The sequence below is a fragment of the Capra hircus genome, chromosome 5, assembly GCF_001704415.2.
Source record: "Capra hircus breed San Clemente chromosome 5, ASM170441v1, whole genome shotgun sequence".
Lineage (NCBI taxonomy): Eukaryota > Metazoa > Chordata > Mammalia > Artiodactyla > Bovidae > Capra > Capra hircus.
This window is the reverse complement of record NC_030812.1, coordinates 73,933,525-73,996,654: the sequence shown is the minus strand read 5'-3', so window position 1 is coordinate 73,996,654 and position 63,130 is coordinate 73,933,525. Positions and strand designations below refer to the sequence as shown.

The 63,130-nt window shown below is 46.8% G+C and overlaps 1 protein-coding gene across 1 annotated transcript; it reads right to left on the bottom strand.

Annotated features, from left to right (window-relative positions):
* Positions 33,228–51,488, bottom strand: NCF4 (neutrophil cytosolic factor 4). Its single transcript, XM_005680667.3, has 10 exons — positions 51,274–51,488; positions 45,035–45,119; positions 44,486–44,639; positions 42,177–42,247; positions 39,093–39,220; positions 37,998–38,055; positions 37,217–37,315; positions 35,169–35,299; positions 34,843–34,908; positions 33,228–33,665 (listed from the first exon to the last, which is right to left on the bottom strand). The coding sequence occupies exons 1-10, from the start codon at positions 51,303–51,305 to the stop codon at positions 33,470–33,472; spliced, it is 1,020 nt and encodes a 339-aa protein (XP_005680724.1). The 5' UTR covers positions 51,306–51,488; the 3' UTR covers positions 33,228–33,469.

Genomic DNA, 63,130 nt, shown 5'->3' with positions numbered 1-63,130 from the left:
TGACATCATACAGGAGACAGGGATCAAGACCATCCCTGTGGAAAAGAAAAGCAAAAAGGCAAAATGGCTGTCTGGGGAGGCCTTACAAATGGCTGTGAAAAGAAGAGACATGAAAAGCAAAGGAGAAAAGGAAAGATATACCCATTTGAATGCAGAGTTCCAAAGAATAGCAAGGAGAGATAGAAAGCCTTTCTCAGTGATCAGTGCAAAGAAATAGAAGAAAACAATAGAAGAGGAAAGACTAGAGATTTCTTCAAGAAAATTAGAGATACCAAGGGAACATTTCATGCAAAGATGGGCTCAATAAAGGCAGAAATGGTCTGGACCTAACAGAAGCAGAAGATATTAAGAAGAGATGGCAAGAATACACAGAAGAACTATACAAAAAAGATCTTCATGACCCAGATAGTCACGATGGTGTGATCACCCACCTAGAGCCAGACACCCTGGAAAGCAAAGTCAAATGGGCCTTAGGAAGTATCACTACAAATAAAGCAAGTGGAGGTGCTGGAATTCCAGTTGAGCTATTTCAAATCCTAAAAGATGATGCTGTGAAAGTGCTGCACTCAATATGTCAGCAAATTTGGAAAACTCAGCAGTGGCCACAGGACTGGGAAAGGTCACTTTTCACTCCAATCCCAAAGAAAGGCAATGCCAAAGAGTGGTCAAACTACCGCACAATTGCACTTATCTCACACGCTAGTAAAGTAATGCTCAAGATTCTCCAAGCCAGGCTTCAGCAGTATGTGAACTATGAACTTCCAGATGTTCAAGCTGGTTTTAGAAAAGGCAGAGGAACCAGAGATCAAATTGCCAACATCTGCTGGATCATCAAAACAGCAAGAGAGTTCCAGAAAAACATCTCAGTACAGTTCAGTTCAGTTTAGTTCAGTCACTCAGTCGTGTCCGACTCTTTGCAATGCTATGGATCACAGCATGCCAGGCCTCCCTGTCCATCACCAACTCCCGGAGTTCACTCAGACTTGCATCCATCGAGTCAGTGATGCCATCCAGCCACCTCATCCTCTGTCGTCCCCTTCTCCTCCTGCCCCCAAAGTTATGACCAACCAAGATAGCATATTGAAAAGCAGAGACATTACTTTGCCAACAAAGGTCCATCTAGTCAAGGCTATGGTTTTTCCAGTGGTCATGTATGGATGTGAGAGTTGGACTGTGAAGAAAGCTGAGCGCCGAAGAATTGATGCTTTTGAACTGTGGTGTTGAAGAAGACTCTAGAGAGTCCCTTGGACTCAGCTTGGAGATCCCCTTGCAGATCTCCCTTGGACTTGCAAGGAGATCCAACCAGTCCATTCTAAAGGAGATCAGCCCTGGGATTTCTTTAGAGCGAATGATGCTGAAGCTGAAACTCCAGTACTCTGGCCAATCATGCAAAGAGTTGACTCATTGGAAAAGACTCATGTGAAGAAAAGTATCTACTTCTGCTTTATTGACTATGCCAAAGCCTTTGTGTGGATCACAACAAACTGTGGAAAATTCTTTGAGAGATGGGACTCCCAGACCACCTGACCTGCCTCCTGAGAAATCTGTATGCAGGTCAAGAAGCAACAGTTAGAACTGGACATGGAACAACAGATTGGTCCCAAATAGGAAAAGCAGTATGTCAAGGCTGTATATTGTCACCCTGCTTATTTAACTTATATGCAGAGTACATCATGAGAAATGCTGAGCTGGAGGAAGCACAAGCTGGAATCAAGATTGCTAGAAGAAATATCACTGAATTTTGATATGCAGATGACACCACTCTTATGGTAGAAAGCAAAGAAGAACTAAAGAGCCTCTTGATGAAAGTGAAAGAGGAGAGTGAAAAAGTTGGCTTGAAGCTCAACATTCAGAAAACGAAGATCATGGCATCTGGTCCCATCACTTCATGGCAAATAGATGGGGAAACAGTGGAAACAGTGGCTGACTTTATTTTTCTGGGCTCCAAAATCACTGCAGATGGTGATTGCAGCCATGAAATTAAAAGACACTTACTCCTTGGAAGGAAACTTATGACCAACCTAGATAGCATATTGAAAAGCAGAGACATTACTTTGCCAACAAAGGTCCTTCTAGTCAAGGCTATGGTTTTTTCCAGTAGTCACGTATGGATGTGAGAGTTGGGCTATAAAGAAGGCTGAGCGCCGAAGAATTGATGCTTTTGAACTGTGTTGTTGGAGAAGACTCTTGAGAGTCCATTGGACTGCAAGGAGATCCAACAAGTCCATCCTAAGAGAAAAGAGTCCTGGGTGTTCATTGGAAGGACTGATGCTGCAGCTGAAACTCCAATATTTTGGCCACATGATGTGAAGAGCTGACTCATTTGAAAAGACCCTGATGTTTGGAAAGATTGAAGGCAGGAGGAGAAGGGGACGACAGAAGATGAGATGGTTAGATGTCATTGCCGACTCAACGGACATGAGTTTCAGTAAACTCCGTGAGTTGGTGATGAATAGGGAGGCTGGAGTGCTGCATTTCATGGGGTTGCAAAGAGTCAGAGATGACTGAGCGACTAAACTGAACTGAACTGAATCACAGAGCACTGGATGATGTCAACACAGAACACTGCAGAGCTAGGAGGGGTGGCCCCAGGCATTTCTTTGCTTAGCTGAGTGGATGGATGGAGTGCAGGAGCAGGCCTCGGAGCAGGTGAGACCTCCAGAAAAGTGGCTATCACCACTCCTCTCCCTCCTCCCATTCCTCTCCCTGGACCATCTCAATGGCTTTGCCCTGGACTACTAGCTCCTCCAGGGCGAGAGAAGCTCCCCCCGCATATCTCCGCACTGGCGGGGCACCTGTGCCAAAAATAGGGAACTGCAAACGAGGCCAGATAACCATGCAGGAAACCATTTCTGTTTTTTGAGGGTGGGTCAAGGTGGTGGTAGAGATACCAGGAACCCAGCTGTGTGGTTTGGAGTCATGAGGAAGATAAGAGCCTGTCAGGGTTTCATCACTGCAGAGACAGATAAAACAACTGCGTTCATGTGATGAAGTCCAGGAAAATCCCTGCATGACAAACCAGGCTCCCTTCTCAAATGCTGGGGTGTTTCACAGGGTCTCTGGCCCAGTGGAGTTCGAAGCTAAGAGGCTCCGGGCGATCACTAGTGACAGACAACTGTTGCCCAAGGAGAGGGATGTCCCCACCCCTGATTACAGTGACAGTGAAAACTGGTTTGATCTGAAGCACTGCTATCAAGGGGGAGCTGAGGCCCATGCCCCAGGGCTGGGACCCAGGGTACCAGGTGCAAGATTAGGGAAGCCAGCTGGGATGGGGCAGAGGTTGGGGTGTAGACAGAATAGGCAGGCCTCCAACTTGAGCTTTAAAGATTTTTTAAAACTTTTCTTTAGAGCAATTTTAGGCTCACAGCAACCTTGAGAGGAAAGTATAGAGATTTCCCGTATATCTGTCTTACATCTGGTCAGCTTCCCCAATGAACCAGACCTACACATTAGTCACTAATGATAAACGCGCACTGACACATCAGTCCAGTTCAGTTCAGTCGCTCAGTCGTGTCCGACTCTTTGTGACCCCATGGACTGCAGCACTCCAGGCCTCCCTGTCCATCGCCAACTTCTGGAGTTTACTCAAACTCATGTCCATTGAGTTGGTGATGCCATCTAACTATTTCATCCTCTGTCATCACCTTCTCTTCCTGCCTCAATCTTTCCCAGCATCAGGGTCTTTTTAAATGAGTCAGTTCTTTGCATCAGGTGGCAAAAGTGTTGGAGTTTCAGGTTCAGCATCAGTACTTCCAATGAATATTCAGAACTAATTTCCTTTAGAATGGACTCATTGGATCTCTTTGCTGTCCAAGGGACTCTTAAGAGTCTCCCCCAACACCACAGTTCAAAAGCATCAATTCTGTGCTCAGCTTCCCTTATAGTCCAACTGTCACATCCATACACGACTTTGGAAAAAAACACAGCTTTGACTAGACAGACCTTCGTCAGCAGAGTAATGTCTTTGCTTTTTAATATGCAGCCTAGGTTGGTCATAACTATTCTTCCAAGGAGAAAGCACCTTTTAATTTCATGGCTGCAGTCACCATCTGCAGTGGAGCCCAAGAAAATGAAGTTTGTCACTGTATCCACTGTTTTCCCATTTATTTGCCATGAAGTGATGGGAACAGATGCCATTTTCTTAGTTTTCTGAATGTTGAGTTCTAAGCCAATTTTTTCACTCTTCTCTCTCACTTTCATCAAGAGGCTCATTAGTTCTTCCTCACTTTCTTCCATAAAGGTGGTATCATCTGCATATCTGAGGTTATTGATATTTCTCCCAGCAATCTTGATTCCCGCTTGTGTTTCATCCAGTCCAGCATTTCTCATGAAGTACTCTGCATATAAGTTAAATAAGCAGGGTGACAATATACAGCCTTGATGTACTCCTTTCCCAATTTGGAACCAGTGTGTTTCTCCATGTCCAGTTCTAACTGTTGCTTCTTGACCTGCATACAGATTTCTCAGGAGGCAGGTCAGGTGGTATAGGAGTCCCATCTCTCGAAGAATTTTCCGCAGTTTGTTGTGATCCACACAGTCAAAGGCTTTGGCATAGTCAATAAGGCAGAATTAGATATTTTTCTGGAACTCTCTTGCTTTTTCAATGATCCAGTGGATGTTGGCAACTTAATCTATGGTTTCTCTGCTTTTTCTAAATCCAGCTTGAACATCTGGGAGCTCATGGTTCATGTACTGTTGAAGCCTTGCTTGGAGAATTTTGAGCATTAATTTGCTGGTGTGTGAGATGAGTGCAATTGTACGGTAGTTTGAGCATTTTTTGGCATTGCCTTTCTTTGGGATTGGAATGAAAATTGATCTTTTCCAGTCCTGTGGCCACTTCTGAGTTTTCCAAATTTGCTGGCATATTGAGTGCAGCACTTTCACAGCACCATCTTTCAGGATTTGAAATAGTTCAACTAGAATTCCATCACCTCCACTAGCTTTGTTCTTAGTGATGCTTTCTAAGGCCCACTTGACTTCACATTCCAGGATGTCTGGCTCCAGGTGAGTGACCACACCATCGTGATTATCTTGGTTGTGAAGATCTTTTTTGTATAGTTCTTCTGTGTATTCTTGCCACCTCTTCTTAATATCTTCTGCTTCTGTTAGGTCCATACCATTTCTGTCCTTTATCTAGCCCATCTTTGAATGAAATATTCCCTTGGTATCTCTAATTTTCTTGAAGAGAATCTTTCCCATTTTGTTGTTTTCCTCTCTTTCTTTGAACTGATCACTGAGGAAGGCTTTTTTAAAAAAATCTCTTCTTACTATTCTTTGGAACTTTGCATTCAGATGCTTGTATCTTTCCTTTTCTCCTTTGCTTTTTGTTTCTCTTCTTTTCACAGCCATTTGTAAGTCCTCCTCAGACAGCCATTTTGCTTTTTTGCATTTCTTTTCCATGGGGATGGTCTTGATCCCTGTCTTCCGTACAATGTCACGAACTTCCATCCATAGTTTATCAGGTACTCTATCAGATCTAGTCCCTTAAATCTATTTCTCACTTCCACTGTACAAACATAAGGGATTTGATTTAGGTCATACCTAAATGGTCTAGTGGTTTTCCCCACTTTCGTCAATTTAAGTCTGAGTTTGGCAATAAGGAGTTCATGATCTGAGTGACAGTCAGCTCCTGGTCTTGTTTTTGCTGACTGTATAGATCTTCTCCATCTTTGGCTGTGAAGAATATAGTCAATCTGATTTTGGTGTTGACCATCTGGTGATGTCAATGTGTAGAGTCTTCTCTTGTGTTGTTGGAAGAGGGTGTTTGCTATGACCAGTGCGTTCTCTTGGCAAAACTCTATTAGCTTTTGCCCTGCTTCATTTTGTACTCTAAGGCCAAATTTGCCCGTTACTCCAGGTATTTCTTTACTTCCTACTTCTGCATTCCAGTCCCCTATAAAGAAAAGAACGTCTTTTTGGGTGTTAGTTCTAAAAGGTCTTGCAGGTCTTCATAGAACTGTTCAACTTCAGCTTCTTCAGCGTTACTGGTTGGGGCATAGACTTGGATTACTGTGATATTGAATGGTTTGCCTTGGAAACAAACAGAGATCATTCTGTCGTTTTTGACATTGCATCCAAGTACTGCATTTGGACTCTTTTGTTGAACATGATGTCTACTCCATTTCCTCTAAGGGATTCCTGCCCACAGTAGTAGATATAATGGTCATCTGAGTTAAATTCACCCATTTTATTCTATCTTAATTCGCTGATTTCTAGAATGTTGACGTTCACTCTTGCCATCTCTTGTTTGACCACTTCCAGTTTGCCTTGATTCATGGACCTGACATTCCAGATTCCTATGCAATATTGCTCTTTATAGCATTCGACCTTGCTTCTATCACCAGTCACATCCACAGCTGAGTTTTGTTTTTGCTTGGCTCCATCCCTTCATTCTTTCTGGAGTTATTTCTCCACTGATCTCCTGTAGCATTTGGGCACCTACCGACCTGGGGAGTTCCTCTTTCAGTATCCTATCATTTTGCCTTTTCATACTGTTCATGGGGTTCTCAAGGCAAGAATACTGAAGTGGTTTGCCATTCCCTTCTCCAGTAGACCACATTCTGTCAGACCTCTCCACCATGACCCAACCGTCTTGGGTGGCCCCACTCGGCATGACTCAGAGTCCTGCTCAGTAAATCTTTAATCCAGTTTTCTGTTGAATGGCGGGACTGTGTTCCCTCCCTGTTATTTGACCTGAGGCCAAACTACGGTTGAGGTAATTTAAGATAATGGTGACGTTCTTCAAAAGGTCTCATGCACATACTGCTAAACTCAGTGCCCCCAACCCTGCAGCCAGCCACCGCCAACCCATGCCTCTGCCAGAGACTCCTAGACATTCATGGGCAAATCTGGGTCAGTCTCTTGTGGGGTCACTACTCCCTTCTCCTATGTCCTGGTGTGCACAAGCTTCTGTTTGTGCCCTCCAAGAGTCTGTTTCGCCAGTCCCGTGTAAGTTCTGGTGGCTCAATGGTGGGGTTAATGGCAACCTCCTCCAAGAGGGCTTTTGCCATACCCAGGTCTGCTGCACCCAAAGCCCCTGTCATTGCAGCAGTCCACTGCTGACCTGTATGTCCTCTGGAGACACTCAAACACAGTTCTGCCTCCATCTCTGTGGGGTCTCTTGGTCCTGGCACACACAAGGTTTGAGCCCTCTGAGCTTCTCTTGCAGATATGGGGTTTGATTCTAAACATGGTTTCGACCCTTCTACCATTTTGCTGGGGCTTCTTCTTTGCCCTTGGACATGGGGTATCTCCTCATGTCACTCCAGCACGTGCAGCCACAGCTCCAGCACTGGAAAAAAGACTTAGAGGTTCAGTTCAGTTCAGTTAAGTTGCTCAGTCGTGTCCGACTCTTTGTGACCCCATGAATTGCAGCATGCCAGGCCTCCCTGTCCATCACCAACTCCCAAAGTTCACTCAAACTCATGTCCATCCAGTCAGTGATGCCATCCAGCCATCTCATCCTCTGTCATACCCTTCTCCTCCTGTCCCCAATCCCTCCCAGCATCAGAGTCTTTTCCAGTGAGTCAACACTTTGTATGAGATGGCCAAAGTACTAGAGTTTCAGCTTCAGCATCAGTCCTTCCAATGAACACCCAGGACTGATCTCCTTCAGAATGGACTTGTTGGATCTCCTTGCAGTCCAAGGGACTCTCAAGAGTCTTCTCCAACACCACAGTTCAAAAGCAACAATTCTATGGCACTCAGCTTTCTTCACAGTCCAACTCTCACATCCATACATGACTACAGGAAAAACCGTAGGCTTGACTAGATAGACCTTTGTCAGCAAAGTAATGTCTCTGCTTTTGAATATGCTATCCAGGTTGGTCATAACTTTCCTTCCAAGGAGTAAGCGTCTTTTAATTTCATGGCTGAAATCACCATCTGCAGTGATTTTGGAGCCCCCCCAAAATAAAGTCTGACACTGTTTCCACTGTTTTCCCATCTATTTCCCATGAAGTGATGGGACCAGATGCCATGATCTTACTTTTCTGAATGCTGAGATTTAAGCCAACTTTTTCACTCTCCTCTTTCACTTTCATCAAGAGGCTTTTTAGCTCCTCTTCACTTTCTGCCATAAGGGTGGTATCATCTGCATATCTGAGGTTATTGATATTTCTCCTGGCAATCTTGATTCCAGCTTGTGCTTCTTCCACTGTCTCCTAAAGTCCATAGTTTAAATTAGGGTTCACACTTGGTGTTGTACATTCTGGGTTTGGACAAATGTCTAATGATATGTATCCATCATTATAGTATCACAGCAACTGCAAAAATCCTCTGTGCCCCACTTATTCATTTCTCTCCTAACATTTGGCCACCACTGAACTTTTTACTGTCTCCATGGTTTTTCCTTTTCCAGAATGTCATATGGTTGGAATCACACAGTATGTAGCCATTTCAGATGGGCTTCTTTCATTAGTAATATGCAATTAAGGTTCTTCTCTGTCTTTTCACGTCTTGATAACTAATCTTTTTTATTTTTTTCGTAGTGAGTGATACTCCACTGTCTGAATGTATCCCAGCTTATTTATCCATTCACTTGCTGAAGAGTGGGCTTCCTTGGTGGCTCAGCTGGTAAAGAATCTGCCTGAAATGCAGGAGACCTGGGTTCGATCCCTGGGTTGGGAAGATTCCCTGGAGATGGGGAAGACAATCCACTCCAATATTCTGGCCTGGAGAATTCCATGGACTGTATAGTCCATGGGGTCACAAAGAGTTGGACACAACTGAGTGACTTTCACTTTCATATTCATTTTCCTGAAGAGCATCTTGATCACTTCCAAGTTTGGGCAACTGTAAATGAAGCTGCTATAAACATCTACATGCAGGTTTTTGTGTGAACGTAAGTTTTCACCTCCTTTGGAAGAAACCACCAAACTGTCTTCTTAAGTGGCTGTACCGTTTTGCAGTCCCATCAGCAGTGAATAAGCTTTCCTACTGTTCCACACTTCATCAGCACTTGGTGTCGTCAATGTTCTGGATTTTGGCCATTGTAATAGATGTGTAATGATGTTTTGGCCATTCTGATAGGTGTGTAAAATTGTTGTTTGAATTTGCATTTCCCTGATGACATATCTTCTTTGGTGAGGCATCTATTAAAGTCTTTGATTTATTTTTTAATCAGGTTGTTCATTTCCTTATTGTTGGGTTTGAAGAGTTTCTTTGAGTATTTTGTACAATAATCTTTTATCAAATGCATCTTTTGCAAATATTTTTTCCCACTCTGTGGCTTGTCCCTTCATTCCATTAACATTGTCTTTCACAGAGCAGATATTTTTTAATTTTAATGGAGTCCAACCTATCAGTTTTTTCTTTCATGGATTGTACCTTTGGTGGCATGCACTTAAAAAGCCATCACCACACCTAAGTCATCTAGACTTTCTCCTGTGTTACCTTCCAGGTATTTGATAGTTTTGCATTTTATACCAAGATCTACAGAATGATCCACTTTGAGTCAGTTTTTGTGAAGGATATAAAGTCTTTATCTAGATTCAATTTGTGCAGCACCATTTGTGAAAAAACTATCTTTGCTCCATTGTATTGCATTTGCTCCTTTGTCAAAGATCAATTGACTATATCTCTGTGGGTCTATTAAGCTCTGTATTCTAGTCCATTGATCTGTTTGTCTGTTCTTTCACCAATACTGTACTGTCTTGATTATTGTAGGTTTTACATTGAGTCAAAATTAGGTGGTGTTGGTCCTCCAACTTGTTTTTCTTCAATATTGTGTTGACTATTCTAGGTCTTTTGCTTCTCCATATTAACTTCAGAATCATTTTGGTGATATCCACAAAATAACTTACTGGGATTTTGATTGGGATGGGATTGACTCTGTAGATCAATTTGGGAAGAGCTGACATCTTTACAAGATTGAGTATGTCTGCCCATGAATATGGAATATCTCTCCATATATTTAGTTTGTTTTTTTTCTTTTTGTTCATCAGAGTTTTTCCCATGTAGATCTTGTACATATTTTGTTAGCTTTATACCTAAGTATTTCATTTGGGGGTGTTAACATAAATGATATTTCATTTTAATTTCAAATTCCACTTAGTAATTGCTAGTACACAGGAAAGTGATTTACTTTTGAATATTAATCTTATATCTTACAAATGCTGTAATTGCTTATTATTTTCAGAACAATATTTTGGGCCAGTTCCTTTGATTTTCTACACAGATCATCATGTCAGCTACTAACAAAGACTGTTTTATTTCTTTCTTCCCAATCTGTGCACCTTTTATTTCCCCTTTTTCTTTTTTTTTTTTTTTTTGTCTTATTGCATAAGCTAGACCTTTCAGTATAATGTTGGAAAGGAGTACTGGGAGGGGATATCCTTATTTTGTTCCTGATCTTAGGGGGAAAGTTTCAAGTTTCTCACCATCACTATGAAGTTAGTGGTAGGTCTTTTGGTAGATATTCTTTATGAATTTAAGGATCATCTTGAGTTTTAGAATAGAGAGTGTGTCATGAAGAGAAATGTAGGGATTCAGTTGTTAGGCATAAGTACCTCTGGCTCTCAGAAACAAGGCTGGACCCGGAGGCAAGAACAGAGTCTTAAGGAGGTCTGGGAAACATCTACAATTCTGTTTATTCTTCCTGTTGCAGATCAGGATGGATCTGAGCCTCCAGCTGGGAAATGAGGAGACAGTGGCTAGCCATGAGGAAACGAGGACCTAGGAACATCACTGAGAATGCTCTCCTGTGAGACTGAAGACTGTGCTCCAGGTAAGAATTCAGAGACCCCTGGAAGGCATGTTGGGGAGAGGCCTGGATAAACAGATCCTGTGATTGTGACTCTGATCAGAGGAATTTGAAGGCAGATGTCTAATGGAGTAGTCAGGAGAAGGGCTGACTGGAGTGCTGGGCTCAGAAAGAGCAGCCTAGTCTGGGATCCTGCACAGTCTTTGGGAACCAGAATCACTAGCTCTGGCTGGGGAGGCTGACAGAAGGATGGGAGGGAACCTAAGCCCCTCCTGGCCCCCTTTCCCATCCAAAGGATCACCACCTCACCTCACCATTGGCAGGGACCTGCCCAAGACTTAGGGAGTGCTCAGCCTCTGTTCCTAAGTTTAGATGCATTTCTCAGGGGTACTGCATAAGATCCTGCTTCTCTCTAAACTGTGGTTTTGGTGCTATCTCTAGACTGAGCTCTCTGTTACATAATTTGATTCTTTTGAATCGATAATTTCTTGAGTACAACAGAGGAAGTGTTAAGCATGTGTCTTAGGGTGATTAGCATGGGAGCAGGGAAACTGACTGGACAGATAGTGTTTCTCACATGAGATGGTCAGGCAATGAGGCCAGGTAGGGGTTGGAATTTGGTGGGAAGGCAGATGAGGAGAGCAAAGTAGATTCAGATGCATGGGGTCATCAGCCCTGGCTAGGGTCCAAGGCCATCAGGGCCTCACCCATCTGAGTGCTGCCCCAGGACCTGAGCCCCAGCACTGCTCTCTCCTCCCAGCCTGGTTGATGGGGTGGCTTTTCATGCAGCTAGTTCTCCTGTGTGCTTCAGAAATTCTCTGTTTCACTCTCTCTCTTCAAGGGACCACTCCCTCTGTAGGCTCAATACCCACTAAGGCAAGAGGCCTCAGAAGTGCCATAGGGCATTCCACATTCGTGGGACTTTGTTTCCCTGATGATTACAAGATAAAACTTGACAGAGGTAATAAATCTGGTTAATTATGGGAAGTCACAGAGGTTCTCCCCTTCACGAATCACTGCAGCCATCAAATCAGAAGACGATTGCTTCTTGGCAGGAAAGCTATGACAAACCTAGGCAGTGTATTGAAAATCAGAGACATCACTCTGCCAACAAAGGTCTGTATAGTCACAGTCAAGGTCTTCCTAGTGGTCACATATTGTTGTAAGAGCTGGACCATAAAGAAGGCAGAATGCCAAAGAATTGATGCCTTTGAACTGTGGTGCTGGAAAAGACTCCTGAGAGTCCCTCGGACAGCAAGGAGATCAAACCAGTCAATATAAAGGAGATCAACCCTGAATATTCATTGGAAGGACTGATACTGAAGCTGATTATGGGCAACAGACACAAACAGTCAACTCATTGGAAAAGTCCCCTATGCTGGGAAAGATTGAGGACAGAAGGAGAAGAGGATGTCAGAGGATGAGATGGCTGGATGGCATCACCAATGCAATGGACATGAACTTGGGCAAACTCTAGGAGATAGTGAGGGACAGGGAGGCCTGGTATGCAGCAGCCCATGGGCTCACAAAGAGTCAGATATGACTGAGCAACTGAACAACAACAAAGGTTCTGGAACTTCCATGGACCTTCCTCTGTACAGAATGGGTCAATGGTGCTCAGTGATGTTATCTTGGCTTCAGTGACCTTGGGGAAGATCACCTGTCTTTTTTTTTCTAGAAGGAGGAACCGCACTCATCCTCAATGATGCCTGAGGGAGAGGAAGCATTCATTCATGCCTTGGCCCTGAATTATCAAGAATGGAAGATGGGTCAGCTGTCCAGTGGCCCCAGGCCAGCTGGAACTGGTTATCTTCTTCCCCAAAGGGCCATCAGGCCAAGCCCAGCACATTGACTTCTTCCTTATTCACCCCAGCCACTACCAGAATTCCAGATGCCCAGGGCTTCCCCCATGACCTAGAACTTCATTCCTGAATTCTCTGTATGCTTCCTAATTGGACCCTTGTCTGGTCCTTCAGCCTTTCCAAACCCTTTCCTGCACTCTTGGGAACTCCTGGTCTAACAACAGGTCATGTTTCCTATTCTGACTCTTCCCATCATTCCTATTAAGGGTTGAATTGCATCTCCCCTCAACACAGTTCATGGACTTCTCAGATGGCTCAGTGGTAAAGAATCTGCCTGCCAATGCAAGAGACACAGGGAACTTGAGTTTGATCCCTGGGTCCTAAAGATCCCCTGGAGGAGGAAATGACAACCCACTCCAGTATTCTTGCCTGGAAAATCCCAAGGAGAGAGAAGACTGATGGGCTGCAGTTCATAGGATTGCAAAAAGTCAGACACAACTGAACGACTAAGCACACACCTACCTGCCCTCAGTATGAAAAGGTAAAAAGATAGGACACTGAAAGATGAACTCACCAGATCAGTTAGGTACCCAATATGCTACTGGAGATCAGTGGAGAACTAACTCCAGAAAGAATGAAGAGACTGAGCCAAAGCAAAAAGAACACCCAGTTGTGGATGTGACTGGTGATGGAAGTAAAGTCCAATCCTATAAAGAGCAATACTGCATAGGAACCTGGAATGTTAGGTCCATGAATCAAGGTAAATTGGAAGTGGTCAAATAGAAGATGGCAAGAGTGAACGTTAACATTCTAGGGATCAGCGAACTAAAATGGACTGGAATGGGTGGATTTAATTCAGATGACCATTGTATCTACTACTGTGGGCAAAAATCCCTTAGAAGAAATGGAGTAGCCATCATAGTCAACAAGAGTCTGAAATGCAGTACTTAGATGCAATGTCCAAAACGACGGAATGATCTCTGTTCGTTTCCAAGGCAAACCATTCAATATCACAGTAATCCAAGACTATGCCCCGACCAGTAATGCTAAAGAAGCTGAAGTTGAACGGTTCTATGCACACCTACAAATTCTTCAAGAACAAACACCCAAAAAAGATGTCCTTTTCATTGTAAGGGACCAGAATGCAGAACTAGGAAGTCAAGATATACTTGGAGTAACAGGCAAATTTGGCCTTGGAATATGGAAAGAAGCAGGGCAAAGGCTAATAGAGTTTTGCCAAGAGAACACACCAGCCATAGCAAACACCCTCTTCCAACAACACAAGAGAAGACTCTACACATCAACATCACCAGATGGTCAACACTGAAATTATATTGATTATATTCTTTGCAGCCAAAGATGGAAAAGCTCTATACAGTCAGCAAAAACAAGACCGGGAGCTGACTGTGGCTTAGATCATGAACTCCTTATTGCCAAACTCAGACTTAAATTGAAGAAAGTAGGGAAAACCACTAGACCATTCAGGTATGACCTAAATCAAATGCCTTATGATTATACAGTGGAAGTGAGAAATATATTCAAGGGATTAGATCTGATAGACAGAGTGCCTGAAGAACTGTGGACAGAGGTTCGTGACACTGTACAGGAGACAAGGATCAAGATCATCCCCAAGAAAACGAAATGCAAAAGGCAAAATGGTTGTCTGAGGGGGCCTTACAAACAGCTTGGCTCAGAGGTTAAAGCGTCTGCCCGCAATGCGGGAGACCCCAGTTCGATCCCTGGGTCGGGAAGATCCCCTGGAGGAGGAAATGGCAACCCACTCCAGTATTCTTGCCTGGAGAATCCCATGGAGGAAGGAGCCTGGTAGGCTACAGTCCATGGGGTCGCAAAGAGTCGGACACGACTGAGCTACTTAACTTTCACTTACAAACAGCTATGAAAAGAAGAGAAGTGAAAGGCAAAGGAGAAAAGGAAAGATATAAGCATCTGAATGCAGAGTTCCAAAGAATAGTAAGGAGAGATAAGAAGCCTTTCTCAGTGATCAATGCAAAGAAATAAAGGAAAACAATAGAAGAGGAAAGACTAGAGATCTCTTCAAGAAAATTAGCAATACCAAGGGAAATTTTCATGCAAAGACGGGAACAATAAAGGACAGAGATGGTATGGACCTAACAGAAGCAGAAGATATTAAGAAGAGGTGGCAAGAATACACAGAAGAACTGTACAAAAAAGATCTTCCTGACCCAGATAATCACAATGGTGTGATCACTCAACTGGAGCCAGACATCCTGGAATGCGAAGTCAAGCGGGCCTTAGGAAGCATCACTACGAATAAAGCAAGTGGAGGTGATGGAATTCCAGTTGAGCTATTTCAAATCCTGAAAGATGATGCTGTAAAAGTGCTGCATTCAATATGCCAACAAATTTAGAAAACTCAGCAGTGGCCACAGGACTGGAAAAGGTCAGTTTTCATTCCAATCCCAAAGAAAATCGATGCCAAAGAATGCTCAAACTACTGCACAATTGCACTCATTTCACACCCCAGCAAAGTAATGCTCAAAATTCTCCAGGCAAGGCTTCAACAGCACATGAACCATGAACTTCCAGATGTTCAAGCTGGATTTAGAAAAGGCAGAGGAACCAGAGATCAAGTTGCCAATATCCACTGGATCATTTGAAAAGCAAGAGAGTTCTAGAAAAGCATTTAAGTCTGCTTAATTGACTCCACCAAAGCCTTTGACTGTGTGGATCACAACAAACTGCGGAAAATTCTTCGAGAGATGGGACTCCCAGACCACCTGACCTGCCTCCTGAGAAATCTGTATGCAGGTCAAGAAGCAACAGTCAGAACTGGATATGCAACACACTCGTCCCAAATAGGAAAAGGAGTACGTCAAGGCTGTATATTGTCACCCAGCTTATTTAACTTATATGCAGAGTACTTCATGAGAAATGCTGGACCGGTTGAAACACAAGCTGGAATCAAGATTGCCAGGAGAAATACCAATAACCTCAGATATGCAGATAACACCACCCTTATGGCAGAAAGCAAAGAACTAAAGAGCCTCTTGATACAAGTGAAAGAGGAGGGTGAAAAAGTTGGCTTAAAGTTCAACATTCAGAAAACGAAGATCATGGCATCTGTTCCCATCACTTCATGGCAAATAGATGGGGAAACAGTGGATACAGTGACAGACTTTATTTTCTGGGGCTCCAAATCACCACAGATGGTGACTACACCCATGAAATTAAAAGACACTTGCTCCTTGGAAGAAAAGTTATGACCAACCTAGACAGCATATTTAAAAGCAAAGACATTGCTTTTCCAACAAAGGTCTGTCTAGTCAAAGGTCTGTCTATGGTTTTTCCAGTAGTCCTGTGTGGATATGAGAGCTGAACTATAAAGAAAGCTGAGCACCAAAGAATTTGATACTTTTGAACTGTCGGGCTGGAGAAGACTTGAGAGTCCCTTGAACAGCAGAGATCCAAGCAGTCCATTCTAAAGGAAATCAGTCCTGAATATTCATTGGAACAACTGATGCTGAAGCTGAAACTCCAATACTTTGGCAACCTGATGCAAAGAACTGATTCATTTGAAAAGATCCTGATGCTGGGAAAGATTGAAAGCAGGAAGAGAAGGGGACGACAGAGGATGAGATGGTTGGATGGCATCACCAACTCAATGGACATGAGTTTGAGTAAACTCCAGGAGTTGGTGATGGACAGGGAGGCCTGGTGTGCTGCAGTCCATGGGGTCGCAAAGACCATGCTCCAGTCCATGGTCGGACACGACTGAGCGACTGAACTGAACTGACCTACCCTCAATCCATATGCTGGAGTTCTAACCCCCACGACCTCAGAATGTGTCCTTATTTGAAGACAGAGGCTTTTTAGAGGTAATCAATTTAAAATGAGGTCACTATGGGTCAAATGAGGTCAAAATCAACCCCTCATGCAATATAACTGGTATCCTTATAAAAAGAGGAAGTTTGGAAGCAGGCACATCCTTATAAAAAGAGGAAATTTGGAGGCAGGCACATCCTTATGAAAAGAGGAAACCTGGAGATAAACATACATACAGAGAGAACACTCTGTGAGTATAAACACCATCTACAAGCCAAGGAGAGAGGCCAGGAACCGCCCCTTCCTTCTTGGCCCTTGAAGGAAACAGCCCTGCCAACAGCTTGGCTTTAGCCTTTGGCCTCCAGAGGTAAGGCAGATTTTTGTTGGTTGAGCTACGCAGTCTATGCTACGGTGTTAAGGTAGTCCCAGAAAACTGTGATTCCCGTCTAGCTCTGACTCAAACTTGCCCTCCCTGGAGGACACCTGCTTCCTCTGCAGCTCTCTCTGGCAGAGGATTGTTTTCTCCCAATCCATCCCCTACTCATCTGAAGTTCACAGCATCAGACTCTACCTGGCTCCCTTCCATGTTCCTGGCATCTGCCAACATTCCAATTGACCCCTGTCAATCACTGATGGCTCGAGGACCTGGCTTGCTGTCTTCTTCCCTTCACGTCATTTCCAAGATTGATCCATCCAGCACCTCGGCCCCTTGACCACTCATCAGATGAGTGGCAGGGCTGGGGTTCAGTCTTTGTTTCCTTCTACAATCCCACAGCCGACAGGTGAAGCATCTGGATTCTGGAGTTAATCTACCTGGGGTTGATTTCTGTCACTGCCACCTAGAACTGAGTCCTCAGGCACATCTAACCTCTCTGTGTATCAATGTCTTTGCTTATAAAGTGAGAATAAGACTAGCATCTACTTTATGAAGTTGTTTTGAGGACTAAATGAGAAAAGACAAATAAGAAACTATATGCTACATAATAAACTCATAATAAATGCTAATATTGGGACTTCACTGGTAGTCTAGTGGTTAAGACTCTACGCTTCCAATGTTGGGGCCACGGGTTCAATCCCTGGTCAGGGAACTAAGATCCTTGTACCATGGGATCTTAGTGGTATCACATGCTGTATCATGCAGACCCCTAAAATTGCTGGTATTAGTATTCAGTTCAGTTCAGTTCAGTCGCTCAGTCGTGTCCAACTCTTTGCGACCCCATGAATTGAAGCACGCCAGGCCTCCCTGTCCATCACCATCTCCTGGAGTTCACTCAGACTCACGTCCATCGAGTCCGTGATGCCATCCAGCTATCTCATCCTGGGTCATCCCCTTCTCCTCCTGCCCCCAATCTCTCCCAGCATCAGAGTCTTTTCCAATGAGTCAACTCTTCGCATGAGGTGTTCAAAGTACTGGAGCTTCAGCTTTAGCATCATTCCTTCCAAAGAAATCCCAGGGTTGATCTCCTTCAGAATGGACTGGTTGGATCTCCTTGCAGTCCGAGGGACTCTCAAGAGTCTTCTCCAACACCACAGTTCAAACGCATCAATTCTTCGGCACTCAGCCTTCTTCATAGTCCAACTCTCACATCCACACATGACCACAGGAAAAACCATAGCCTTGACTAGACGGACCTTAGTGGGCAAAGTAATGTCTCTGCTTTTGAATATGCTATCTAGGTTGGTCATAGCTTTTCTTCCAAGGAGTAAGCATCTTTTAATTTCATGGCTTCAGTCACCATCTGCAGTGATTTTGGAGCCCAAAAAAATAAAGTCTGACACTTTCTACAGTTTCCCCATCTATTTCCCATGAAGTGATGGGACCAGATGCCATGATCTTCGTTTTCTGAATGTTGAGCTTTAAGCCAACATTTTCACTCTCCTCTTTCACTTTCATCAAGAGGCTTTTTAGCTCCTCTTCACTTTCTGCCATAAGGGTGGTGTCATCTGCATATCTGAGGTTATTGATATTTCTCCCGGCAATCTTGATTCTAGCTTGTGTATTAGTATTAGTATTAATATATCCTGGAAATAAAAGCAGTCTAGCAGGCAGAACTTTGTAACCCAAGAGGATGATAGCAGAATGAGAGGAACAAGCCAAGAAATTTTTACCTAATTATATATTATATTCTTTATATACTGGTTACTTTATATATTGATGGTAGAAACAGGTATGTAATATAGACTTTCTAAGACTCAGACAGTGACAATGCAATAAACAGAATTAACTCAGTGTATAAGTCAAGGTCCAATCCATAGACAGAGATTATGTGATTTGACTTTGCTATATATATAGCAGAAATTAACACAATGTTGTAAATCAACTCTATTTCAATAAAAGAAAATTTTTAAATTATATGATTTATTTAACCAGAGAGAATTTGACATAATAATTATTTAATATGAAGTTGGTAACTGAAAGTTTAAAAAGAGAGATAGAGAATTTAAGATGTCATGGAGGTAGAAACTGTAGGATGTAGTTACCAGCCTGAAGTCTGGGAGAACAAAGGGGAGAGTCTGGCATTATAAAAACTTAGAAATTGGGAGAAGGGACCCCATTAAGGCTAAGTTCAGACCTCTGAAGAGACAACTTTGTTCAGCACGTGCTGGTGGGGGGCAGAATTGCCTAATGAAACTGGTACTGCGAGGGCTGGGAAAAATGGCAAATAGATAGGAAAGAATTGCCACTGGCGGGGTGAGGCGGAGTTCCCAAAGTGAGGCTCATTAGAATGGCGAGGAGGCAGGAAGGAGCAAGTCCTTTCTGCCTCCTCCAGCCTCACAGCATCTCTCTTGCATCCCCACCAACAGACACTAAGAGGGAACCAACTGAAAGAGCAGAAATGTGGTTGGGAAGTCTCAGGACTCATGTGGCAACAGAGCAGAGAACAGAAGGAGCTAAGAGACAATAGCTTAATAATCAGTACAGGTGGGTTATAGATATGGGAGAAAAATAAGGAAATGGGGTGGGGTGGGGTGGGAAGGGGCTGGGTTATCCAATACAAAGATAAACTTCATAATTAATGCCAATACATGTGTACTTATAATGGCAATTTTTGTCCTATATATTTATTATGCATTTGAAGGAGATACAATTTAGAAAAATCTTCCATAACCACCCCCCCACACACCCAGAAAAATACCCTGCTGGATTCCTATGACTAAGCTGATCACGGAATCCCTTGTTTTGCTTTATTTATTTTTTAAATATTTATTTTGTACTGGAGTAGGCTTCCCAGGTGGCTCAGCGGTTAAAAAAAAAATCCACCTGCCAGTGCAGGAGACATGGGTTCGATCCCTGGGTCGGAAAAATCCCCTGGCAAAGGAAATGGCAGCCCACTCCAGTGTTCTTGCCTGGAGAATCCCATGGACAGAGAAGCCTGGTGGGCTACAGTCCACTGGGTTGCAAAAGAGGTCTACAATACTGAGTGACTAAACAGCAACAACAGAGTTCATTAACAGTATTGTGTTAGTTTCAAGTGTACAGCAAAGTGATTCAGTTATACATATACGTGTATTTATTCTTTTTCAAATTCTTTTCCCATTTAGGTTATTACAGATTGCTGAGCAGAGTTCCCTGTACAATACAGTAGGTCTTTGTTAGTTATCTATGCCTTTGTTTCTTTTCTGAGAGCCACTGAGTGACATTCTTCCAGAATTTAAAAAGCAGATCACACCTCCCAGAGCTAAAATGTAATTGCACAGGACAAAGATGTGGTAAGTGACCTTCTAAGACATCAAGAAAGTGACAGGCTGAGGGCAAAATTTTTCTAAACATGCCAGACACAGAGCTGATCTCTATAGGAAGAGCAGTATTACAAATACTTAAAAACATGAACATACCAAGTAACAATTCATAAAGGAAGAAATGTAAATGCCCCATAAATGTGAAAAAAAGTTTAACCAAGAAAATGCAATGTCATACTATTTTCTCAGTAAGAATAATAGACTGAAAAAAAAAATACTAATATTCAGTGTTGCCAAAAGTTAGTAAAAGAAGAGGAACTCAAATTCTTGCACACTATTGGTGAGAGTATTGCAAACTTTCAGTGGGGCTACTTGTTAATAAGTATCAATAGCTTTAAGTAAAACTATGCATATCCTTTCACCCAGATATTTCACATCTGGGAATTTATTTGAAAGAGATACTTAAACAGAAGTACATGGGTTTGTACCAGAAGTTTTTTTTGTTTTTATTTTTGCCCATGGCATGTGGCATATGAGATCTTAGTTCCCCAATCAGAGATCAAACTTGAGCCCTCTGCATGAAAAGCATGGCGTTTTAACCACCAAATCACCAGAGAAATCCCAGGAAGTTCTTTGAAGTGCTTTTTATAGCAAAAAAGAGAAACCACCTAAACATTAAATGAGAATGTCAGTTAAATAAGTTATGAAACATACACAACCATAAAAAGATGTTCTCAATGTATTGTTAAGTAAAAATGCTGGTTGAAAAATTATATTTGATCTATTTTTTGCCCCAAATTATAAATTATGCAACTATAAAGGGAAATTTAAATATAAAAATATAAAAGGAAAAGACTGAAAAAGCCTATGCTAAAAAATGTCAAAAGTTCTTTCTCTGGCTAGGTGATTTTTGGTTACTTCTTTGCTTAGTTGTAGTTTCTAATTTTTCAACATGTATTGTTTATGAACAGGGCAAGAAAAGAGAAGCAAAAACTCACTAGTCACTGAAACTGCTAGTATACTTAAAGACAGCTATATCATCAGGAAGGACATGAGGAGCCCTTGGAAGGGCAGATGGACAAGGGTGATGGTTGGTGTGGATTGGAAGCCGGTAGCCTCATCTGCCTAACCAAGGAGATTCTGACACTAGAGCAGAAGTAAAAATAAAATCTCAAACTTGTTCCAAATACGGCAAACATCTATAATTCAAGAACAGAGGAATTAGAGCGAACCTCTGTCTAAACACATCTTGATGTCAAGAAACCCAGGAATGGTGCAGTCCCTTGAGTTCCACAGGAGAAAATATGTCATCTCAAAAATTAAGAAAAAATGTTGGAAGGAACTGAAGCATTCAAATAATTGGATTTCAAAAATAAAGGCAAATACTTCTTATCTCATGGTAAGATAAGAAGTATTGAAAAGGCTGAGACAGAACTGCCTAGGTTCAAATCCTACTGTCAGCAGGACTTCAAACAAGTTACTCAGTCTCTCCATACCTCTGTTTCCTTACTTCCAAACTGGGGATGCTATGAAGGTTCAGTGGGATGATCCATGGAATGGGCTTACAGCTTGCCCCGGCAAAGTATGTATTCAGTATATGCTTCTGCTTCATTATCCTGTATGTTTTTGTTTTAACTTATTTTTTGCTTCTCTTTTTTCCCCTTCCTTTCTATAGGTCACATTCTAGAATTTTCCCTAATTAATTTTAATTTGCCTATGCTGTTTTGAATGTATATCTTAGAACATCATTTTTAAAATTGAGTATAGTTGATTTACAAGGTTGTGTTAGTTTCTGGTGTACAGCAAAATGATTCAGTTGTATATATAAATGTGTGTATACACACATGGTCTTCTCAAGTGGTGCAGTGGTAAAGAATCCTCCTGCCAATGCAGGAGTTGCAAGAAACACGAGTTCGATCCCTGGGTCAAGAAGATCCCCTGGAGTAGGATATGGCAACCCACTCCAGTATTCTTGCCTAGGAAATCCCATGGATAGAGGAGCCTAGTGGGCTACGTTCGTGGGGTCACAAAGTGATGGACACAACTGAGAAAGCATGCATATACTTACACATTTTTTAATATTCTGTTCCTTTATGGTTTTTTGTTTAGATTTTATTTCATAATCATAAACTTAACTTTGCCATCCAGCTACACTTGGAGGGAGATTAGGAAAATGTGGAACCCAAAGAACTGCAGTGAGAGCACAAAGATTAGAGGGTATTTTGAGCAGATGGGGGTGTAGGGGTGGTCTCCTGAGCTACAAAAGAACGGACTGGTGGTTAAGGTAAAACACAAATCAAAGGCTTCCCCCGTGGCTCAGTGGTAAAGAATCTGCCCGCCAATGCAAGAGACACAGGTCTGATCCCTGGTCCGGGAAGATCCCACATGCCATGGAGCCCAGGGGCCCAGGGGCTGCAAATATTGACTCTGTGCTCTAGAGCCTGGGAACCGCAACTACTGAGCCCGCATGCCACAGCTACTGAAGCCCACTCACCTAGAGCCTGTGTTCCACAACAAGAAAAGCTGCCACGGTGAGAAGCTGGCACACTACCACTAGAGAAAAGCCCTCGCGGCAATAAAGACCCAGCACAGCTAAAAATAAATAAACAAACAAACAAAAATCAAATTTATTAAATCTGTCCACAGTCAGCTATGGTGGCCTTCTTGCTGGTCTTTCCATTCCTGCACCCAGAGCATGTCATGGCTTCCACAATACTCTTGCCCTCTCTCACCTTGCCAAAGATCACATGCTTGCTTTGCAACAGTCTTGGCACTGCAGATAAAAAACTGAGAACCATTTCTGTTGGGACCAGCATTTGCCACAGACAAGATGTCAGGACTCATATGCTTCAGGATGAAATTCTCATCATCAGACTTCGCACCATACATGGACTTGCCACCAGCGCCTTTAGGACATGTGAAGCCACTACGCTGGCACACAAATCCCGGAATCATTCTCCCAGTGCTCAGAGGACATAAGTTTTCTGCCGTTTTGGAACTTTGTCTGCAAACAGCTCCAATGTGTTAACAGTTTTACTAGATGAGCTGTCGCCTCTCGGTTTCCAGGTCCCTTCCCTCAAAGGAAATGCGGCCGAAGAGCTCACCGTCAACGGCGCTGTGGAAGAATAAAGCGGCTGGCCGTGACTGCGGAAGAATACAGCGGCTGGCCGTGACTGCGGAAGAATACAGCGGCTGGCTGTGGCTGCGGAAGAATACAATGTGCTTGGCCGTGGCCTCTGCGGAAGAATACAGTGCGGCTGGCCGTGGCCTCTGCGGAAGAATACACTGCGGCTGGCCGTGGCCGACAGCACGAGAGGCTCCAGGGCAGCAGCCTCTGCCAAGCTCTCCATTGTGGTTTATTACAGCGCATTGAGTATAGTTCCCTGGCCATATACAGTAGGCCTTTATTGTTTATCTATTTTATGTACAGGAGTGTGAAGAGGAACTAAAGAGCTTGTTGACGAACGTGAAAGCCTCTTGATAAGAGTGAAAAAGTTGGCTTAAAACTCAACATTCACAACTAAGATCATGGCATCTGGTCCCATCACTTCATGGGAAATAGATGGGGAAACAATGGAAACAGTTACAGACTTTATTTTGGAGGGCTCAACCCACTCCAGTATTTTTGCCTGGAAAACCCCATGGACGAAGGCGCCTGGTAGTCTACTGTCCATGGGGTCGCAAAGAGTCGGACACAACTGAGCAACTTCACTTTCCAAAATCACTGCAGATAGTGACTTCAGCCATGAAATGAAAAGATGCTTGCTTCTTGGAAGAAAAGCTATGACAAATCTAAACAGAGTATTAAAAAGCAGAAACGTTACTTTGCTGACAAAGGTCTGTCTAGTCAAAGCTGTGGTTTTTCCAGTAGTCATGGATGGATGTGAGAGTTGGACTATAAAAAAGGCTGAGCACCGAAGAATTGATGCCTTCGAATTGTGTTGGAGAAGATTCTTGAGAGTCCCTTGGACTGCAAGGAGATCAAACCAGTCAAGCCTACAGGATATCAATCCTAAATATTCATTAGTAGGACTGATACTGAAGCTGAAGCTCTAATACTTTGGCCACCTGATGCAAAGAGCCGACTCATTAGAAAAGACCCTGATGCTGGGAACTATGGAGGGCAAGAGGAGAAGGGGACAACAGAGGATGAGATGGTTGGAGAGCATCACCAACTCAATGAATATGAGTTTGAGCAAACTCTGAGAGATAGTGAAGGACAAGGAAGCTTGGTGTGCTGCAGTCCATGCAGTCAGAGTCGGACACAACTTAGCAACTGAACAACAACAACGAAAGTATATATCTGGGGCTTCCCAGGTAGCAATAATGGTAAAGGACCTGCCTGCCAATACAGGTCTGAGCCACTTATTGGGTGCCAATAGCCTCGACAAGATATTCAGAGGAAAGTGGGGGCTGGGGCGGGGGCAGGCAGGCATCTGGTCCAGCCACCCCTTGGCAGAAGGCTGGCAACCATGGCTCCTGCCAGGTGCCCTCCACTTTCCCTGGGACCAGGGCTTCCCTAGTGGCTCAGGTGGTAAAGAAACTGCCATCAATGCAAGAGACATGTGTTTGCTCACTGGGGAGTGAAGATCCCCTTGGAAAAGAGAATGGTAACCCACTCCAGTATTCTTGCCTGGAGAATTCCATGGACAGAGAAGCCTAGTGGGCTACAGTCCATAAAGTCACAAAGAGTCAGACAAGATTGAGTGAGTAACATTTTCGCTTTCTTTCCCTGGGACAAGGGAACAGATAGCACCACTGTTGGGCTGTCACCAGGAGTCTTTCGACTTCAGGTGGCAGAAACACTTTGTCCTTTTTGTACAACTTTGATCTCATCTATTCCACATTAGTTTGTTTTTTGGGAGGTCTCTGCCCTTCTCACTCTCCCAAACACGCACCCTGATCTTCAGAGATTCTGTGACTCAGACATTGGGGGTTCTAGGATTCCAACTGCTCAGGTTTCTGAGGTTATAAGACTTTAACATCCACAAGAACTGTTTCTCAAAGGTCCCAGTTTCTGAGCAGGAAGGACGCAAGCCCCGGTCCAAAATCATCAAACATCCCAATGGGTCCAAATGCTGTTTATATCAAAAGGGTGAAAAAAATCAAACCAGCCTTATAGGAAATCTCCTGATGAATTCTCGACAAGCATGAGAAGAAAAGGACATGGCTTATAAAAGTCCACTTAACAATAATAACCACGTCACCAGCACAGTCCCTCGACGGTTTTGTATTTACAGTACCAGATGGGGGTGTGGGGGGTGTGGGTAGGGTAGGAAAGTATGACCAAAGTGTTTACAATTCCCTCCAGACTCCAGCCAGTCTGCACTGCGCCCCAGTTCCCTGTGGGACCAGGGGCCCCAGCTCAAATGCTCAGAGTTTCTGTTAAAGCTTAGACTTCTTTCCAGGTGGTCTTCTCTTTGTTAAGTCAGTGTTTTGGAGGTGAGTGTTATATGCCAAGGAATGTACAAGTTAGACATCCTTATTTTTACAAACTCAGTGACAAAGGAAGGCGCTACTATCACGAGCCCATTTTACACATGCGGAAACTTAATCTCTAACCCAAGTTGCCCAACTGAGAAGTGATGAAGACAGGACCCATATTTTCAGCCATGGAGCCAGATGCCTAGCCTGTTTTCATGCTATTCACAGCCTCCCTCCAGCTGGCAATTGTTTTTCCCTTTCCTCCCCATGCCTTCCCAAAGTTGGCCCCACACTTCCTTCCTTTTGTCCATCCCTCAGTGCCCCTAAAAATAAATCTCCAAACCAAGGCTATTGTGAGGGTTTACTGCACCAGCTTCTGGAGAAATGGACCAGGAGCCAGAATTTCAAAGGAGGAAAGTCCCAAAGTTTACAGCCTGGGAAGATGGCTCGAAGTCTCTCACCACAGCAGTGTTTACTTGGATCCCTGCCCTGGCCTCTCTTCTCCAAAGCCAGGCTCGTCAATCCACAACCTCATCTGGCCCTATCTTTCAGGAAAACCCCTCTTCTGTCACATCCATCAGCCAGAAGAGTCAAGGAAACATATCAGGTCACGTTCACGGATCTCAGCCTTGAGCACTGCAAAGAATAGAAGTCACTCCCTCCCAGAAAAGCGGCATCCTCCGTTTATCAGAGAGATGGGAAATGTCAGCTCTCAATCCCGCCATGCCCCTTCTGGAGCCAGGAGAGAAAGACTTGATCAGTGTCACTTCATGTCCACGCATGTCCAAAGTGACCCAAGGGAAGGAGCCAATGCTCTCATAACATCATAGAGAGAATAATTAGTTCACACAAAATGAACCTGAAGTTGTGAAAACCACAGAGCATGAACCTCCCATGGAAACTAACTCTTAAACTGTTTATAAATTGAAGCTGATTTAAAATGTCATGTGAGTTTCAGATGTACAGCAAAGTGATTCTGTCATATAGGTAGGGTGGGGGAAAATGTTACTAGATCTTAAAGTAATCATCTGTCAAAGGTTCAAGGACTAGGAGGGAATATTTTCAAATGACAGGAATGAAGACATGTAGAGTGTGAGGTTATAGGTGATTTTCAGTATCACTGTCTTGTTTTTCTGCGTTTTCTAAGAGGAATATATTGTTGTTGTTGTTTAGTCACTAAGTCATGTCTGACTCTTTTGTGACCCCAGGGACCATAGCCAACCAGGATCCTCTGTCAATGGGATTTCCCAGGTAAGAATACTGGAGTGGGTTGCCATTTGCTTCACTAGGGGATCTTCCTGACCCAGGGATCGAACTTGTGTCTCCTGCATTGGCAGATGGATTCTTTACTACTGAGATACCAGGAAAGTCCAAAGGGACTAAATATCATCTCTATAATCAGGAAAAATTACAGTGAACTTTAGTAAAAGCATCATAATGTTTTAAACAGTTAGGCCAGCTTCTTGACTTAGAAGAACTCATATTCACATGGAAGAATATGACACCTGGTATTGTATAGATCTTAAACTTTTGAAGAACTTCAAAATGTGTAACGATGTCTAATTTGGGGAACTGGTGAGAAATGCTTTTGAGTGAGGTATCTACTGAGGCTGTGCTTTCTACGCTGTGCTGTGCTGTGCTTAGTCACTCCGTCGTGTCTGACTCTCTGTGGCCCCATGGACTGTAGCCCACCAGGCTCCTCTGTCCATGGGATTCTCCAGGCAAGAATACTGGAGTGGGTTGCCATTTCCTTCTCCAAGGGATCTTCCCAACCAATGGATAAAACCTAGATCTCCCACATTGCAGGAGGATTGTTTATCATCTGAGCCACCAGGAAAGTCCATATATATATTCTTTTCCAGTTTCTTTTCCCTTATTACAAAATATTGAGTATTGTTCCCCATGCTGTACAGTAGGTCCTTGCTGGTTATCTATTTTATATATATTAGTGTGTATACATTAATCCCAACCTCCTAATTCATCCCTCCGCATCCTAACTTCTTAATCTCTAGGACACCTTTAATGTCTTAGTGATACTTAGAAAAGAATATGTGTAACATGTGTGAGGCCTGGCGTGCTTTGATTCATGGGGTCACAAAGATTCGGACACGACTGAGCGACTGAACTGTATGTAAGCTACAAAGTATAACAAGCAGTTGTGAAACCACCACTCAGACCTGAGTCCGGCAACACATTACCCATAATTTTTACCCAACTGTCTTTCTCCCCTATGTATTTCCTCCTTTCCTCCTGGAAGCAACTCCTATCCAAATTTTTGTGTTCGCTATTTTTTTCTTCACAGTTTTTGAGCTTCATAAAAATAGAAGCCTATCTTCTGAGACTTAATTTTTTTCCATCAGTTATGTTTCTAAAACTTTCATGTTGCCATGTGTGTTTCACCATTGTGATCAAATCAATGAATGAATCTACAATTCTCTGGACAAGAGCTCAGCTGGATAACCTTGTTGGGGGTTATTAGAAAGAGAGCTACTGTATCCCGGTCCCGTGCAAGAGTTCACTATTGCATCATAAGCTACGTGAACATTCAACTGTACAAAATAATGGAAAATGGTTTTCCAAAGAGGGTGAATTAATTTACATCCCTCTTATTATTACTGGGCATCTTTTCATTATTCATTGGCCATTTTATTTGCTCCTCCTTGGTGAAAAGCATATTCATGTTTGTTGTTCATTTTAAATAGAATTGCTTGTATTTTTCTTTTCTATATGTGAGAATTCTTTATATATTCTAGACTAATCTTTTGCCAGTTATATATCTTGCAAATATATCTTTTAGCTTTTGGCTTATTTGTTCTCTTACATCTTTTGGTAAACAGAACTTTGTATTTTTAACATAGTCAAATGTATTGGTATTTATTTTTGTTTTGTTTAAGAATTTCTTCCCCACTCCAAGATTAGATAGGGAATATTAGGTGTATCTTCTCTAAGTATTGTTTTCCCTTCCTACAACCTAATACATCTAAAACTGCCTTTGGGAATTGTTCGACAGAGATTCAGTCTCATTCGTTTTGAGTTCCATATGATTGAACAGTTTGCCCAGGTACCATTCTTTGATTTTCTTCCTCCTTTCCCATGTGAAAGTGAAAGTCCCTCAGTCGTGTCTGACTCTTTGCGACCCCATGGACTACATAGTCCATGAAATTCTCTAGGCCAGAATACTGGAGTGGGTAGCCTTTCCCTTCTACAGGGGATCTTCCCAACCCAGGGATCAAAGCCAGGTCTCCTGCATTGCAGGCAGATTCTTTACCAGCTGAGCTACAAGAGAAGCCCAAGAATACTGGCGTGGGTAGCCTATCCCTTCTCCAGGGGATCTTCCCAACCCAGGAATTAAACCGGGGTCTCCTGCATTGCAGGTGGATTCTTTACCAACTGAGCTATCAGTTCAGTTCATTTCAGTTCAGTCGCTCAGTCGTGTCCGACTCTTTGCAACCCCATGAATTGCAGCACACCAGGCCTCCCTGTCCATCACCATCTCCTGGAGTTCACTCAGACTCACGTCCATCGAGTCCGTGATGCCATCCAGCTATCTCATCCTGGGTCGTCCCCTTCTCCTCCTGCCCCCAATCCCTCCCAGCATCAGAGTCTTTTCCAATGAGTCAACTCTTTGCATGAGGTGTTCAAAGTACTGGAGCTTCAGCTTTAGCATCATTCCTTCCAAAGAAATCCCAGGGTTGATCTCCTTCAGAATGGACTGGTTGGATCTCCTTGCAGTCCAAGGGACCCTCAAGAGTCTTCTCCAACACCACAGTTCAAACGCATCAATTCTTTGGCGTTCAGCCTTCTTCACAGTCCAACTCTCACATCCATACATGACCACAGGAAAAACCATAGCTTTGACTAGATGGACCTTAGTCGGCAAAGTAATGTCTCTGCTTTTGAATATGCTATCTAGGTTGGTCATAAATTTTCTTCCAAGGAGTAAGCGTCTTTTAATTTCATGGATGCAATCACCATCTGCAGTGATTTTGGAGCCCCCAAAAATAAAGTCTGACACTCTCTCTACTGTTTCCCCATCTATTTCCCATGAAGTGATGGGACCAGATGCCATGATCTTCGTTTTCTGAATGTTGAGCTTTAAGCCCACTTTTTCACTCTCCTCTTTCACTTTCATCAAGAGGCTTTTTAGCTCCTCTTCACTTTCTGCCAGAAGGGTGGTGTCACCTGCATATCTGGGAAGACCAAATCTGCAAAACTTTGCTGCTGTTTAGTCGCTAAGCCATGCCCAACTCTTTGCAACCCCATGGTCTGTAGCCCTCCAGGCTCCTCTGTCCATGGGATTTCCCAGGCAAGAATACTGGAGTGGGTACCATTTCCTCTCCAGGGGATCTTCCTGACCCAGGGATTGAACCTGCATCTCCTGCATTGGCAGGCAGATTCTTTACCACTGAGCCACCTGGGAAGCCCACAGATCTGCAAAGTTACTTCCATCATATATCAAATACATTTATGACTGATGTTCCTGAGCTCTCTGTTCTGCTCCATTGCCAGACTGTCAATTCCTGTTCAAATACCACACCATTTTCTTTTCCGTTGCTTTAAAATAAGTCTTGCTATCTGGAGGGCATGCCTCATCACTATTCTCTTCAGGAGTACTGACTATTCCAAGTCCTTTACTCTTCTCATATCAATTCTAGAATAGGTTTGTGAAACTCTAAACAACAAAAATATTATTGGAGTGTGTTTTCTAATTGCATTAAACCCATGGATCCCTGTGGATCAGGGGGAAGAGCTGACAACGACATGGACAGAGTCTGCATCAGCATTTGTCAATGCTGATTTATCAGCATCATCTTAAACGTTGGAAGTTCTATAAATGACTTTCTTAAGACTGAACTCTTTCAAGAGTGTCAGAGTCTTAGGCTTTGTGATTGCAGCAAGCACAGTCAGGAAAAAAATGTGTTTACCCTTGCTCGAAAATTCTTTGTTCATGGACTGTAATGTATAAATCCCACTAGGGAGAAATTAAAACTGAAACACTGTTTTTCATTAGAAGTTCAGGAAGCGGGTGTGCATAACAGTTTTCCAGGAAGGATGATAACATCTCACCAGTCTGGTTTGTTGTTCTTTTTTTCTCGTCCAGAATGCCTGCACTGAGTATGTACCACGGGCGCAAAGTGGTTGCTAATCAGTCAGATGATATTTCTCTGGTTACTCATGCTGTCTGGTTTGCACAATAGTGGACAGCACTTCTTATCTAAACTAAAAAGAGTTTGGCTGCTGCTTCACAATCGCTTTCTAAATGTCTCTTGCAAAATGTCTCTTTTGGCTCATGCTAACTTGGATTTACGCAGTGGAGAAAATTCTAGGAAATACAGTTGCAGTTTAGCTAAGTCAATACAAATCCAAAAATTATGTTGACTTTTTATCATTTGCTCTTGCATCCCAGACTATCCCTCAAGGGCCATTTTCCTTATTCTTGAAGCATGTATTTTAAAGATACTTTTAGTTCAGGTATCTTTTTCCTTCATTGAAGTATAGTTGATTTACAATGTTGGGCTAATTTCTGATATACGGCATAGTTCAGGTATCTTGATGACAGATTTTCCATATTTATCCATTTCATTTCACATTCATTGCCTCCCTGGTGACTCAGACAGTAAAAAACCTGCCTGCCATGCAGGAGACCTGGGTTCGATTCCTAGGTCAGAAAGATCCCCTGGAGGAGGGAATGGCAATCCACTCTAGTATTCTTGCCTGGAGAATTCCATGGACAGAGGAGCTTGGCAGGCTATAGTCCATGGGATCACAAAGAGTCAGACACGACTGAGCAACTAACACACACACTTTCATTATTTTTATTTATTTTTGGCTGCAGTGGGTCTTTGTTTCAGCACGTGAGCACTTCATTGCTGTGTGGACTTTTGTCTAGTTGTGGCGAATGGTGGCTTCTCTGGTTGTGAAGCACAGTCTCCAGAGTGCCTGGACTTCAGTAGTTGTGGCTCACAGGCTTAGTTACGCCTGTTGCATGTAGGATCTTAGTTCCCAGACCAGGATTGAACCTATGTCTCCTGCATTGCCAGCTGATTCTTAACCACTGGACCACCAGGGAAGTCCTCTCACCTTCATTCCTGAAAGATGATTTTACTGACCATAAAGTTCTAGATGGAAAGTTATGTTCTCTAAAAATCTGAAGGTACAATTATAATGGTTTTGTCTTCCATTGGTGCAATTGAAAAGTCTGCTTCTCATTCTAATTGTTATTTGGTAGTGATCTCCACTTTCTCTGACTGCTTTTAACATATTCTCTTGGGCTTCCATGTTCTGTAGTTTTGATCTATTGTAGCCAGTTATGACCATTTTTTATTCATCCTGCCTATCCATACATGTTTCTTATATCCATAGATTTACGTTTTTCATCAGTATTGAAATACTATATCTGCCATCTATTTAAACATAACCTCTTTGCCATTTTCTTTATTTTCTCATACTGAGATCCTGATTTTTTTTAATCTCATTCTATTGTTTACATCTCTTAATTCCATCTTTATACTCTCCAACTACTTGTCTCTCTGTTATATTCTGCGTAATTTCTGGTTTTATCTTTCAATTCACTAATTTTCTCATCACCTGTGTGTAATGTTTTGATGCTGTTTAACGCATTCACTGTCTTTTCTGCCTCAACAGATGTACACACACATACACCCATACATACACCATTTTTCTTTTGCAAATCTGCCTGGTCATTCACTTTAGGTTGTTCATTTTTATGATTTCATCCTTTATTTCTTTGAACACTTTAGCCATGGAGTTCAATAATCTGCAGACCCTGGGAGTCTAAAGCTATCATTTATTCTCACTGCCTATTGTCACTCACAGAGATTCAGTGATCTTTGACTAGGAGATTTTATTGCATTTTAATTCAAGTGGCTCCAGTCAGCCTAACTGGGAACACATCACTCCAGAGGGGACTTTTTTCTGCTTAGAGGCAGGGATACCACTCTCTCGGAATCACCTCATCCTTTACCCCTAGGCCTTGATCTAGCACAAGAGCCCCTGGTCCATGCTCTTTATGCCATGGCCTCCCTGGGCCTCAGCATTCTAACAGTAGCACTGCTTCTGCATTCCAGAACAACCTCCCAGAGTCTCTGGGTTCTGACCCCAGGTCTTATCATGGGATTTTTTTTTTTTTCAGCAGGGGTGGGTAGTGGTATGGGAGGATCATTGGAGAACCCACTGCTTCTTCTTAGGCTCATGATTCTTCAAAGAGCGTGTGCTATCTAGGGTCTCATTGTGCTGCAGCAGTAGGGCCTCTAAACTTTCAATGGTTGGTTTTTAGTACTTTTTAATCAGTTAAATGTTTGTTTCACTGAGAAGAGGCATCTGCCAAGCCCCTCCTGCAGTCTTACTGAAGGTGATACCTACTGACATTTTGTCTGCTTAGGAGAGAAAAGGCTTCAGCTCACAGAGGGAGATCCTGCCATTCTGCTTCTTCTTCCTCCCCAGGGGGGCCAGAGTCCACCCTCCCTTCACCCCTTACTTACAATGAAGACCACCAACACCACAACTCAGGTCTCTGCCCTTCTGCAGAGTAGCAGGAATAAGAGGGCAGAGGAAGCCCCTGACCTTGGTCACACAGAGGGCTTGGTGTTGGCCTGACCCTGAGGGTACCCAGGGAAAGATGACTTCCATGAGGCAAGTGGTTACTCCTAGGAAAGGGTTTAAAAGGGAGTGACCAGAAGGGACAGGAGTGTCACTGGGTTTCACCACACAAGGGGACAAGGTGAGGAAACAGGTGGCTGAATTAGAGGCTCAAAGCCAGGGCCCACTTCTGTATATAAATGATCCCTCAGTGATACTCATGAATGGGTTTTTACTTCCTCTCCTCTTTCTTCCAAAGACATTCTCTTCCTCAGCCTGCTCCTTTGAGATGAAATGGTTTATTTAATTCAGAGACCAAATGTACAAGCCAAGGTCAGCAGGTCTGTCCAACTCAGAACCAGGAAGTCTGTCCCACACGCCCAGTCTTTCTTGGTCCTAATCCCCTCAGAGAGATCTTTGCCAGGAGTCCCCTCACTGCCCCAGGGACACCACTGGCTCAGGGGACCGTATTGTAGACCTTGTAGTTGTCCTCCTGGGTGACATGCAGCTTCCAGGGGAAGAGACGCCTCTGGGAGGGGAGACCTCGGGCCCGCTTCACCATGAGCCTCACATCCTCATCCGACAGCAGCCGAACCAGGTCCCCCTCAGCATCCTGGTAGTTGAGGGCGATGTCCTCTCTCTGGAACTCCCTCCTGGATGGGAGAGATCAGGGTTCGGGAAAGGTCCAGTAGCCTTTAGGCCTAGGTGTGGGAGCAGGGAGAGGGGATGAAGGGAGATTTAGGGCCGGGATCTAAGAATTGGAAGAGGTCAGAGACGGACACTGGTTCTATCATCCGAGTGGTCCAATCTCCCATTGTACAGATGGGGAAACTGAGACCTCCAGGGGAAACTGGGACTTTCACAATAAATTCATGGAATAGCTTGAAATGTCTCATAGTGCGCTGAAGACTTAAGAACTGTCATAGGGAAGAGAAGTGGGTTTTATTGAGCACAGAGTAGAGGAGGATAAAGGTCCTGAGACAGCCCTGTGTGTGGCCACAAAGAACTCATGAAGGACTGGAAGTGTCTGATCTGGGTACAGGCAGACGGGTGAACAGCCATTCAGACTTTCCACTGGTAAATCTGACAAAATGAGTCAGGAGCTCTATCTGACTTGCAAACACCTTGATCCCCAAACCTCACTTCTAGAAAGTCATCCTAAGGAAATAATCAGGCAAGACATCAAATAGACGAATCACAGCACTATTCACAGTAGTATAGTGAAAAAGTGGAAGATAACTTAAATGCCAACAAAAGGGGATAGCTGCTTTAGTTATGGTGCAGCCACAGAACAATGCTCTGAAGCCAACTAAATAATAAAATTATGGAGAGTGGGGTGCAGGTGGGGTGTGAGCTGAAGAAATATGAATGCACATCAGATAATGAGAGGAGTAAAAATGAGGTGATTTCACTTCTTTATACTTTTCCATGACTTCTGACATTCTTTTTAAAAAGTAATGAATAGATATTACTTTTACAGTCAGGAATATGACAATGCTATTTCCATTCTGTAATGCAACTGTTCATAACTGGGTCTTGGGAGGTGGTGGTTCCCTGATGGAGGAGGGTTCAAGTCCAAGGTTTTGACTTGGAAAAACTTCAGCAAATCCAGGCCCACAAACCGCAAGCCCCTTTACCTCTCTGCAGCACCCCTCCCCCCTCATCTCTAATGTGGTGAGCTGATACCCAGCCTGCAGGGCTGGGCTGTGGATAAAACAAAAAGGTGAAATAGACACAAAACGCCCAGTCCTTGAATGTGCCGTGTTCCTCCCTCTGTTCTCTGCTGCAGGGTGTCTGATGCCCCTCAAAACTCCCACCCTAGCCCCTCACCTCATGAGCTCCAGCAAGTCCTTGAAGAGAGGGGTGCTGCTGAGGTCCTCCTCCACTGCAATGTCCCTAAGGAGAGAGTGGGCAGGAGTAAGGAGGCAGCCGGCCAGGAGGGGGACAAGGGAACGAGGCTGGCCAGGTCACACTGGAAGTCTTGTGACGGGGTATGACTTATCTGGAGGATGGTGGGAGCCACTGCGGGTTTTCAGGTGTGTGTGTTTGGTCGGGGAACATGTGATCTGGTTTGGGTCTTGGAGCCCAGGGGTGGGATGGGGTTGGGGAGGGCCGGGGAAGCTGGACAGATCCCTCCCTCCCAGCGGGCCACCAACTTGATGGTGCTGATGGTGTCCTCGTAGTAGTAGCAGCGTAGCCAGTTGGTGGGGTCTTCCTCCTCTGGGAAGTCCTTGAGGATCTTCACAAAGGACACTGGGAAGATGCCTGTGGTTCCCCGGACAGTGCCCTGAGGGAAGAAAGAAGACACTGCCCTGTGGGTGCTGGGAGAGGCAGCAGGGCCATGCCTCGGGGTCCTGCCCGTTTATAATGATGGGGAAAGGCAGACAAGGTCTGGGTCCCCTTATGCAGAAGAAAGAGAAAAAGTGGGCAAGGTCACCAAGCTGTTCACCCCAAGAAATACGTTTTTGAACAAGTCAAGACCTGAATTTATCTGGAAACCTGCTTTCATCTCATTCATTTATTCCCTCACTCAGTCATTCATTTGGCTATTTCTTGAGTGCCAACTAAGGGGTAGGCTCTGGGTACTCAGAAGGGATGGAAATCCCTGCCCTCCCCCCTGGAGCTTCCACTGTGCTCCAGACAAGGCACAGGTAAACAGGTGAAATTTACGAGCAGTCGTATGGTGGTAGGTGTCCAGGAGGAAAACGGGATAGGGGAGGGAGAGGGGTGAGAGTCGGGGCCCGTTCATTCATCCATCCATCCATGGACACCACCTGCTCTAGACCAAACAACCAGAATTCTCCCTCCAGCCAGGCCTCTCTGCTAAATCCAGCCAAGACCTAGCCATCGCTGTGCTTTGTCCCCTGTTCTCTTAATCTTCATAACCCTATGGAAGACATACTGTTCCAGCCTCTTTTACAGACATATAAACTGAGGCTGAGGTAGTACCCTTGCTCTTCCCCTAACCCTCCTATCCATCTGAAGCCAGAAGTCAGTTAGCATACTGACCCACAGAACCTTCAGAAAACAAGAAGTCAACAAACATTTCCTGTTTCTGGAGAATGACCCAGCAATACCCTTCAGCTGTCAGAGCTCGTGAGTACCTGAGACAGAGCTGCGGGACTGGGGTAAAAAAATCAAACCAAGTTGTGAGATGAACAGTTGGCCCATACTCCTCTCCAGCCCCTGGGTGCCAGGGACCGTCCCCTTCCCTCAATGGTTCCCAGACCCCTGGCAGCTGGCCCTGCCTCGGGACCTGTTCCATAAGCTCCTTCACGCACCGCTTCAGGAGCCCTGAGAAAAGAGAGTCTTTCATAACAAGAGGACTTAATCCAAAAGGCTGCACGAGGCCAGGACTTCCCACTCGGTGATACCCGCTCCATCTTCAGTTGTGCTCTGAGCCTCTGTAAGGACCATGCTTGCTGCTGGCAGGGACAAAGCGTGGTCAAGATGCCACACACCCAGGCTCTATATAGGCCGAGCCCTGAACATCTGCGTCTCCTTCAACCCTTCCCAGAAACCTATGAAGAAACAGCCAGGGTTATCTCCATTTACGGGAGAGGAAATCACGCGGTTGAGTAAGTTTCCCAAAGTCACAAAGCTAGCTAAAAACAGCTAGGATGTGACGTCAGACGCTGGAGTTCAAGTGAGTCTCCCACCTCACTTTCACTCGCTCCCTGAGTGGTGAGTAACTTTACCCGATTACAAACAGCACGTCTCCACTGGGCGTGATTCTGCCTTCTGGGGCCAGAGGTCTGGGGACACACTTGACTGCTGCAGCTGGAGGGGTGCTACTGGCATCTAACAGATGGATGCCAAGGTCACCATTAAACACCCCACAGTGCACAGGGGTGCACCCCAACAGAGAACTGCCTGCTCCCACGTGTCAGAGTGAACAGGCTGAGAGACCCTGTTACAGAACAAGAAATGAAACTCAGAGGGTTAACTGACTTTCTAATGTGACCACTGATGGGGTCAGAGGCAAGTGTAGGTGCCAGAATCTTCTGCTTCAGTCACATACACAATATTTCCTCAGGCTTCCCCGATCTACACCTTTGGACAGCATTTTTTCCCTGGGGCCGTCTCAGATCCTTCCTCTTTCTCTGATCCCTCACAGAATCAAAACGACTTCACCTCCAACTTACCTGCAACCTCACTTCCTCCTCATCTTCAGTCTCACCTCCATGCTCACTTCCAGACTTACCTCCAGCCAATCTTTATTGATCCGACTGAGAAGGAAGATCACATCTCCAACTTTGAAATTCAGCTCATGTTTGCTGTTCCCAGTGAAATCAAACAGGGCCTGGGAGAAGAAAATGGTAAGGAAGGAGGGAGGAAACATTCACCAAGTTCCTACCACAGTGCTTTACATTCTTCAGTGTCGCATTTAACAGATGAGGAACCTGAGGCTCAGGGAGGATGAGTGACTTTCTGATGCTCCACTCTATTTGTTAGGGAGAAGCCAGGTTTAGAACCCAGGTCTCCCTGACTCCAGAGCAGGTGCTCTTTCCAAGCCTGGGGGCATGAGCAAGAGAGGGAAGGGTTCAAACTCCCCGGACTTGGTAACTTCCTCATCTCCCAGGCCTCACTGGGGACTCCTGTACACCCATAGTCCCCAGGGCATTGACCACATTGGTTTTGAAATGCCCATGTTTAAGAGTGTGTCCCTGGGGAGCAGTGAACTCCTCGAGGACAGGGCCTGGTCTAAGTCACCTCTGAAGCTTTGGTATCCAAGGCGGGGCTGAGCTTGCTGAATGAATGCTGGCTGGCTGGTACCCTCTGCCTCTGTGTGCTCATCACAGGCCCTCCGCTCTTCTGGCTGGGGGTTCTGAGGTGTCTGAGGCTGAGGCTGTGGGCCTTTCCCTCCCCTCCCCACCTGCCCTGTACCCAACCCCCATCCTAGGCACATAGTGGGCACCAGCAGGACAGGCTCAGGGGCTGGAGGTGGAGCCAGGCTGCTGCCCAGTGGTGAGGTGGGAGGGTACCTCTGCTCGTGGAGCTGCCATGCGGTCAATGCCAGCAGCTTGTGGGGACTCGCTTTTTCTGTGGAGAGAGAAGAGGGGCTTGTCATCCCTCCTGCTTCTGTGCCCAGAGAAGGGCCTCAGCAGAGGAGTTAAAGATGCAGCTACAATTGCTCCTCTGTGCCAGCACGCTACCCCCAGCTCTCATCGCCCTGGAGGAGGGACTGCACCCCGCTCTGTGGACCAGAAAGCAGAGGCTCAGATAAACATTTGCTTAGGGCCGTAGCTTGCCAACTCTTTCCCGTTACTCCCCACACTCAACCCCTAATCTTCCGGCTGAGGAAATTGGCTTCAGAAAGTGCTGAACTCCACTCCAGGACCCAGCGCTGCTGTGGGGCACAGCTGGAATGCAGGCCACACCTGCCTGGGTGCCTGTGGGAAATGGCCAGGCACGACTTGGAAAGGACACTCGGAGACACTGGCCGGAACAGAGGGAGGAGCTGGATGGGCAGGTGGGGCTCAGGAGCCTTGTCCTGGGATTCTTAGCAGCAGCAGCTCTATTTCATCAGCTTGAATTTTCAGTGATTTTTTCCCCCCCTGCTTAGAAGGGGGCAGAGGGAGCTGTGGGCCCTTTAAAATAAGGGAGTGAGCAGCAGCGTCCCCTGGTGGCCAGTGTGATACACCAGGAGCCACAGCCGGCCCCATGGAACTAAAACTAATCAGGGACAAGGAGTCCCAGGCGATGACGGGAAGAATGTTTGCAGACAGGATCATTCCTCCTCCCTTCCCCACTCTCCCCACCCCAAGCACCCAAAGCCCTCGGGCCATCGCCAGTGGTTACCACGGCAACAAGCTCTTCCCGTCACAGCCCCTGTCCTCTGGCCTGACGTGTCACACATCAAAACGCACCCGCTTTCTGTCCGTCCAGGCCTACGCTTGATTTTCCAAGCTTATCTAACAACCCAAACCACCCTGGAGGGCTCAGACAAGAGAACCAGTTTCTATGCCTTTCCTTCTTTCAGGGGATAAAGTGCCTTCGCGGCAGGGGCCTCCAGGACAGCCCACCCGGTCCGCAGCAGGTGGCCCAGGGCCGTTGGGAGCACGGGGCCCACCACTTACACTCTACGGGTGCGCGGGCGGAGCCGCCGGAGCGCCTGAGGCACCTGCTCGGCGTCGTAGGACGACTGGTAGAAGAAGATGCGAACGTCTTCGTCCATCAGCACCCAGATGGGCAGGCTGAGGAGGTGCTGCGTTTGCGGAGAAGGCAGGACAGGCCGGGGGTCAGCAGTCCTGGCATCCCAGCCCGGTAGCTCCATCCCTGCCCCGTAGCTCCATCCCCACTCCCCCCACACATACTATTCCCTGGCCATTAATGCATTCTCTGCGTGATAAAGAAACAAGATATATTTTGAAATTTCAACAGGGTGAATGAAACTTGTCACAAGATCTACCCCCAGGTTCAAGGTCAGGAGGGACCACCTAACTTGAGAAGAGCTCATTTGGAAAAGACCCACAGGCCTCCAGACACAACAGATGACATGATGCGGTGCTGACTGTTCAGGCGCTGCCCTGAGCGCCACACCGTGTGACCTCGCTCCCTCTCACAATAACCTGGGAGTGAGGGTCAGAGAGGTGAAGGGACCTGCCCAGGGTCGCACAGCCTAGTGAGTGACAGAGCTGGTCACCCAGAGCCATCTATCACCAAAGCTCATCCCCTAGGTCAGAATGAGACAATGGTGGGGGAAACCACAGATAAACCACATTAACAACACTTGGCGATATTGCCACCTAAATGATGCTTCCTGATACTGTATGTCGTATTATAGGATCAGAGTGGGAAAGTGCCCAGGTCAGTGGGCAGAGCTAGGAAGTGGTAGGGTTGAGACTGATTATCTGATGCTGATTGCAACACCCACGATGCAGTGACCCTCAAGCTGTGAAGATGCAGAGCACCCAGAACCTGGCAGGGTCATCTTTCCAAGCTGTCCACTGCGCAGGTCCCCAGGAGCACTGCAGTTGGCTTTGGGTGCTACAGCTCCAGAGGCACCCAGAGCCCCCCCCCCCCAGAAAACCCTCTGGGGATGGCAGGGTGGAGGGAGGCCGGGAACTCCATCCCAGAGGGACTGCAAACTCAGAGCCTAGAAAAGGCACAGTTGCTCTATGGGGAGGATGGGAGAAGGCAGCCCAGAGATGAGCGCAAGGGCACAGATAGAGCCAGGCTGTGCCTGGGACAGAATCTGCCACTCAAGGTCTCCTGAGGAGACCTTGGGCAAGGATGCCTCTGTGTGTTCATTAATACAATGGGGGTGATGGTACCTCCCTTGTAGGACTGTGGAAGGACTAAAAAAGTGAATTCGTGCAAAACACTTAGAACAGGCATCTAGCAAAGGCCCCATCCAAGCTGAATGTTATCATTGTTTCTATTACTTTTATTCCAACACAGTACAGTGGATAAGAGCAAAATCCTGGAGTCACAGAAATGTGTGTTCAAACCCCATCCTACTTACTAAATACTCTGTGACACCAAGGGAGTGACTCTACGTCTCTGTGCCTCCATTTCCCCACTTTAAAATAGGAATAAGAGTACTGAACTCACAGGTTATTGAGAGAATTAAATAAGCCATTTATCCAACAAATTCATGGATATATCAAGAGCCTCCTAGTTGTACTCCACCTGGTTCCAGGCAATTGTCATTATCACATGAACCCTATTCTTAATGAGGACAGAGGTGAGACCAGTGAGTAGAAGTCACAGGAAGCCAGGCTTTTCTAATAGCTGTCCAACAATGGATGAGCAGCCTGGGTCAGAGAGAGTGGTAATGAGCTCCCCCCTCCCCCATCTCTGAATGTTCCAAACCCAGGGTGGGGTTACCATAGCACTGACTGACCTTTTGGCTTCAAGGGACCCACTCAGACACAGACAGTTAGAGATGAGATTCTCCAGGCTGCTGGTTGCCAAGACCAGGTGAAGAGTGAAGAGCTCCAGCTCCACACCCGTCCTGGCTCTGGCTCCTTCCAGCCCTGCTGGAGACTGGAGGAGCCAGCCACCCTGAAGGAGCAGCTGTCACAGCGCCCCCTGGAGGGGAGATGCCACCAGTGCTGGAGCCCAGGTGCCTTCCTGCCCTACCTGTTCTCCACCCAGAGCCCAGGATTCCTGCAGCCGCTGGGGAGGGCAAACCAGCCACTTGCTCCCTTCCGCTTCCCCCTCCGCACTCCTGCCCCCTCACTCCATTAGGAGTCATGCTGTCTCACATTCTGGAGGCAGGTTCACAGTTTACAAAGAACTTTTCTGTCCTTTTCTCAACATCAGTCCCCTCCCGTGAAACCAGAAAGTTGGGAGCACCACCTCATTTCATAGGCAAGAAAACTGAGACCTAGACAGGATGAGCAATTAACCCTAAATCACCCAGGGAATGACAGAGCAAAGACCAAAGAGACTCCTAGCTCAGCGCTCTTTCCCCGTAAGAGTAGGAGAGGAAGGGGCGATCTCACTGTCTCTGAGGATGCCTCTCGGCTCTGAAGAGGGCTGCCTTCTCCAGTTTCCTAAGGTTGCCATCAAGCCATGTCTTGTATACCTCTAGTGATGGGGTGCTCAGTACCCTAGGAACGCTATCCATTTCTTGCACAGCTTTAATTGGTGTAAGGCTTTCCTAACCAGCCTTGGGACTGTCTGTAAGATGCTCCTTCCTCTGTGCTCCCATCTCCTGAGGACGCAGACAGTTTACAGGTTGGGGAATACATAAGGGCATCTGTCCAAGGCCCATGGATGCCACTAAAATCCAGCCTGTGTCCTGTTCATATGTAAGTGCTATGTGAGAAATCTGGGGCCCTGGTTTGCCATGCCCCTGTTATACAGGCCGTTCTTCATCTGTCTGTATTCCCATGAGTCAGTGGGGACCTCGGGGCAGGCATTGGATCTTATTCTTCTCCTCTGTACCAGGAGGCTCAGCACAGCCATTAGTCAGTTCAAGGTGTGGCTTCCTGAATCTTCTCCACTGCTCCTGCCCCATCCCCCGGAACCCTGAGAACATGTCCTGTTTCTCTCTCCAGGCCTGGCCTTTCAGAATTGAAGATAAGGGCCATCAGAGCAGGAGAACCAGCCCCAGTTCCCAAAGCCACTCTCAGGGATGGCACCTGGGCCCCTCCCTGGGCTCAGCATCCTGTCCCCTCCCCCAGGAGCCACGTGGCCTAGCCCTGCCTTACCTTCATGTAGGCGTTGAGGGCAGGTATTCGCATCTCGGCGATCTCCTGTTTCACACCCACGTAGACTTTGGCTGAGGAAACACAAAGAGCTGTAGAGCTGTCCTGAGAATCTGGCCCAAGAGCATTGTCTCTGGGCCCGGAGCTGCCCGCCAGAGGCAGGAACCCTTCCCGCTAGCTCAGTGCTCCTCCCGCTCATCGGCCCACGGTGCTCTGGGGCCACCATCCAATGTGCATTCTCTGTTGTACTATCATCAGCTGATACTTTTCTTGTTTTAACTGTTTATCTATTGCCTCTTCCTGCACACGCACACACACACACACACACACATACACACACACACACACACACACACACAAACCCGATTCTTAGCTCCAAGAGAAGAGGATCTTTGCATTGCTCACAGCTACAGTCTCATCACCTGGAACAGTGGTCCTCAAGTCTGGCTGTGCATTCATGTCACCCAAGGAGTATGTAAAATCTCATTGCAGAGGACTCACCCCAGAAGAATTTAAATCAGAATCTCTGGGGGTGGAACATGGGCATCAAGAATCTTTTAACCTCAAGGTACTTCCAATATGCCACCCAGGTTAAAGAGCCAAGAATAAGGGCCAAACCAGTAAATATTCGAGGAGTGGATGGGTGAATCCTTCCTCGAAATCAAGACAAAGTGTTTGTGGGGAAAGGGAAACTGATGATGCTGATCAAAGACAAATGTCCTCTCTGGGAACTTCAGGGGGCTCTGAATCACCCACTCAGAGAGCCCCCCAGAAGGCAAATGTGAGATAGGTCTGGCTCCTGCTGGCCACTGCCCAGAAGGCACACTGGTGTCTGGGAGTGGCAGGAGGGCAGCATCTGAGGCCTGGGGTAGTGAGAAACTGGGGGATTAGTAGCAAGTAAAGCGCAACTAAAGTCAGGCATGCAGGTCAAATTGCCTGTGCGCAGCAGCAGAGAAGAGGAAGGGAGGGTAGTGAGAAGACAAAAGTGAGGACGATGGGTGCCCACCTTCCCAGGAGCACCAGAGGAGGCGACTCTGTAAGGAGATGGAGGAGCCACGGGAGACAGGAAGGGAATTGGGAGAGGCTGGCACCACAGAGGTTTGGAGAGAGCATCCCAGAGGAAGAAGTGGGATGAGGAAGGTGAGGCCTGAGTTGTACCCATGGATCAGAGTTAATGGGTCATGGGCCACTGTCCCCAGAGGAACTCACCGAGCAGGAAGAGCTGAAACCAAATTGGTGGGTTGAGCAGAGAATGGAAGATGAGAAGGTGAGGCAGCAAGCCAAGATTTATTGTGGAAGGAAGGAGAGATCTTTGAAGGCCCTTGGGACTCACAGAGGCTTCTGGCCGGAATGCTCACTTAGGATACGTTTTTGCTTAAAGATGAAAGAGAACCAAGCCCACCCGTGGTGAAGCTTGGCAGACACTCAGTAGATGAAGGAGAAGGTGAATCTACAGGGGTAGCGAGGACAAGCTGTCAGGGAGGAGAGGTCAGCTGAGAGCAGAAGGGGCCCTCCTCCCTGCCGCCCAGAGATGGGGAAGGGGTAGGGTGATGGAACGGGTGAGTTTTCTCCCTGGGGCTGGCTGCTGGGAACCTCAGGCACTGGCTGAGGCAGAGAGGAACCCCAGCTGGAGGCGGGGTTTGAAGCTTGAAGAAGGGAAGGTCAGGGAGTATTTTGCAGCCTGTGGGGTGGGGCAGGCACAGCCAAGACCACCCCGTGAACCCTACACCCCATTCCGGCAGGGCTCTCTCCTACTGGGCTCACGAAGGCTGGCCTTGAGAAGCCGAGAAGTTTGCACCTTTCCAAGGTGTGTGTTAGGACCGAGTAGGTATGGAAGGCCAGGAGGCAGAGGGTGAGAGGCCCGTCCAAAAGCAGCAGTGGGTGCGCCCCCATGGTGTCCCAGAAGGGCAAGAGAGGAGGAGCGCCCGCAGGGGACTGAGGAGTTACAGGGCAGTTCCCCTTGAGGGGCTGGAAGATGAGTCTGTGTTTAACGTGGGGAACACAGGGATCCCTGTCTCCAGGAGGGGAGGCCGGGGCTGATGCACTCAAACCTGGTGGTGGATGGCTAAAGCAGGGCAGCTGTGCAGGTCATAGAGAGCACAGGAGGTCCAGGGCTCAGAGGTCAAGGGTTCCGAGGCCGGAGAGCTAGAGGTGGCAGCCTGTGACTGGCAGGAGGGGGCCATGGATTAAATAAACAGTTTTCACTAAAATAGAACGGTTTATGCTAAAACAGAACCACCGAACAGTACCCACAGAGCTGGGAGGAGAGGCGAGCTGGCAGGCTCTGACCGGGGCAGCCAGTCGCTGCCTACCTGGGAGTGTGGGGAGGATACAGGTGGAGGGGCTGGTCTTGCTCTCCCGCCCGAAGCGCTCCTCCAGCTTGCTCTGCAAGGCGTAGAACTGGCGGTAGCGGCGGTATATGAGGTACTTGGACCCCCCTTTCGTCTTCACCTCGATGACAAAAACCTAAGGACAAAAACCACAGGCTGAGCAGCAAGCCAGGGATTGGGGCTTTGCAGACAGGGGGAGGGGGGAGGGGCAGGTTCACAGGCCAGAGGTAGAGGATGGTGGAGGTCCAGAGGCCCTAGGGTTAGATAATAATTTCTCAACCTCAGTGTCACTTTGGGGGTGAGGTATTTCCTTGTCGTGGGCACCGCATGACATGAACCAGAATCCCTGGATGCCATGCAGTAGATGCTCCACCCCAGGTTGTGGTTATTAAATCTGTCTCCAGATATTTACTGCAAAGCATCCCCTGGAGGGTAGAATTGCCCTGGTGAGAACCACCAGGATAGAACTTAGGAGAGGAAAGCATTGGAGGCTCAGCAGTCAGAGGGTGAGGGTGCAGGGGTCTCTCTTACGAAGTGGCTGGTGAAGCCTCTCTTCTCCTCAATGTCGGCGATGTTGGCTGAGATGGCAATGTCGTCAGGAAGCTGGTCGAAGTCACTGAGGGAGGTGGGAGGAGAAGAAATGCTGGTTATCATCCTGATGTATTGAGGGGCTGGTAGGTGCAAGGCCCTGTGCCAAGTGAACCCATGTACCCAGCATTCTCTGTTCAACACCCTTCACATGCCAGGCTATGACACAGACCAGGTGTCTGGAGTCAGAGCCACATGTCAACAACCACACTAGAATCTAGCAAATCGCTTTGGGGCTGCATTATTCATTCAGGAACAGAGCATCAAGCACCCCCTGCCTATCACACCCTGTTCTAGGCCCTGGGTCACATACTTCCCAGAGAGGATGGCTCATTATACCCAGGTTGAGAAAATCCTCACAGAGGAGGTGATATTTGAGCCAGGTCTAGAAGGATGAATAGAAGTCTACCGGGTAGGACCAGAGCAGGGGAATGTCTGCCCTCCTTCCTGGCAGAGTGAATGCAGGTGCTAAAGCTCTGAGGACCAAGTCTATTGTGGTTGGAGTCTGGTGTTAGTGTGATCAGAGTCTGAATAGGCAGATGAGGCAGGTTGAGGAGGGTCTCCAGCGCAGAGCTAAGGAATTTTGTAAGCAACAGAGAGCCATGGACAGCTTCAGAAGAGAGCGAAAACACAACAGGGTTCTGGCTTTAGGAGGCCAACTTGGGCAGCTGCGTGGAGAGAAAAAGGAGGGCAGAGACGGGGGGACGGAGCACCACTGGGAGGCCCTGAAGTGGTCCAGCTGAGAGATGAGGTGGGCCTGAGCCAGACAGTGGGGATGAGAAGAGAAGACAGACATGACGGAGGCCTGATAACAGACGCTGTGCCGTTTTTGTGCCCTCTGCTTCTTCCTAACTAACCAAGCTCCAGTTCTTTTCTCGGTGATAAAGCCTAGCCCCAAGGTGATAGGTCACAGTTGGCCTGAGCCAAACAGAATAATCCCATTGCTGTTTCCCAGACCCACTTGCAGCGAGGAGCAGCCATGTGACCTGTTCTGACCAAAGAGACCTAAGAGGAAATCTGTAGGAGCCTCTGGGAGAGGTTTTGCTTCAAGATCCAGAGAGATGGACAAAGCTAGTAGGGTCTCCTCCTCTTTCCCCAACTGCCTGCCTGGAAAGCAGATGTGACATCTGGACTTGCAGCAGCCACATTGCATTCATGAGGCAAAAACGTGAGAATGATCACAGGAATCTCTGGGACTCTGGTCCTGAAGTCACTGAGCGGCAGAACCAGTTGTGGCCTACCTCTGAACTTCTCATTATGTGAAAGCATAAACCTCTGTTTGTTTCAGCCACTATCAGTTCCTCTGTTCTCTACAGCCTTCAGCATTTCCAACAGACACGCTGCTAATTTGTGAGTCATTCCAGAGTTACGACCAGCAGGGTTGGGGACTGTTTGGATATAGAGGTGAAAGAAAGGGCAGTGTCAAGAGTGACACCCACACATTACCCGTATTGTGACCAGGATGGGTGGAAGGGGAGCAGAGTTGATGGACACATTGTGGGACGTGCTAATCTGAGAGGCCCCTGGGGCACCCAGGTCATGGTCCTGCAAGAGTTGGTGTGTGGCTCTGGAGTCCTGCAGGGAGTGTAGTTGAAAGGGGTCCCAGCTGGAGTGGGAGTGGTAAGAACCTTCCGCCCTGTGACTAATGGTTAAAACCCCGAGGGAAGAACAATCCGTGAGCAGAGGAGGGGACTGAGAGGGACAGCTGGAGAAAGAGAAAACGGAACGCCAAGGCAAGGGAGGAGGAGCAACTAGGGGTCACCCAGTCCAGCCGCTTGGAGACAGATGAGGAAACAAGAAGCCATCAGCAATCGTGTTCCTGTTGCGGGGGTTGGGAAACAGGGTGGGAGTGGGGGGCAGGGCTGCCTGAACCTCAGAGCCAGTAGGGACCAGTCCCAGCCCCTGCTGGGCCCCCCACATGACCTGGACTGCAGGGATCTAACTCAGGACTCCGGAGGCTGGCACAGGAGGTGACTCAGGCTGGCAGTGGGCAGGCACAGGAAATCCCCACCACTCCCAGGCTAGCAGCCTCCCCACTCACTTTCCACACAGGGTCCTGTGGTAACAAACACCCTTGGGAGAAGCTTCCTCAGCCACTTTCTCCCCTGAGACGGTGAATTTCCTGACTATTTCACCTTCAGCAGGAGGCTGGTGGAGCAGGAAGGAACTGGAGGGGCAGCAACGGCCCTTTGCAGGGAAACAGGTAATGGTAACTACAGCTGACGACGTCCTAAGCGCACGGAGCACCGGGGGCCCTTCTAAGACAGTGTCACCTTTTTCCAGACTAAGGCACAGAGGTTAAAGAACTTGTCCCAAAAAGCGAAAAAACTGGGATTTGGCTCTAGAATTTTGTTCCCAGTCACTGCTACACTGGCCCTGGTTTGAAGCTCCCAACAGCTGGCTGTGTTAAACTGAGATAAATCCCAGCCTCTCACAGCATCAGTCTCCCATCTAAAATAATAACAACAGTAATAATATTGTTAGCAGCTTCTGTAACTCAGACATTGTCCTAAGAACTCTAGAATGTGGCCTCTGCCTTCCTGGGTTTCATGGTTGATTGGAGGAGCTGGATAAATAATTACATGATTTCAGTAATCATAGAAGCTGTGAAGGAAAAGTCCACAATGTTTCAAGCTACAGCAGGAGCGCAGCCATTACTATAGTCCCTCGAAGAATCAGTAGTGCAGCAGGCAAGAAAGCTCGCCAAGCCGACACTCTAAGACGGGCATGAAGTTATCAGAGGGAGAGGCAAGGATGCTGTACCTGCAAGGAGGGCAAGGTGTGCTCAGACTGAGGATGATCAGGGAGGGCTTCCCAGAAGAAGTGGCACCAGGTAAAGAGGAGTCAACCCAGGACAACAGGCAAGAGAAAGAGTGGGTGCAGAGGCCTCAGCTATGCAAGAAGGGGCAAGTTACAAAGGATGAGGCCAGAGAGACCAGCAGAGCCTGCTCATGAAGGGCGCTTGTGCCCCGCCTTGGGGTGGCGGGGCGAGGAAGCGTTATGTTGGGAGACCTGTGTGTCACAGAAGGGAGGGTATAGGTGAAAGATGAAGACCTGAATTCTCGCTCTGACATTGCCAAGGTCAGCAGACTTGGGAAGACTCCTTTCTGAACTCTGACCCCTCCACCACTCCGAGACAGGGCCCAAGGAGGTATTTATATCCCAGGAGGGTTTGGAGGTCACATCTGTAACAAGCGTAGCTGGAGAAGCCCCACAGGAGCAGGGACCCTGCTCACGGCTATATCCCCAGTGCCCAGGACAGCACTGGCACATAGTAGGTGCTCAGGGAGGTGCAAGCCCACTCCCTGTGTCTGTTTTATAGCAAGTCCACTGTGGGCTGACACTGTGGCTCAGCGGTAAAGAATTCACCTGCAGCATAGGAGACCTGAAGGAGACAAGGGAGACGTGGGTTAGATCCCTGGGTTGGGAAGATCCCCTGGAGGAGGAAATGGCAGCCTACTCCAGCATGCTTGCTTGACATCCTGTGGACAGAGGAGCCTGACGGACTACAGTCCTCGGGGTTGCAAAGAGTTGGACATGGCTTAGCAACTAAACAAGAACAAAAGCAACCACTGTGGGCCACGTGGGAACAGCCTGGCTGCCTGCGGGGCGGGGCCAGGGAGCTGAACCAAGAAGTTGTTGCACTGGGCAAAAGCAGGGGTGCGAAAAAAATGGGCAGCAAGTCCCCCTAGAAGAGTTGCCCCCTGGAGACCTCAGCCAGAACCCCTCTGAACTGAAGTCCACTCAGGGCCCATAGACTGATATTGTTCATGAAAAGTCCATGAGGGAGGCCTGGACAGGAGGGGCTGGGTGACGGGTGGAAAGACCCTGGGGAAGCAGCTAGTTCAGGGTTCCTGCCTCCTACACACAGTAGGCGCTCAAAACATGCTTGTGGAAAGCACACTCAATGCCTCCACAGCGGTCCTTTCCACCTTCAGGTGCCTCAGGCCTTTGAAAGTCCTACCGGAAATCTGCTGCCCTCGCATTACATCCTCCACTTCGGCCTCAGGCATCCAGACCTCACGTTTAAATAGGCATCCAGGTGGAGGGAGACTGAGAGACCTCAGGCATGGCTCCGTAGCCCCATGAAAGAGGGGGGAAGGGCGCCCTTCCTCCATAAAGGGGCAAGCACAGCTTAGAGGGGGCCAGGACTAGGAGGGAGGGGTCTGCTCTGGGCATCATCTCTCTGACCTACGTGCCCTGAGAAACAGGAGGTGCCACCAGCCTCAAACAGCAGGTATTTCCTGAAGGTTCAGGTTTACATGCCACGCCCAGTCTCCACTGAGGACTTGGGGGCTGGAAGAGCTGGAATCTGTGGGGGGACCTGAGGACATAGGGCTTGGCTCCTGCCTCCCTGAACCTCACCCCAGCCCCCAGCACCACCCTCTGTGGCTCTTGAAGACCATTCTTTTTCTTTTTTTGGCTGTGGGATCTTAGATCTCTGAGCAGAGATCAAACCCATACACCCTGCAGTGGAAGTACAGAGTCTTAAGCACTGAACTGCTAGGAAAATCCCTGGAAGGGCGTTCCTGAATCACCCTCCAAGCATTTGCATTTGATACCCCTCCTGCAACACAGAGGGGTGTGTGTGTGCATGCACATACCTTCCTTCTGACATTTGACATTCAGGAATTCCATCCCGGCCCCCACTTCTAGCTGCAGAGTCCACCCGGGGCCCTCTGCTGCCCACTTTGGCCAGACCAGCCTGACCCATCTCCGGTGACCCTCTGAGCCACTTCCGTGCTTTTACCACACTCTTTCTGATGTCATCTGCGGCTCTGATCCAGAAAGGCAGGAACAAAGCCCTATGTTCTCAGGTCCCCTCACAGCTCAGAGCACAGGCTGACCTACTGAGGAAACTCAGAGACTGACTCCTGAGAAAAGAGGCGAGGCCCTGGCAAGGCTATGCTCGGAGCCCCAGCCTTGCCACTCACTCCATGTGACCCTGAGTGAATATTTTATTCTCCCTGGGGCTCAGTTTTCTCATCCATACAATGACAGGATTGGTCCAGAATGATCTAAAGACATTTTCCAGCTCAAAGATCCATCCATCCGTCTGTTATTCATTCATTCACTCACTCACTCAGCAGCATTTACTAAGCACTTAGTACTGGCATTGTTCAAATCCTGGGATATTTGCTGTTCACTTGCTAAGTCATGTCGACTCTTTGTGACCCCATGGACTGCAGCACACCAGACTGCCCTGTCCTCCACTATCTCCCAGAGTTTGCTCAAGTTCATGTCCATTGAGTCGGTGATGCTATTGAACCATCTCATCCTCTGTCACTCCTTTCTTCTCCTGCGCTTAATCTTTCCCTGCATCAGGGGCTTTTCCAATCAGTCGGCTCTTCGCATTAGATGGCCAAAGTAGTGGATTCAGCTTCAGCATCAGTCCTTCTAGTGAATATTTAGGGTTGATTTCCTCTAGGATTGACTGTTTTGATCTCCTTGCTGTCCAAGGGACTCCCAAGAGAGTCTTCTGAGCACCACAATGAAAAAGCATCAATTCTTCAGCACTCAGCACTTTTTACGGTCCAGCTCTTACATCTGTGCATGACTACTGAAAAAACCATAGTTTTGACTAGACGGACCTGGGATATAGCAACGATCAAAAGAGATAAATACCCTACGGGACTTCCTTCTAACTGCAGAGCCAGCGACAAAGAAAACAGATGAGTGTGTATAGACTATTGTGCCAGAGAAGTAAGGACTACACAGAAGAAGGAAACAGGGCAAGTGTTTGGAGGGGGCTGTTAAGGAAGGTTTCTTGAAGGAGTTGACATTTGAGCCAAGCCCTGGAAAACAGCCAGATTCTGTGCCTCCATCTGAACAGAAAATGAAAACCCATTACTGAATAGTGTGGAGTAGCGAGGCCCAGCTTGGGCCCCAGACACCTGAGTTCCCGTTCAGACTCCACCACCCACTTCTGCGTGACCCTGGGAAAGACACTCCCCCTCTCTGAGCCTCAGTGTCTTCATCCGTGCCTGAGGGAAGTGAGCCACTACTAGGAGTTTCCTTTAAAAAGTTCTCAGAGTCTGTATTTCTGAGTTTTGGGGGTCTGACTCAACTCCAGCCTCTCAACTTTTGACATTGATAAGCGGCTGCAGGAGGGTGGGCCTCTGCCCTGCAAGGCCTGCCGGGAACAGTGAGGATCCCCGGGCGGGCAGCACCCCTGCACTCACCTCTCAGCCCGAAGCTGCTGTGCCCTGGCCATGGCTGTCCGTCCAGGGCAGGGGTGGCGGAGGGTCTCACGACCGGGCCCAGGCCGAGGTCACCTCTCACTTCCCTCCAGCTAGCCTCGTCTCGGCTGTGGTCCCAGGAGTCCCCAGGAGCTGCCTCTGGGGAGGCCCCCAGCCAAGCCTCTTTCGGCTCTAGAAGAGGCTCCTCCTCCAGGCCCTCTGGGGCTGGCCTGTGGCCCATACTTCCTCTTCCCCACTTTGCAGATGTACCACAACTGGGGAAGTACACACTCTCTGACGCTGGGTGTGTGGGATACATTGACTGAGGTGGGGGGGCATTGGGGACTTCCTCGATGTCAGTTCTTGGTGCCAGATCTTGGCTGGGTATCAGAGACCTGCTCTCCATCAGAGACTGGGCCTCAGTGTTGACTCAGCCACCACAGGGGACTTATATCCTTGGGGAGTTACTTCGCATCCACTGACTCATCACACCCAGCCTGCACCCCCTCACTGTTGAGACTTTACCCAACCTATTCCCTAGGCTGGGAGTGCGGGCCTCCACCTCACCTTCCTTCCCAAAGTCCTCTCTCAGATGCCACTTCTTCCAGGAAGCCTTCCTGGTGCCCCCAACAAAGTTAGTGTTCACAGGCACTTGTGTCATATTAGAATGTGAGGGTTGGTTTATCCTTCTCTATTCTCCCTTTCCTGGAATTCTGGTCTGTACTTCTCTCGTGCCTAGATCCCCAAGCCTACTTGAGCCTGGCACAGCCATTTCTCCCCACAGGGCTGCCAACCAGAGTGAGCGTCACATTACAAATCTGAGCACACTCTTCCCTGCTTAAACTTTAACTGCTTCACCTGCTCTAGGAGAAAGTCCACACTTCTAGTCCTGTCTGCCTCCAAAGTTCTGAATAACCTACTGGCTTCCCCAGCCCCCTCTCCCGGGCTGTTTCCTTCGCACACTGGCCTCTAGTCCATTTCTAGAATGTTCCAAGATGTCTTCCCCTCTTAGCCTTCATGCAGGCTGTTTCTGCTGGAATGCTCTTCCCTGTCTCCTTTAGGGCTCTTCTTGGAGGTCACGTCTTCCGGGAGGCCTTCCAGGAACCTGAACTCTACATATGTCACCCTCTCTCTGCTGTTCTCTCTCAGATCCCTGTACTTTTGCTTTAGAGCACTGAGAACTATTGTAACTCCATATTTGTTTGTATTTTTATATGTCTGACAACTGTCTTCCCAGCGAGTGCAGTGCCTAGCACGTTGCAAGTGCTCACCCAATATTCAGGTAATTAACATGATTTTCTGGCCCCTCTAATTTGTATGGCTATAGAATTCTGAAGAGAGCTCTCCCAAGAGAGCCACACACACTTGTCACACACACACACACACACACACACACACTCACATTCACATTCACTCATGCATCATAGATGCAAAGTAGCAAGCAGCAGCAAGAGGATATGGGTGATGGGGAAGACATGCCTTCTGGCATCACAGAATGGGCCCTTCTGGCCCTCTGTCCCAAACCCAAGCTGAATTAGGACCCACAGGGCTGGACGAGGCTCTGCAGGGACAGAGCCAGCCCGGTGGAGCCTGGAACCAGGATCTCCCACTGTAGTTCTTTTGTTGTTTCCCAGACACAGAGACTGGGGAGAAGAGTCATTCTAGGATCCCAAGGGCTGTCTGGCTTACAAATGAAGGGCAGCTGGAAGCCTCAAGCCCTTCCTGTGAACCTCGTCCCCACTCTACCCAGCCACCTCAAGGGACCTTCTGCCCCAAATAGAGTTCAGGGCAGAGCCCAAATCCCCAGGAGACAATATGCTCTGGGCCCAGCACTACAGCCTTGACCCAGTGAGGATCTGCCTCCCTTCCTGCAGCCTGGCCAGGGTCAAGGGCTCTTCAGAAACCAAGATTCTTTATGGACTCCTTGGGAAGCAGGAACAACATTGGCAGACAGAAGAGAAGACAAGAAAGGAGAAAAACGGAGGGATGTACCCAATCAACTATTTATCAAGCAGGGCATTTGGAATACAGAGATAAACATGGCAGGGTGAACACAAGTCAAAATTTCCCATCCTACTCCAGGCATATAAAAGCTGCGAGACAATATATTTTTAAGTGTTTTAAACATATCAAGTCGAGCTCAAAAGCAAGAAAGTCTAATTTTCAGATTCTAAGAAAAGGGAACCTATACCAGTGAGAGGCACCCCACACCCAGTGGGAAAACCATGGGTAGAAATGGGCTCATAGGGCTAAGATCTTAATGCCTAATCGAGGACTGAAAGTGTGAAAGTGTTAGTCACTCAGTCGTGTCCGACTCTTTGTGACCCCATGGACTATAGCCTGCCAGGCTCCTCTGGCCATGAAATTCTCCAAGCAAAAATCCTGGAGTGGATTGCCATTCGCTTCTCCAGGAGTTTTTCCCGATTCAGGCATCAAACCCAGTTCTGCATTGCAGGCAGATTCTTTACTGTCTGAGCCATCAGGGACTAGCCACCAGTCTGAGACTAGGTTCAGGCTCTAACTCCTGCTCTGCTGGCAGGAAATGAAATCTGCACTCCCAGTTTGAAGCTGAGTGTCAGAACTGATTAAAGGAATAGAACATCAGCCTGGGATCACTGCAGGAGTTGAGATGCTCTCCCAGGACATGGGCAAAATGAGAGATACATATACAAGATCAGAGCCTCAAACCTAAAATATGCACTGGTATCAGACCCAGATCTAAGCTACCCACGCAGTAGAGACATCCCAAGCTGAAGTATTAACATCAAAATACTTTGGATGCCATGAGCTTGCAAGGCAATAACAGAACTTCCCTGTAGACTCACAGACCAAAATTGCAAATTGTGGAAAGAACCTCTCCACTATGAAAAGCAGCTTATAGACTCAGCGTACCGGAGAATTCACACCCAAAGAACTAGAAATAATACAGACAATGACTCTGTCCCAGTCATGGTGACTCAGGGTTCCCCATCTGGAGGATGAAACTAAACGAGCAGTAACAGGACAGGGTTACATGTGGCAGGTGTCTGTGCGTTCCAAGAGGTGCAAGCACCTAGCTGTGGCTGGGGACCACGAGGACACTGGCCGGCAGCTGGTCAGGAAAAACAGAAGTGACAATCATTTTAGCAAGAAAGTATGACCCAGCATTGGCATGTGATTGTATCATCATATGTGCTTAGTTGAAAACATATATATAAACATGTTTATAAACAAATATGAGTCTGTGTAGACAAGTGTGAGGGTATTTATATTGTATACATATTAAGAATATGCAATATGTACAGTAGTGACATTGTAAGTTTGAGAGGATGTATTTATTTATTATTGAAGCATAATTTATTTACAATATTGTGCTAGTTTCTGGTATAGAAAGTTATCCAGATATATTATATATATATATGTAAATATCCATATATATGTATTCTTTTTCAAGCTTTTTCCACTATAGATTATTACAAGGTATTGAATACAGCTTCCTGTGTTATACAGTAGGTCTTTGTTCTTGAACTGATTTATATACAGTAGCGTGAAAAATTCTGAAAGAGATGGGAATACCAGACCACCTGACCTGCCTCTTGAGAAACCTGCATGCAGGTCAGGAAGCAACAGTTAGAACTGGACATGGAACAACAGACTGGTTCCAAATAGGAAAAGGAGTACGTCAAGGCTGTATATTGTCACCCTGCTTATTTAACTTATATGCAGAGTACATCATGAGTAACGCTGGGCTGGAAGAAGCACAAGCTGGAATCAAGATTGCCAGGAGAAATATCAATAACCTCAGATATGCAGATGACACCACCCTTATGGCAGAAAGTGAAGAGGAACTAAAAACCTCTTGATGAAAGTGAAAGAGGAGAAAAAGTTGGCTTAAAGCTCAGCATTCAGAAAACGAAGATCATGGCATCTGGTCCCATCACTTCATGGGAAATAGATGGGGAAACAGTGGAAACAGTGTCAGACTTTATTTTCTGGGGCTCCAAAATCACTGCAGATGGTGACTGCAGCCATGAAATTAAAAGACGCTTACTCCTTGGAAGAAAAGTTATGACCAACCTAGATAGCATATTGAAAAGCAGAGACATTACTTTGCTGACTAAGGTCCGTCTAGTCAAGGCTATGGTTTTTCCTGTAGTCATGTATGGGTGTGAGAGTTGGACTGTGAAGAAAGCTGAGCACCAAAGAATTGATGCTTTTGAATTGTGGTGTTGGAGAAGACTCTTGAGAGTCCCTTGGACTGCAAAGAGATCCAACCAGTCCATTCTGAAGGAGATCAGCCCTGAGATTTCTTTGGAGGGAATGATGTTGAAGCTGAAACTCCAGTACTTTGGCCACCTCATGCAAAGAGTTGACTCATTGGAAAAGACTCTGATGTTGGGAGGGATTGGGGGCAAGAGGAGAAGGGGATGACAGAGGATGAGATGGCTGGATGGCATCACAGACTCGATGGACGTGAGTCTGAGTGAACTCTGGGAGTTGGTGATGGACAGGGAGGCCTGGCGTGCTGCGATTCATGGGATCGCAGAGTCGGACACGACTGAGCTACTGAACTGAACTGAACTGAACTGAACTGAGTGTATATCTGTTGGGCTTCCCAGGTGGTACTAGTGGTAAAGAACCCACCTGCCAGTACAGGAGACATAAGACACTAGGGTTTGATCCCTGAGTTGGGAAGATCCCCTGGAGGAAGGCAAGGACACCCACTCTAGTATTCTTGCCTGGAGAATCCCACAGACAGAAGAGCCTGGCAGCATACAGTCCACAGGGTCCCAAAGAGTCAGATATGACTGAAGTGACTTGGCACACATGTCCATGTATTTGTTAATCCCACTCTTCTAATTTACACCCCTTTCCCCCTTTGGTAACCATAAATTTGTTTTCTGTGTCTATGAGTCTGTGTCTGTTTTGTAAATAAGGTCATCATATCATTATTTTAGATTCTACACATAAGCTATATCACGTGGTACTTGTCTTTCTCTAACTTACTTCACTTAGTATAATAATCTCTAGATCCATCCATGTTGCTGAAAATGGCATTATTTCATTATTTTTATCACTGAGCAATAATATACCATTGTGTTCCCCCAGGTGGCTCAGTGGTAAAGCGTCCACCTGCCAGTGAAGGAGATGCAGAAGACATAGGTTTGATCTCTGGGTCAGGAAGATCCTCTGGAGGAGGAAATACTCTTGCTTGGAGAATCTCAAGGACAGAGGAGCCTGGGGGACTACAGTCCATAGTGTTGCAAAGAGTCACATACAACTGAGCAACTGAGCATGCCTGCAATATTCCATTGTGTGTGTGTGTGTGTGTGGGGGGGGTATATATATATATATCACATCTTTATCCATTAATTTGTCAGTGAACAATTAGGTTGCTTTCATATCTGGCTATTGTAAATACTGTTGTTAATGAATATTGGGGTGATTGTACTTTTTCGAGTTAGAGTTTTCATCTTTTCCAGCTATATGCCCAGGAGTGGGGTTGCTGGATCACATGGTAACGCCATGTTTAGTCATTTAAGGAACCTCCATCCTCTTCTCCACAGTGGCTGCAGAGAGGCTATATTGAAATGCTGGAATCTGAGTGGGCACAAACTCAGCATAAACGTAAATATATCCATAGCACATGAACTTGGGCACCCTTTTATCTGTGAACCAGGCTTACCAAGTAAGGTTGTAGTAAAACTTAATGAGAAAAAATGCATGAAAAGTGCCTAGATATGGGAATATCTAAATTTTGTGCCAAGTTTTCAGTGTGGATGTGTGTGTGTTGTGTTTTGTGTGTGTTTGTGTGTGTGTGTGTGTGTGTGTGTGTGTGTGTGTGTAGGGTAGGATAAACCCTCAATTTCACCTTCCCGGGTTTCTCAAGATCTTCCTTTCCCATTCCCAGCCCCCTCCACCCCAAAAATCCTCCTGGGGACCTGACTCAGCTACTGGGCAGCTGCCTCTGCCTCGGGGCAGCAGTCCAGGACTGTCCAGGGAAGGGCTGAAGGCCTGTAATGGGCCAGCTCTTCCCCTCCCCAACTCCTTCTCTCCCTTTCTTCTGCCCATAGTTCTGCTGAATCTGGCTATTTTTTCTGGCTCCTCATACACAGAACACTGCTGCTAATTTTATGCCCGAGCTCTGATACAGTGTAATTTGAGGCCAGACACTCTGTCAGCAGCGGGCCCCGGTCCTGCGGCTGCTGTGATTCCTGTGTCCCTCACCCCTACCAATGGTCTCCCGCCACCGCCGCCGCCGCTGCTGCTGCTGCTGTGGTGAGAGAATGAGGCAGAGGAATTGCCAGGAAGAGAAGCCAAACCCTGCACACGTTCCAAGCAGCACATGTGTATTGAGTCTTTCTGAGTAGGTACAAAGAAATGCCTGAAGTGACCTCTTGCATCTTTAGAACTGACTTGTGATAACCTCCCCTCTCCACAGCCTGTGGGAAAAACTCACACACAAGTTATTCAGCTGTTCGCATTGGTAGCTCCCGGTCCAGGCAGTAACGCTCACATGTTTCCTTCACAGAAACAAGTTTGCAGGCCCGCCCTTCCCACCAGGTTACTTTGAATGTACACCCAAACCTAACAGCTCAGAGGTTTGACGCCAAGAGGTCGGGAGGAAGAAAACTGCGAGTGTCAGCAGGAAGCAAATGACAGTGAAGTGACATTCTGACAGTGAGGTGCCAAAGAGAATGCTGAAAACAGAGGCTCAAGGACTCAAAGACAAATGCTAGGGTCTCTTCTGGTGGCCCAGTGGTTAGGGATCCAACTGCCGATGCAGGGGACATGGGTTCAATCCCTGGTCCGGGAAGATCCCACATGGTGTGAGGCAACTAAGCCTGGGTGCGGCAGCTACTAAGCCTGCATCCTAGAGGTACAGCTCCTAAAGCCCCCACCCCCTAGAGCCTGTGCTCTGCAACAAGTGAAGCCTCCGCAATGAGAAGCCCAAGCACCACAAGGAAGAGCAGCCCCTCTTCACTGCAACTGGACAAAGCCCTCGCACAGCACTGAAGACCCAGCACAGTCGTAAATAAATGAATAAGAAAGAAAATGGAAGACCCTGAAGCTATATATTTTAAAAAAAATAAACAAACCAGGGGCCACCCAGAGAAGGGGCGTTGCTGCATTATGAAGGTTTACTAATATCCATTCAATAGGCTTCCCCAGAGGCTCAGCGGTAAAGAATCTGCCTGCAATTCGGAAGGTTCCATCTTCGGGTCAGGAAGATCCCCTGGAGGAGGAAATGGCAACCCACTCCAGTATTCTTGCCTGAAGAATTCCATGACAAAGGAGCCTGGCGGGCTACAGTCCCTAGGGTCTCAAAGAGTCGGACAGGACTGAAGCGACTTAGCATGCACACATGCACTAATACCCATTCATAACCACGTCTTCAAGGAAAGCTTCAATACTCTCAGAACATATCTGAGGGCTGCCAGTCCTGAATGAGGACTAGATCTTTTTTTTTTTTAGGACTAGATATTAATGTCACAAAATGCACAACAGTTTTCAAACCTTTCTCATTCAAGTGCTGCAGGTCTGCAAGATAAAATGAAGATACCCACCTCTGAGTAGCTGTTTACCAGGGCTAACAGCTCCAGTGGCAGAAACAGGAGCATGATGATGGTCAGGGGCTGGGGCAAGACTGGAAGATGGCCCTGGAGTTCATCTTACAGGAAGTCAGCAAGTGTCCACTGCCTGGAATAATGACTCTCCTAAGGAAGAGAAGGAAAATCCCAGATTAGACTGAGCAAGGTTCCTGGGGATCCCTCATGTACTGAATTCCCCAATCCTGACCCACATGTGTCTCTCTTTGTAATTTATGAGGGGAACCTCACTGACCTCCTCCCTGAGCCATAAATAGCCACCTGGCAGGCCCCAGGAAGCAACATTTGAAGACAAGGAGGGTGTGGATAAAGCCAACTAGACAGCAAGCTCCCTGAAGGCAAAAGGGCCCTGCCCTCCTCTGTGATGTCTCAGCAAGCAGCAGAGCTGGGTCTGGAACTTAGGTGCCCTGGCTCTGACACACCTGAGTTATGTAACCTCTCTGATCATGTTTCCTTGTTCATTTTTCTAAATGGAGATGATTATACCTGTTTCATAGGATTATTGCCTTATTCATTTCTCAAAATGTAGTGAGCACTTACTATGTCCCAGACACCTACTCTGTGCCCAGCTTCAATGAAAGCCATTGTTCTCTTGAAACCTTCTGTTCAGTTCAGTTCAGTTCAGTCGCTCAGTCATGTCTGACTCTTTGCGACTCCATGAATCGCAGCACGCCAGGCCTCCCTGTCCATCACCAACCCCCAGAGTTCACTCAGATTCACGTCCATCGAGTCCGTGATGCCATCCAGCCTTCTCATCCTCTGTTGTCCCCTTCTCCTCCTGCCCCCAATCCCTCCCAGCATCAGAGTCTCTTCCAATGAGTCAACTCTTCGCATGAGGTGGCCAAAGTACAGGAGTTTCAGCCTTAGCATCATCCCTTCCAAAGAAATCTCCTTCAGAATAGACTGGTTGGATCTCCTTGCAGTCCAAGATGGGTTAAATAAGTTGGTGGTTGCCAAGTACTCAGTATAATGCCTGGCACATGGAAGATGGACAGTAATTGATGGACATCATTGATGTTAATGTTGATGATAATTTCCTTGATATGGCTTGATCCCTTCTTGGTCTATCTCCCCCTGCACAGTTCACTCTCCTCTGACTTAAAACTTATTACAGCAAATTCTATTTTTCCCCCATATATGTCATCCGCTGTCACTGCACTTGAGTTGTGGAAACCGCTCTGTGCCTAATCAAAATCAGTGATGAAATTGACCACCAGGGGACGCTGCGACCTAGAAACCCAGTTCCCACTCTGTAGCGCCACCTGGAAGAGGAAATATCGTAAGTCACAAGCGAAAGGACCGGTCTAACAAGAGGGTCAAATAGTGAGAGCTAGCTTGGCAAAGCCGGAGAAGGCAATGGCACCCCACTCCAGTACTCTTGCCTGGGAAATCCCATGGACGGAGAAGCCTGGTAGGCTGCAATCCATGAGGTCGCTAAGAGTCGGACATGGCTGAGCGACTTCACTTTCACTTTTCACTTTCCTGCATTGGAGAAGGAAATGGCAACCCACTCCAGTGTTCTTGCCTGGAGAATCCTAGGGACAGACGAACCTGGTAGGAGACCGTCTATGGAGTCACACAGAGTCGGACAAGACTGAAGCGACTTAGCAGCAGCAGCAGCAGCAGCAGCAGCAGCAGCAGCAGCAGCAGCAGCAGCAGCAGCAGCAGCAGCAGCAGCAGCAGCAGCAGCAGCAGCAGCAGCAGCAGCTTGGCAAAGCGCTGCTTGCTGAACTCTACAGCCAAATCTCCAGAAGCCTCATCAGCCAGAATCTGAGCAGAATTCATAAGAAGAAGCCCCTGAGGCTTAAGGATCCGGAATCTCCTCTCCTTTGATCACAAATATGATGATGGCTAAGATACTCAGAGTTTACTGTTTAACCAACCCTCCACCACAAAATTGCAAAAATATGTGAGTTAGCACTTTCAATGCCCTAACTACAGTGTTTGGCTCAAAGTCCAGCTCAATACATGTTGGCTCTGATTATTGTTACTTAATCCTCATTCCAACCCCTATAATATGTCATTATTTTCCCCCTGCTCTTGAGGTAAGGAAACTGAGGCTCTATGGGATTAGGAGACTGAACCAAAGTGACTTAGTGGATGAGTGATGAAGTAAGATTTTGACCTTAAATCTGGCTGATTTCAAACTCACACTGTCAGTAAATGTGCTGGACTGGCTAATTCATTCGTATATTCACTTCACAAGCATTTAGCATCTCTTCTGTACAGGCGGAAATGATACAGAGATGAATCTGGCACAGTAGTTGCCTTCATGGAACTCACACTACTGTTGAAGTACACATGTGTGCATACACACGAGCACACACATGCATGCATATGCACCCACACACAAGTGAACACACACAGATAGGTGCACCCATGCACACATGGAGACATGCACACACATGCATGCATGCCCACATATACACTCAGGCATTCAGAGCAGAGCACAGGTTGGGGGGAAATCAGGAGATACATGTTAAGAATCCAGTTTCCCTGATTCTATACCCAGTGCTGTCTTCAGCCTCCAGGGGATTTCAAACCCAGATGTCTCCAGGGGCCTGGCAGGTATCTTCAGTGTCAGCTGGAGCCTGGATGGAAAGCTCAAGGGGGTGGGGCAAACTGTGGCTTAGGGTCTGCCTTCCCTGCCATCACCTCTGGCACAGAACTGCAAGGACTCTAAGAATCTAGCTGTGCACCTGGCCTTCCAGCTCCCCATGAAGGTCTACTGGTCAAGGCAGAAGAACAGAACTGTCTTATTAGCAGCTTGTTGGCTCGCTCTGCAGTCGTAAGAATTTCAAGGCAGAAGAACAGAACTGTCTTATTAGCAGTCATAAGAATTTAAGCACACAGTACACGGGCTTCCATTTGTCCTACTGCTCCAGTCCCCCGTAGTGTCGGTGTCGGTGAGCAAGGCATGGGGACTTGTAGGCCCCAGTAATCCTCTGGACTTCATTCAAAGAGGAAAGAGAATTTATGAGAGTGTTTAAAGAGTGATGTAATCTGATTAATGTTCAAAAAAGATCCTTTTGTCTGCTGCTCAAACGGAGGCTCCCAGGAGGTGGTATTAGAAGTAAATAGACTATGTGCCCCATTCTAACAGCGTTTTAAGAATTAGCTTTATTGAGGTATAATTTACATATGATAAAACTCACCAACTTAGGGACTTGCCTGGTGGTCCAGTAGTTAAGAATCTGCCTTATAATGCAGGGGACTCGGGTTTGATCCCTGGTCAGGAAACTAAGATCACACATGCCGAGCAGTAACTAAACCTATATGCTTCAACTAGAGAGCCCTCGAGCTGCAGCGAAGACCCAGCACAACCAAACAAACAAAACACTCACCAAGTTCGAGTGTATAATTCAATGAGTTTTGACAATTATGTAGCCACTGCATCACAATACAGGAGATTTCCATTATCCCTGAAAAACTCCCGAAAGATCATGCCCCTTTGCCATCAATCTCCTCCCTTCCCCGCCCCAGGCCCTGGCAACCACTGATCTGTGTGCTATCATTCCACTTTGCCATTTCTCAAATTTCACATGAATGGAATTAATTACAGAGTATGTGGTCTTCTGTGCCTTTCACAGGGTATAATTCATCAGTGTTGATGTGTATACATCAGTAATTATTCTTCTTATCACTAAGTAGCAGTCTATAGTAGGAACATACCATAATTTGGCATCTATTCACAAGTTGATGGGCACTGGGGCTGTTTCCAAGTCTGGGGTTATTAAAACAAAGTTGCTGCAAACATTCAAGCACAAGCGCTTGTGTGGACATGAGTTTTCATTTCTCTTGGGTAAATATTTAAGAGATGCTGGGCCGTTTAATACTTGCATATTTAACTTTGTAAGAAAATCTCCAAAGTGGTCGCACCATTTTGCATTCCTGGCAGCCAGTGTATTAAGAGGCAGATGTTCGAGGTTCCAGGTCCACACTGGCTCAGCGAGGGGGGCTCCATCTGTAAAGACCAGGGGTCTAAGTGCAGCTATAGCCTCTGGGTTACTTATTATCTCCTCTCAGCTCTAAACTTACCCTTCTGAGGACTTCCCTGGTGGTCCAGAGGTTAAGACTCCACACTTCCAATGCAGGGGGCACAGGTTTGACCCCTGATCAGGGAACAAAGATCCTGCATGGTGCACAGCCAAAAAACAAAACAAACAAATCTACCCTTTTATGCCCAGCTTCCTGGAGCTGGGGTTGGGTCTCCAAACCACTTTTCTGCTTTGCCAGCTGATTCCCAATAGCTTCTCCGAACAGGGGCTACA

Bases quoted from the DNA above. Each gene is read 5' to 3' on its own strand.
- NCF4 (XM_005680667.3), bottom strand. From the start codon at position 51,305: ATGGCCAGGGCACAGCAGCTTCGGGCTGAGAG. The intron at 39,221-42,176 runs GTAAGGCAGGGC...CCGCAAACGCAG, and splicing joins CCCTCAACGCCTACATGAAG to CACCTCCTCAGCCTGCCCAT. The intron at 33,666-34,842 runs GTGAGGGGCTAG...TCTCCCATCCAG, and splicing joins GACTTGCTGGAGCTCATGAG to GAGGGAGTTCCAGAGAGAGG.